Source organism: Rana temporaria, unplaced genomic scaffold, assembly GCF_905171775.1.
Source record: "Rana temporaria unplaced genomic scaffold, aRanTem1.1, whole genome shotgun sequence".
NCBI lineage: Eukaryota > Metazoa > Chordata > Amphibia > Anura > Ranidae > Rana > Rana temporaria.
This window is the reverse complement of record NW_024404583.1, coordinates 10,073-74,564: the sequence shown is the minus strand read 5'-3', so window position 1 is coordinate 74,564 and position 64,492 is coordinate 10,073. Positions and strand designations below refer to the sequence as shown.

The 64,492-nt window shown below is 46.3% G+C and overlaps 1 protein-coding gene across 1 annotated transcript; it reads right to left on the bottom strand.

Moving 5' to 3' along the window:
• Nucleotides 1–9,597: 9,597 nt before the first annotated feature.
• LOC120922642 lies at nucleotides 9,598–31,829 on the bottom strand. Its single transcript, XM_040334732.1, has 2 exons — nucleotides 31,645–31,829; nucleotides 9,598–11,166 (listed from the first exon to the last, which is right to left on the bottom strand). The coding sequence occupies exons 1-2, from the start codon at nucleotides 31,649–31,651 to the stop codon at nucleotides 9,893–9,895; spliced, it is 1,281 nt and encodes a 426-aa protein (XP_040190666.1). The 5' UTR covers nucleotides 31,652–31,829; the 3' UTR covers nucleotides 9,598–9,892.
• Nucleotides 31,830–64,492: the final 32,663 nt, after the last annotated feature.

The window sequence follows — 64,492 nt, the reverse complement described above, 5'->3', positions numbered from 1 at the left end:
CCGTAAAATGTTTATTATTATTATTGGAGATTTTCGCACTGCGGCGCTCTGACGCATTTCGCTTTATTATTTATTTTTAGGGCGCTGGCGGTAAAATGAACACAACGCCGCAGCGTTTTTCCAGCGTCATTGAAGCGCGGGCAATTGCAGTCCTGCCGTTGTAGACGCTTTTTTTTTGCGTGTTTCCATTTTTGGGAGATCACGTGACTTGTCTTCGTCTCAGAGCGGGTTTTTGGCGCTATTCAGGCGTTTTTTCAGCGCTTTCAATTCATTTCAATGGAGAGCGGCGTTTTTGGAGCGTTTTTCCCAGTGCCCAAAAGATGCTGCTTGCAGGACTTTTCTCAACGCCCCGCCAGCGCAACGCCTCCGTGTGAAAGGGTCCATTGAGATGCATGGAGAGCATTTTAATAGCGCTATTTTTAACGCTAAAGCGCTGTAAAAACGCTCCAGGGGTTTTAATAAAAAAACAATAAACACCCAGACAAAAAAAATATTAATAATAATAATAATAGTTATTTTTTTTGTGTTTGGCGTGTTTAGATATTTATTATTTAAACAATTAAGGGGTTAATTATTTTTAATTTATTGATTTTTTTCATTTATGATTTTTATTTATTTGTGTATTTATTTATTAATTTATCATTATTCGTACAATAATAAATGATAAAAAATAAGTAAAAATAAAATAAAATAATAAAACTTTTCTCTATTGGCTAATAAAACAAACGCCTAAAAAATGGCAAAGCCCAAAAACGTTGCACCAAAATCACACGTAAAAACGCCGGAGAATCGCGCAGACGCGACACTCAGTTATGAATATGGCCGCACACCATACAATCTGATTGTACAATCTGTGTGATACGAGGTCTTCTATCCAATCAGATTGTATGGAGTGGGGGAGGGTTATCCCCATTGGAGACACTTCCCTTCACTTCCTGTCCCATAGACAAAACAGGAAGTGAGGTTGTCACCAGAACGAGTGTCCCCATTGGAAGATTCCCCTCTATTCCTCTTCTGGTGACACGAAAATTTGGGATTTTCTTTCCTATTATTGAAAGTAAAACAGGCGAGAGGGGGAGGGGGAGGGGAATCTCCCTAACGGGACACAGACAGCAATTTACCCTTCCAGGGAGGCTTTGACTTGTCATGCGACTTCCAGAGCGACTTGCGTGAAATCGCCACAACACAGACTGTGACTCGTATTGCCCGACTTACTGAACCCTCGGAAGTCGCAAAGAAAAGACAAACGACTTCCTTGCGACTTTTGCAGTCCATGGCAAACACATTGCAAGGAAGACGCAGAAAAGTTGCGCGGGAACAATTTATTTTGTTGCTGCAACTTGAAATGACGCGTTTTTGATTTGTCATGCGACTTTCTCTGTCACACATTGCAGGAAGTCGCAGCAGCGTGAACCGGGGCTGAGGGCTTCGCAAGGCTCCGTTCCCACGAGTGCGACTCTGGATGCGTCTATTCACAGAAACGCGTGCGATGCGAAAAGTGCGATGGAATCTTTGGACAAATCGCAGCCCATTGATTTCTATGCGACTCTGAAAAGGTTCCCGCGCTACTTTGATGCAACTTTCTTGTGTCTTGAGTGCCAGAGAGTGAAAAGTCGCACTTTGTGTGAAAATCGCACGCCGCGCTCGCACTGCAACAGACGCACATTTGTAGCATGAAGTTGCGTTGCGCCAGACAATAAAGAAATGTGCGACTCCAAAAAAAGCCGCATGGCTGATACTTCTGTCGCATGTAGGACCGCCCAATGAAATGAACGCAGATTACGCAAAAATGCAGACAAACGCAACGCCTGCCGCTGCGTCAAAGTGAGCGGAGGAAACATGGCAGAACGCCGCTGATTATTTTATCGATGGTTTCCTCTATCTGCGTCATTCAATGGGAATAAAAAGTCGCAGAGTCACCCGCTCGCGGCGCGGATTGTCTGGAGGAGAAGAAGACGTTCTTGTTCCAGATTTGTGGTTTCCACATGGAAGTGACTTCAGTGCCGAGAATGAAATCCGATTCACACCGCATGCGACTCTGAAATCGCTTCATTTCTGTCACCTGCGGAGACCTTCCCACAAGGGGGCGCCATTATAAAGTGTGACGTGTTGGGTGTCTCTAATAATTTACCAAATAATTGCCTTGGAAAAACCTCTGCGCAAATACCGCCTGACAACAAAAACCGCCATTTTATTCTCCCGGGGTCTCTGCTAAATATAAAATCTTTGGGGTTCCAAAAAATACGGATTTAACATTGTCAGCAAGAAATGTCAGGAAAAGCCCGGGGGGGGGGGGGGTCAGCAAGTGGATAGAACTGTGATGTCACAGCACCGTAATGGGGGGGAGGGGCCATTTGTGAGAGAAATAAAGATAAAATAAAAGAAAGTAGAATTCCAGGAATGATGTGTCAGCAAGTGTCAGTAAGTATCAATGTCAGTAAGTATCAATGTCAGTAAGTATCAATGTCAGTAAGTGTCAATGTCAGTAAGTGTCAATGTCAGTTGTAGTGATCATGTATAGTGTCCAACACAGAACCATAAGATCCAATGTACTGAAGTCAGAGAGTAAATTAGGTTGTTCCGCAACAACTCACACCAGGTTCTCCAGAGAACGCATTTAATGGATCTTCCAATGTCAATGTCAGTAAGTGTCAGTTGGTGTAAGTGTCAGTGCCAGTAAATGTCAGTGGGCCATATTCTTAAACAAGTTACGTAGGCGTATCAGCAGATACGCCTACGTAAGTCCGTTTCCTATGTATAAGTGTATTCTCAAACTGAGATACACTTAAACATGCCTAAGATACGACGGCTTGCGCCGTTGTATCTTAGGCTGCAATATTTACGCTGACCGCTAGGTGGCGGTCAGCGTAGAATATGCAAATGACTAGTCACGCCGATTCTCGAACGTACGCTTGCCCGCCGTAGTGTTTTAACGTCGTTTCCGTAAGCGATACGCGGCGTAAAGATAAAGATGCCCCCTAGGTGGCGTACTCAATGTTAAGTATGGCCGTCGATCCCGCGTCGAAATTTCTAAATTAAACGTCGTTTACGTAAGTCGTCCGTGAATGGCGCTGGACGCCATTTACGTTACAGTCAAAACAAATGACGTCCGTGAGACGTCATTTAGCGCAATGCAAGTCGGGTAATTTACCCGACGGAGCTTGCGCATTATGATCGGCGCGGGAGCGCGCCTAATTTAAATGATCCACGCCCCCTGCCTGGATCATTTGAATTAGGATGGCTTGCGCGGGTGGACTTTACGCTACGCCGCCGCAAGTTTACAGGTAAGTGGTTTGGGAATCCGGCACTTGCCACTTAAACTTGCGGCGGCGTAGCGTAAAGGACATACGTTCCGCTGCCTGAAATGTATGAGAATATGGCCGTCAGTAAGTATCAATGTCAGTAAGTGTCAGTAAGTGTCAATGTCAGTAAGTGTCAGTTTGTGTAAGTATCAGTGTCAGTAAGTGTCAATGTCAGTAATTGTCAGTAAGTATCAGTGTCAGTAAGTGTCAGTAAGTATCAATGTCAGTAAGTGTCAGTTGGTGTAAGTATCAGTGTCAGTAAGTGTCAATGTCAGTAAGTATCAATGTCAGTAAGTGTCAGTGTGTTTAGCTAAGATTAGAAAACAAAGGGCAGAAATGTCGCTCACACAGGGGGTATCGCAGCGCCATGAGCAGAGAGTTTGGGGTATTTCTCTATTATTGGGGGAGGGGGAGGGGCTCTCCATGCGATTTTGTTCTGTTTTGTCTCCAGATTCGCAGAACGGGGATTTTTTTTCTGTTTCTTAATTTTCTGACGAATTCCATTTTTTCAGAACGATTGGAATTCTGTGCTGGTTGCTGAGGAGCGGGGGCGGGTAAGTCGGGCGCGGCGTCCCTAACAACCGATGACTCATCAGCTGTCAGCGGAATTCCCCGCCGACAGCTGAATGTAAAAAAAAGACAGAGGGCCATATTCTCGTAGATCCTGCGGCGGCATCGCGTAAGCTATTTACACTCCGCCGCCGCAACTTACAGGAGCAAGTGCCGTATTCCCCAAACACTTGCTCCGTAGTTTGCGGCGGCGGAGTGTAATTGGCCCGGCGTATCCCAGCGTAATTCCAAGGGTGCGGCTTGTTAAATTAAGCGCGCCCCCGTGCCGATCGAACTGCGCATTCGCCGGGCTTAAAATAGCCCAGTGCGCATGCTCCAGCTCACGACGGAAAACGTCAATGACGCCGACGTGTGCGTCATTGACGTAAAGTCGTATTCAAGAACGACTTAGGAAAACAACGTACCCGACGGGAAAAGACGACGCGGACCCGACGCCATACTTAACATGGCGTACGGCGGACTGGCGTAAGGTTACCCCTCATATAGCAGGGGTAACCTTATGCTTACGCAAACGACGACGACGCGGCGCAAATTTGTCCGGGAATCGGCGCATCAGGCTCATTTGCATAGTCAAATGAGAAATCAACGTAAACGCCACCTAGCGGCCGGCAGAGTATTACATCTAAGATCCGACAGTGTAAGTGACGTCCACATGTCCGATCTTCAGCGTATCTATGCGAAAATGATTCTAGGAATCAGGCGCATAGATACGCGGGGCTCAAAAACAAAGATACGGCGGCGTTTCCTGAGATACGACGTCGTAACTCTGCTGAGAATCTGGCCCAGTATCAATTACATGGATTAATGGCCTCTTCCTGGGGGAGGGGCACGATTGGCGATCGATCTACATCGGGGGATATTTTATTTGTCACTGAAGGAATTGATCAGAGGCAGAGCCCCTCCCCCATGCTGAGTGCCCCTCCCCCCGGGCTTCATGCTTGGATGAGGGTCTGGCATGGATTTGGGGGCGTTGGCGGCATTCACAGGTCGCAGTCATGTGACTCCGGACGTTCCTCGTGGGCGTGACTTTCCTGTCTCTGGAGAAACGATCGGCACAAAATCGCAGGAATGCGAATGGAAGAAAATAAATAAAATGAAATCTTTGTATTTCCTGCGATGCGTTTTATTTGTGGCTCCGCCATGAAGGGGTTAACGCCGACTGTTTATTGGGTGGAACCTGGAAGGGGCGGGGCTTGTGTGTTATCAGGAAATAGTTGACATTCCAGGCCGCTCCTTCCCCGTACCCGGAGCCAATGGCAGCCCGGCGCTGTGCGGGAATTGGAGGAAAAGGAAGGGCGACGCCCACATCAAACATTTCCTGCGCTGGGTGGTGTCCAGAGAGGAGGACAATGGGGGGGGGGGGGAAGATTCGCTGTCTGTATGGGGGAGGGGCAGGGCTGAGATTCTCAGGTCCCAGGACTGTGTGTGAGGTGTGTAGGGTGATCTCCCCGCCAATATTATTTCCCAACATCCCATAGAAAGGGATCCCAGAATCCCGACAGGTTCTAATATTCCGTAATCCTCGGACATGAAATCTGAACAAAGCACCTCCCTCTATAGTGTGTTCTTATCTCCGTCCAGAGCACTGAGTGTCATTTCTGTCTGCTGCCTCCTCCCTCTGTGTGCATGAGACTCCTCCCCCTGCCCCTCCCCCTTCCTCTATCTGCATGAGACTCCTCCCTCTGTGTGCATGGGACTCCTCCCCCTGCCCCTCCCTCCTTCCTCTATCTGCATAAGACCCCTCCCCCTGCTCCTCCCCCTCCCTCTATCTGCATGAGACTCCTCCTCCTTCCTCTATCTGCATGAGACTCCTCCCTCTGCCCCTCCCCTCCTCTATCTGCATGAGACTCCTCCCCTGCCCCTCCCTCCATCTGCATGAGACTCCTCCCTCTGCCCCTCCCTCCTTCCTCTATCTGCACGAGACTCCTCCCCCTGCCCCTCCCCTTCCTCTATCTGCATGAGACTCCTCCCCCTCCCTCTTTCCTCTATCTGCATGAGACTCCTCCCTCTGCCCCTCCCTCCTTCCTCTATCTCCATGAGACTCCTCCCCCTCCCTCCTTCCTCTATCTGCATGAGACTCCTCCCCCTGCCCCTCCCCTCCTCTATCTGCATCAGTGTCATCTTAAGAGCATTATAGGCCCCCGGGCAATACAGTGCACTGTCTACACAATTACGCACGAGAATTTACTGACAAAAATCATAAAATTTACTGGCAGAACCACATTTTTTACTGCCAGTGCAAAAAAAGTACCTAAAATGACAGTTTTCAGTGCCGAGCAATGCAAATGTCAGTATTTAAACTATAAACATATAACTAGTGCTATTAGCATGAAGGTCAGGTTACTATAACCCAGCCAGCACAGAGTTTCCTCTTACATCAGAGTCTGCAGGATTCCCCCTTACAGTGAAAGGGAACTCTTATGTAAAGGGGAACGCTGCATATCATGATCTAAGGGGGGAACTCTGATGTGGAGGGGGGCTCTGGTGACCAGAGACCACCTTATATCAGAGTCCACTGCTTTCTCTTTCCCACTTACATCAGGGTCCGAGTTCCCCCTTGCATTGTAAGGGGGAATCCTGCAGACTCTGATGTAAAGGGGAACTCTGGTGACCAGAGACCACCTTCCGTAGAGTAAATACACTAAGGTAAGGGGGGTCACTAATATAGGAGGGGGAACCTTTATATCAGTGCCCCCTTACATTTTTGAATTCACTCCCCCCTTACATCAGCAACCCCCCGCACTCGTGAAGGACCGGATCTTCTCTGTGATTTCAGCAAACTGGGCATGGGCAGTTCTAACCCGTCACTCTCCACAATTTTTTACTGGGGTTGCTGGGCAGCCGGTGGGGCCCCCCAGGCAAGCGGGGCCCCCGGGCAACTGCCCAGCGTGCCCAATGGAAAAGATGGCCCTGATCTGCATGAGACTCCTCCCCTGCCCCTCCCTCCATCTGCATGAGACTCCTCCTCCTGCCCCTCCTCCCTCTATCTGCATGAGACTCCTCCTCCTGCCCCTCCTTCCTCTTTATGCATGAGACTCCTCCTCCTGCCCCTCCCTCCTCCCTCTATCTGCATGAGACTCCTCCCCCTGCTCCTTCCTCTATCTGCATGAGACTCCTCCCCTGCCCCTCCCTCCTTCCTCTATCTGCATGAGACTCCTCCCCCTGCCCCTCCCTCCTTCCTCCATCTGCATGAGACTCCTCCTCCTGCCCCTCCTCCCTCTATCTGCATGAGACTCCTCCTCCTGCCCCTCCTTCCTTTCTCTATCTGCATGAGACTCCTCCCCCTGCTCCTTTCTCTATCTGCATGAGACTCCTCCCCCTGCCCCTCCCTCCTTCCTCTATCTGCATGAGACTCCTCCCCTGCCCCTCCCTCCTTCCTCTATCTGCATGAGACTCCTCCCCTGCCCCTCCTTCCTCTTTATGCATGAGACTCCTCCTCCTGCCCCTGCCTCCTCCCTCTATCTGCATGAGACTCCTCCCCCTGCTCCTTCCTCTATCTGCATGAGACTCCTCCCCTGCCCCTCCCTCCTTCCTCTATCTGCATGAGACTCCTCCCCCTGCCCCTCCCTCCTTCCTCTATCTGCATGAGACTCCTCCTCCTGCCCCTCCCCTATCTGCATGAGACTCCTCCTCCTGCCCCTCCCTCCTTCCTCTGTCTGCATGAGACTCCTCCCCCTGCCCCTCCCTCCTTCCTCTATCTGCATGAGACTCCTCCTCCTGCCCCTCCCCTATCTGCATGAGACTCCTCCCCTGCCCCTCCCTCCTTCCTCTATCTGCATGAGACTCCTCCCCTGCCCCTCCTCCCTCTTTATGCATGAGACTCCTCCCCCTGCCCCTCCCTCCTTCCTCTATCTGCATGAGACTCCTCCCCCTGCCCCTCCCCTATCTGCATGAGACTCCTCCTCCTGCCCCTCCCTCCTTCCTCTATCTGCATGAGACTACTCCCCCTGCCTCCTTCCTCTATCTGCATGAGACTCCTCCTCCTGCCCCTCCCTCTATCTGCATGAGACTCCTCCCCCCGCTCCTTCCTATATCTGCATGAGACTCCTCCCTCTGTGTGCATGAGACTCCTCCCCCTGCCCCTCCCTCCTTCCTCTATCTGCATGAGACTCCTCCCCCTGCTCATTCCTCTATCTACATGAGACTCCTCCCCCTGCCCCTCCCTCCTTCCTCTGTCTGCATGAGACTCCTCCCCCTGCTCCTTCCTATATCTGCATGAGACTCCTCCCTCTGTGTGCATGAGACTCCTCCCCCTGCCCCTCCCTCCTTCCTCTATCTGCATGAGACTCCTCCCCCTTCCCCTCCCTCCTTTCTGTCACTTCCTGTGATGAGGATCATCGGGGGAATCTCAGCGGCGGGGACACAGGAAACGATTTTTTCCTTTTCTTTGCAGTAAAACTCACAAAACTTTGTCTTTGGATACATTTTTAATGAGTATAAAAATCTTGTGTTGTGGATGATTGAAGAGCCAGGCGGCCGGCATTTTCTGGGGGCGGGGCTTCTCTCAGGTACATCGGGGAATACCGGGAATGTTTCTCACAATTGGTTAATAATAAACAGACATGGCGGCGATGGCTCCTCCCAGGGCGCGGCCGCGGCACGCCCTCCAGTGGGCGGGACTAACACAAATTCTGTACAGCGAAGGACTCAGTAGTGATTTCTGACAAATGTATAAAAATAAATATTTCCATAAAGTAGTTTTGTGTCCAATAAAAGAAGTTCCTTCAGAAGGGTCAGATCCGGACTTTCCTGACCCATGAGCACCACAGCGGGGATCTCAGGCACAGCGGGGGTCCCGGGCACAGCACAGCAGGGGTCTGGTCATAGCAGGGGTCTCGGGCACAGCGGAGGTCTGGGGCACAGCGGGGGTCTCAGGTACAGCGGGGGTCCCGGGCACAGCACAGCAGGGGTCTGGTCATAGCAGGGGTCTCGGGCACAGCACAGCGGGGGTCTCGGGCACAGCACAGCGGGGGTCTGGTCATAGCAGGGGTCTCGGGCACAGCGGGGGTCTCGGGCACAGCGGGGGTCTCGGGCACAGCGGGGGTCTGGGGCACAGCGGGGGTCTGGGGCACAGCGGGGGTCTGGGGCACAGCGGGGGTCTCGGGCACAGCGGGGGTCTCGGGCACAGCGGCGGTCTTGGGCACAGCGGGGGTCTGGTCATAGCGGGGGTCTCGGGCACAGCGGGGGTCTGGTCATAGCGGGGGTCTCGGGCACAGCGGGGGTCTCGGGCACAGCGGGGGTCTGGTCATAGCGGAGGTCTCTGGCACAGCGGGGGTCTCGGGCACAGCGGGGGTCTCAGGCTTGGCCTTGTCCGGTAGGCCAGTCCTGAAAAATAAGTGTTTTCCTTCAGTAGAGTTGGGTTTGGACATTTGAGACTAGTGGGCCCCACAATGGGGGTCTCGGACTGCGCGGTCTCGTGGGCCACGGCCGGCCAGTCCTGAAAAATAAGTCATTGCTTTCCTTCAGAAGAGTCAGTTTCCGGCCATTCTTCACCAACGTGCCCCCAAAAGGGTGGGGGGCTGAGACCGATCTGGTAAAAGGAAATCTTCTTTCAGAGAGGACTTTTCTGACCAATGTGCAGCACAACGGGGGTCTCAGGCACATCGGGGGTCTCAGGCACATCGGGGGTCTCAGGCACATCGGGGGTCCCAGGCACATCGGGGGTCCCGGGCACATTGGGGGTCTCGGGCACATGAGGGGTCTCTGCCACATTGGGGGTCCCGGGCACATCGGGGGTCTCGGGCACATCGGGGGTCTCTGCCACATCGGGGGTCTCGGGCACATCGGGGGTCTCGGGCACATCGGGGGTCTCGGGCATATCGGGGGTCCCGGGCACATCGGGGGTCCCGGGCACATTGGAGGTCTCAGGCACATCGGGGGTCTCGGGCACATCGGGGGTCTCTGCCACATCGGGGGTCTCGGGCACATCGGGGGTCTCGGGCACATCGGGGGTCCCGGGCACATCGGGGGTCTCTGCCACATTGGGGGTCTCGGGCCGGGTCCGGTTCTGTTGGCTTTGCCTAGGTGAGGTCCACACTCTCATAGTCCCCGTGATCCGAGTCTTCCAGCTCAATGCCGGGAACTAAGCTGTAATAGTCTGTGGACTGGTTGAGGTAAAGCTTTTCTCGGTCTGTCGAGTCCTTCATGACGTCGGTGACGCTCACCGCGTCCCCCTCTATCTCCGCCTTCAGCTCCTCCTCCTCTTCTTCTTCCACCGCCAGGGTGAGACCCGGACCTTCCTGGCAGACCTGCCCTTCGCCCTTCACTAAGGAGTCCGCCGAGGTTCCCAGTTTGATCTCCACCTCCTCGTAGAGATCCCGGCTGCTCCCCAGGAGGGCGGCGGAAGGTCTCAGTAGAATGGGGTCCTTGAACTGTCCGGGTTCCGCTTCCGTCCGGTTCTTATGTTGGGGTTCATAATGGTGATATTCTCCCCCCATGTTGCCGGCACCATTGCGATCCACGGTGACCAGACGGCACTCCCGGCCAGCGCCGGTGTAATTGCCCTTGTGTTTGCGGCAGCAGCAATACCAGCAGAGGAAGAGGAGCAGCGCCCCCAGCGGGACACAAATAAGAGCGACAGTCAGGCCGTGGGATCGGCAAAGTCTCCCCCTTTCCACCTCCACAATTTGTAACCCGCGGACCTCGTTTGGCGTGGCGCAGATCACGCCGTCCAGCAGGGAACTGGTGTGGTTGTCCCGGAGTTTGGCCCCCAGCTGGTCGTAGAGGACGCAAGTGCAGTCCAGACTGTTGTTGAGGAAGTTGAGTTTGGTGAGTGAAGGTTTGAGGAGATCGGCGGGAAGGGAAATCAGATGATTGGAGTTCAGATGAATCTCCGAGATCTGATCCGAGATCTTCAGGAAGTTCTCAGGAAGTCTCCGCAGCTCGTTGTTCTCCACGTGAAGGACCTTCAGGTTCGGCGCGTTTCTCAGGAACCCGTCAGGAAGATCCTTCAAGTGATTGTTATTCAGATACAGAAACTCCAGGTTTGTGCGGTTCGCCCCGCCCACGGCGTCCGTGATTTCCAGAATCCCAGAACCGGAAAGATCCAGAATCCGAAGACCGGGAAGTGAGGTGAAAATATTCCATTCCAGGGAGTCCACGCTGAGACTGAGCTTTACACAGCAATGATCCGACATGAGGAGCGACCAATCATATTCCTTCTCCAGGATGAAGCATTTACAGGGGTCTTCCTCTGCCCCGCCCATCACTGCCCCGCCCATCACTGCCCCGCCCATCAGCACCCCAAAAATCTGCAGCAGAAGGAACGCCGATCCGGGTCTGAGCCGGGGAAGATCTGAAAGAAGAACAAACAACATCAGTATAGTGATCACCCCCCAAAACCCCTCCCCCACACACACCCTCCAAATCACATCAAATAGTGGGTGTGGTCAAATTTCGCAAACAGTAGGAGGGTCTTAAAGGGGCATTAAATACCAGGATTGCATTACATACAGAGTGCAGAGTTTAGGGGGGCTATTCATAGGGATGAGCTTCGAGTTCGAGTCGAACATTGCCTGTTTGCTGAACAATTCGGGGAGTTCGCGGCAAATTTGAAAAGCCGAGGAACACCCTGGAAAAGTCTATGGGAGAAATCTAAAGTGCTAATTTTAAAGGTTAATATGCAAATTATTATCCTAAAAAGTGTTTGGGGACTCGGGTCCTGCCCCAGGGGAGTGTTTGGGGATCCGGGTCCTGCCCCAGGGGAGTGTTTGGGGACCCGGGTCCTGTCCCAGGGGGAGTGTTTGGGGACCCGGGTCCTGCCCCAGGGGAGTGTTTGGGGACCCGGGTCCTGCCCCAGAGGGAGTGTTTGGGGACTCGGGTCCTGCCCCCAGGGGGAGTGTTTGGGGACCCGGGTCCTGCCCCAGGGGAGTGTTTGGGGACCCGGGTCCTGTCCCAGGGGGAGTGTTTGGGGACCCGGGTCCTGCCCCAGGGGAGTGTTTGGGGACCCGGGTCCTGCCCCAGGGGAGTGTTTGGGGACCCGGGTCCTGTCCCAGGGGAGTGTTTGGGGACCCGGGTCCTGCCCCAGGGGAGTGTTTGGGGACTCGGGTCCTGCCCCAGGGGAGTGTTTGGGGACTCGGGTCCTGCCCCATGGGGAGTGTTTGGGGACCCGGGTCCTGCCCCAGGGGAGTATTTTGGGGACCCGGGTCCTGTCCCAGGGGAGTGTTTGGGGACCCGGGTCCTGTCCCAGGGGAGTGTTTGGGGACCCGGGTCCTGCCCCATGGGGAGTGTTTGGGGACCCGGGTCCTGCCCCAGGGGGAGTGTTTGGGGACCCGGGTCCTGCCCCAGGGGAGTGTTTGGGGACTGGGTCCTGCCCCAGGGGAGTGTTTGGGGACCCAGGTCCTGCCCCCAGGGGGAGTGTTTGGGGACTCGGGTCCTGCCCCCAGGGGGAGTGTTTGGGGACTCGGGTCCTGCCCCAGGGGAGTGTTTGGGGACCCGGGTCCTGCCCCAGGAGAATGTTTGAGGACCCGGGTCCTGCCCCAGGGGAGTGTTTGGGGACTCGGGTCCTGCCCCAGGGGAGTGTTTGGGGACTCGGGTCCTGCCCCAGGGGAGTGTTTGGGGACTCGGGTCCTGCCCCATGGGGAGTGTTTGGGGACCCGGGTCCTGCCCCAGGGGAGTATTTGGGGACCCGGGTCCTGTCCCAGGGGAGTGTTTGGGGACCCGGGTCCTGTCCCAGGGGAGTGTTTGGGGACCCGGGTCCTGCCCCAGGGGAGTGTTTGGGGACCCGGGTCCTGCCCCAGGGGTGTGTTTGGGGACCTGGGTCCTGTCCCAGGGGAGTGTTTGGGGACCCGGGTCCTGCCCCAGGGGTGTGTTTGGGGACCCGGGTCCTGCCCCAGGGGAGTGTTTGGGGACCCGGGTCCTGTCCCAGGGGAGTGTTTGGGGACCCGGGTCCTGCCCCAGGGGGAGTGTTTGGGGACCCGGGTCCTGCCCCAGGGGAGTGTTTGGGGACCCGGGTCCTGTCCCAGGGGAGTGTTTGGGGACCCGGGTCCTGCCCCAGGGGAGTGTTTGGGGACCCCGGTCCTGCCCCTCAATGCAAAAAAAGTTTTAAAAACTGCCGTTTTTCGGGAGCAGTGATATACAATAAAAGTGAAAAATTCCTTTAAATTTCGTATCTGGGGGGGGGGGGGTCTATAGTATGCCTGTGAAATATCTCATGTTTCCTGTGTTTAGAACTGTCCCTGCACAAAGTGTCATTTCTAAAGGAAAAACGTCATTTAAAATCACTCGCGGCTATAATGAATTGTCGGCTCCCGGCAATACAGAGAAAAGGCATTGATAAAAAAATAAATAAATGACATGGGGGTCCCCCCAAATTCAATTACCAGGCCCTTCAGGTCTGGTGTGGATTTTAAGGGGAACTCCGCCCCAAATGTAAAACAAAAATGGCGTGGAGTTCCCCCAAAAATCCACACCAGACCCTTATCCGAGCACGCAACCTGGCCAGCCGCAGAAAAGAGGGGGGGACGAGAGAGCGCCCCCCCTCCTGAACCGTACAAGGCCACATGCCCTCAACATGGGGGGTATGCGGGCGGGGAGCTTATCAGAATCTGGAAGACCCCTTTAACAAAGGGGACCCTCAGATCCCGCCCCCCCCCTGTGAATTGGTAATGGGGCACACTGTACCTCTACCATTTTACGAAGGAAGTGTAAAGAATTGTAAAAATAAAACACAGCAGAGAAAAGTCCTTTATTAAAAATAAGAATCCAGCGGGGTCACCCGTCGCAGGAGACCGAGAGTGGATTACCACCGCTGGATTCTTATTTTTAATAAAGGACTTTTCTCTGCTGTGTTTTATTTTTACAATTCTTTACACTTCCTTCGTGAATTAATAGCCGCGAGTGATTTTTAAATGACTTTTTTTCCCTTTAGAAATGACACTTTGTGCAGGGACAGTTCTAAACACGGGAAACATGCGATATTTCACAGGCATACTATAGACCCCCCCCCCCTAGGTACGAAATTTAAAGGAATATTTCACTTTTATTGTTTCACTTTTAGCATTATTAAATCACTGCTCCCGAAAAAAACGGCCGTTTTTAAAACTTTTTTTGGCATTGATACATGTTTCCTGGGGCAGGACCCGGGTCCCCAAACACTCCCTCTGGGGCAGGACCCGGGTCCCCAACACTCCCCTGGGGCAGGACCCGGGTCCCCAAACACTCCCCCTAGGGCAGGACCCGGGTCCCCAAACACTCCCCTGGGGCAGGACCCAGGTCCCCAACACTCCCCTGGAGCAGGACCCGGGTCCCCAAACACTCCCCTGGGGCAGGACCCAGGTCCCCAACACTCCCCTGGAGCAGGACCCGGGTCCCCAAACACTCCCTTGGGGCAGGACCCGGATCCCCAAACACTCCCTCTGGGGCAGGACCCGGGTCCCCAAACACTCCCCCTGGGACAGGACCCGGGTCCCCAAACACTCCCCTGGGGCAGGACCCAGGTCCCCAACACTCCCCTGGAGCAGGACCCGGGTCCCCAAACACTCCCTTGGGGCAGGACCCGGATCCCCAAACACTCCCTCTGGGGCAGGACCCGGGTCCCCAAACACTCCCCTGGGGCAGGACCCGGGTCCCCAAACACTCCCCTGGGGCAGGACCCGGGTCCCCAAACACTCCCCCTAGGGCAGGACCCGGGTCCCCAAACACTCCCCTGGGGCAGGACCCAGGTCCCCAACACTCCCCTGGAGCAGGACCCGGGTCCCCAAACACTCCCCTGGGGCAGGACCCGGGTCCCCAAACACTCCCCTGGGGCAGGACCCAGGTCCCCAACACTCCCCTGGAGCAGGACCCGGGTCCCCAAACACTCCCCTGGGGCAGGACCCGGGTCCCCAAACACTCCCCTGGGACAGGACCCGGGTCCCCAACACTCCCCTGGGGCAGGACCCGGGTCCCCAAACACTCCCCCTAGGGCAGGACCCGGGTCCCCAAACACTCCCCCTGGGACAGGACCCGGGTCCCCAAACACTCCCCTGGGGCAGGACCCAGGTCCCCAACACTCCCCTGGAGCAGGACCCGGGTCCCCAAACACTCCCTTGGGGCAGGACCCGGATCCCCAAACACTCCCCTGGGGCAGGACCCGGATCCCCAAACACTCCCTCTGGGGCAGGACCCGGGTCCCCAAACACTCCCCCTGGGGGCAGGACCCGGGTCCCCAAACACTCCCCTGGGGCAGGACTCGGGTCCCCTAACACTCCCCCTGGGGGCAGGACCCGGGTCCCCAAACACTCCCCTGGGGCAGGACCCGAGTCCCCAAACACTCCCCCTGGGGGCAGGACTGAGGTCCCCATACACTCCCCTGGGGCAGGACCTGGGTCCCCAAACACTCCCCTGGGGCAGGACCCGGGTCCCCAAACACTCCCCTGGGGCAGGACCCGGGTCCCCAAACACTCCCCTGGGGCAGGACCCGGGTCCCCAAACACTCCCCTGGGGCAGGACCCGGGTCCCCAAACACTCCCCTGGGGCAGGACCCGGGTCCCCAAACACTCCCCCTGGGACAGGACCCGGGTCCCCAAACACTCCCCTGGGGCAGGACCCGGGTCCCCAAACACTCCCCTGGGGCAGGACACGGGCCCCCAAACACTCCCCTGGGGCAGGACTCGGGTCCCCTAACACTCCCCCTGGGGGCAGGACCCGGGTCCCCAAACACTCCCCTGGGGCAGGACCCGAGTCCCCAAACACTCCCCCTGGGGGCAGGACCCGAGTCCCCAAACACTTCCCTGGGGCAGGACCCGGATCCCCAAACACTCCCCCTGGGACAGGACCCGGGTCCCCAAACACTCCCCTGGGGCAGGACCCGAGTCCCCAAACACTCCCCCTGGGGGCAGGACCCGAGTCCCCAAACACTCCCCTGGGGCAGGACCCGGATCCCCAAACACTCCCCCTGGGGGCAGGACCCGGGTCCCCAAACACTCCCCTGGGGCAGGACCCGAGTCCCCAAACACTCCCCCTGGGGGCAGGACCTGGGTCCCCAAACACTCCCCTGGGACAGGACACGGGTCCCCAAACACTCCCCTGGGGCAGGACCCGAGTCCCCAAACACTCCCCTGGGGCAGGACCCGGGTCCCCAAACACTCCCCTGGGGCAGGACCCGGGTCCCCAAACACTCCCCTGGGGCAGGACCCGAGTCCCCAAACACTCCCCTGGGGCAGGACCCGGGTCCCCAAACACTCCCCTGGGGCAGGACCCGGGTCCCCAAACACTCCCCCTAGGGCAGGACCCGGGTCCCCAAACACTCCCCCTGGGACAGGACCCGGGTCCCCAAACACTCCCCTGGGGCAGGACCCAGGTCCCCAACACTCCCCTGGAGCAGGACCCGGGTCCCCAAACACTCCCCTGGGGCAGGACCCGGGTCCCCAAACACTCCCCTGGGGCAGGACCCAGGTCCCCAACACTCCCCTGGAGCAGGACCCGGGTCCCCAAACACTCCCCTGGGGCAGGACCCGGGTCCCCAAACACTCCCCTGGGACAGGACCCGGGTCCCCAACACTCCCCTGGGGCAGGACCCGAGTCCCCAAACACTCCCCTGGGACAGGACCCGGGTCCCCAACACTCCCCTGGGGCAGGACCCGAGTCCCCAAACACTCCCCTGGGGCAGGACCCGGGTCCCCAAACACTCCCCTGGGACAGGACCCGGGTCCCCAACACTCCCCTGGGGGCAGGACCCGGGTCCCCAAACACTCCCCTGGGACAGGACCCGAGTCCCCAAACACTCCCCTGGGGCAGGACCCGAGTCCCCAAACACTCCCCTGAGGCAGGACTCGGGTCCCCAAACACTCCCCTGGGGCAGGACCCGGGTCCCCAAACACTCCCCTGGGACAGGACCCGGGTCCCCAAACACTCCCCTGGGGGCAGGACCCAAGTCCCCAAACACTCCCCTGGGACAGGACCCGGGTCCCCAAACACTCCCCTGGGGCAGGACCCGAGTCCCCAAACACTCCCCCTGGGGGCAGGACCCAAGTCCCCAAACACACCCCTGGGGCAGGACCCGAGTCCCCAAACACTCCCCTTGGGCAGGACCCGGGTCCCCAAACACTCCCCTGGGACAGGACCCGGGTCCCCAAACACTCCCCTGGGACAGGACCCGGGTCCCCAAACACTCCCCTGGGGCAGGACCCGGGTCCCCAAACACTCCCCTGGGACAAGACCCGGGTCCCCAAACACTCCCCTGGGGCAAGACCCGGGTCCCCAAACACTCCCCTGGGGCAGGACCCGAGTCCCCAAACACTCCCCTGGGGCAGGACCCGGGTCCCCAAACACTCCCCTGGGGCAGGACCCGGGTCCCCAAACACTCCCCTGGGGCAGGACCCGAGTCCCCAAACACTCCCCTGGGGCAGGACCCGGGTCCCCAAACACTCCCCTGGGGCAGGACCCGGGTCCCCAAACACTCCCCTGGGGCAGGACCCGAGTCCCCAAACACTCCCCTGGGGGCAGGACCCGAGTCCCCAAACACTCCCCTGGGACAGGACCCGGGTCCCCAAACACTCCCCTGGGGCAGGACCCGAGTCCCCAAACACTCCCCCTGGGGGCAGGACCCGAGTCCCCAAACACTCCCCCTGGGGCAGGACCCGGGGTCCCCAAACACTCCCCTGGGGCAGGACCCGGGTCCCCAAACACTCCCACTGGGGCAGGACCCGGGTCCCCAAACACTCCCCCTGGGGGCAGGACCCGGGTCCCCAAACACTCCCCTGGGACAGGACCCGGGTCCCCAAACACTCCCCCTGGGGCAGGACCCGAGTCCCCAAACACTCCCCTGGGGCAGGACCCGGGTCCCCAAACACTCCCCTGGGGCAGGACCCGGGTCCCCAAACACTCCCCTGGGACAGGACCCGGGTCCCCAAACACTCCCCTGGCGCAGGACCCGGGTCCCCAAACACTCCCCTGGGACAGGACCCGGGTCCCCAAACACTCCCCTGGGGCAGGACCCGAGTCCCCAAACACTCCCCTGGGGCAGGACCCGGGTCCCCAAACACTCCCCTGGGGCAGGACACGGGCCCCCAAACACTCCCCTGGGGCAGGACTCGGGTCCCCTAACACTCCCCTGGGACAGGACCCGGGTCCCCAAACACTCCCCTGGCGCAGGACCCGGGTCCCCAAACACTCCCCTGGGGCAGGACCCGGGTCCCCAAACACTCCCCCTGGGACAGGACCCGGGTCCCCAAACACTCCCCTGGGGCAGGACCCGGGTCCCCAAACACTCCCCTGGGGCAGGACACGGGCCCCCAAACACTCCCCTGGGGCAGGACTCGGGTCCCCTAACACTCCCCCTGGGGGCAGGACCCGGGTCCCCAAACACTCCCCTGGGGCAGGACCCGAGTCCCCAAACACTCCCCCTGGGGCAGGACCCGGGGTCCCCAAACACTCCCCTGGGGCAGGACCCGGGTCCCCAAACACTCCCACTGGGGCAGGACCCGGGTCCCCAAACACTCCCCCTGGGGGCAGGACCCGGGTCCCCAAACACGCCCCTGGGACAGGACCCGGGTCCCCAAACCCTCCCCCTGGGGCAGGACCCGAGTCCCCAAACACTCCCCTGGGGCAGGACCCGAGTCCCCAAACACTCCCCTTGGGCAGGACCCGGGTCCCCAAACACTCCCCTTGGGCAGGACCCGGGTCCCCAAACACTCCCCTGGGGCAGGACCCGGGTCCCCAAACACTCCCCTGGGACAGGACCCGGGTCCCCAAACACTCCCCTGGGACAGGACCCGGGTCCCCAAACACTCCCCTGGGGCAGGACCCGGGTCCCCAAACACTCCCCTGGGACAGGACCCGGGTCCCCAAACACTCCCCTGGGGCAGGACCCGAGTCCCCAAACACTCCCCTGGGGCAGGACCCGGGTCCCCAAACACTCCCCTGGGGCAGGACACGGGCCCCCAAACACTCCCCCGGGGCAGGACTCGGGTCCCCTAACACTCCCCTGGGACAGGACCCGGGTCCCCAAACACTCCCCTGGCGCAGGACCCGGGTCCCCAAACACTCCCCTGGGACAGGACCCGGGTCCCCAAACACTCCCCCTGGGACAGGACCCGGGTCCCCAAACACTCCCCTGGGGCAGGACACGGGCCCCCAAACACTCCCCTGGGGCAGGACTCGGGTCCCCTAACACTCCCCCTGGGGGCAGGACCCGGGTCCCCAAACACTCCCCTGGGGCAGGACTCGGGTCCCCTAACACTCCCCCTGGGGGCAGGACCCAAGTCCCCAAACACTCCCCTGGGACAGGACCCGGGTCCCCAAACACTCCCCTGGGGCAGGACCCGAGTCCCCAAACACTCCCCCTGGGGGCAGGACCCAAGTCCCCAAACACACCCCTGGGGCAGGACCCGAGTCCCCAAACACTCCCCTTGGGCAGGACCCGGGTCCCCAAACACTCCCCTGGGACAGGACCCGGGTCCCCAAACACTCCCCCTGGGACAGGACCCGGGTCCCCAAACACTCCCCTGGGGCAGGACCCGGGTCCCCAAACACTCCCCTGGGACAGGACCCGGGTCCCCAAACACTCCCCTGGGACAGGACCCGGGTCCCCAAACACTCCCCTGGGACAAGACCCGGGTCCCCAAACACTCCCCTGGGGCAAGACCCGGGTCCCCAAACACTCCCCTGGGGCAGGACCCGAGTCCCCAAACACTCCCCTGGGGCAGGACCCGGGTCCCCAAACACTCCCCTGGGGCAGGACCCGGGTCCCCAAACACTCCCCTGGGGCAGGACCCGAGTCCCCAAACACTCCCCTGGGGCAGGACCCGGGTCCCCAAACACTCCCCTGGGGCAGGACCCGGGTCCCCAAACACTCCCCTGGGGCAGGACCCGAGTCCCCAAACACTCCCCTGGGGGCAGGACCCGAGTCCCCAAACACTCCCCTGGGACAGGACCCGGGTCCCCAAACACTCCCCTGGGGCAGGACCCGAGTCCCCAAACACTCCCCCTGGGGGCAGGACCCGAGTCCCCAAACACTCCCCCTGGGGCAGGACCCGGGGTCCCCAAACACTCCCCTGGGGCAGGACCCGGGTCCCCAAACACTCCCACTGGGGCAGGACCCGGGTCCCCAAACACTCCCCCTGGGGGCAGGACCCGGGTCCCCAAACACTCCCCTGGGACAGGACCCGGGTCCCCAAACACTCCCCCTGGGGCAGGACCCGAGTCCCCAAACACTCCCCTGGGGCAGGACCCGAGTCCCCAAACACTCCCCTTGGGCAGGACCCGAGTCCCCAAACACTCCCCTGGGGCAGGACCCGAGTCCCCAAACACTCCCCTGGGGCAGGACCCGGGTCCCCAAACACTCCCCTGGGACAGGACCCGGGTCCCCAAACACTCCCCTGGCGCAGGACCCGGGTCCCCAAACACTCCCCTGGGACAGGACCCGGGTCCCCAAACACTCCCCTGGGGCAGGACCCGAGTCCCCAAACACTCCCCTGGGGCAGGACCCGGGTCCCCAAACACTCCCCTGGGGCAGGACACGGGCCCCCAAACACTCCCCTGGGGCAGGACTCGGGTCCCCTAACACTCCCCTGGGACAGGACCCGGGTCCCCAAACACTCCCCTGGCGCAGGACCCGGGTCCCCAAACACTCCCCTGGGACAGGACCCGGGTCCCCAAACACTCACCTGGGGCAGGACCCGGGTCCCCAAACACTCCCCTGGGGCAGGACACGGGCCCCCAAACACTCCCCTGGGGCAGGACTCGGGTCCCCTAACACTCCCCCTGGGGGCAGGACCCGGGTCCCCAAACACTCCCCTGGGGCAGGACCCGGGTCCCCAAACACTCCCCCTGGGGCAGGACCCGGGGTCCCCAAACACTCCCCTGGGGCAGGACCCGGGTCCCCAAACACTCCCACTGGGGCAGGACCCGGGTCCCCAAACACTCCCCCTGGGGGCAGGACCCGGGTCCCCAAACACTCCCCTGGGACAGGACCCGGGTCCCCAAACACTCCCCCTGGGGCAGGACCCGAGTCCCCAAACACTCCCCTGGGGCAGGACCCGAGTCCCCAAACACTCCCCTGGGGCAGGACCCGGGTCCCCAAACACTCCCCTTGGGCAGGACCCGGGTCCCCAAACACTCCCCTTGGGCAGGACCCGGGTCCCCAAACACTCCCCTGGGGCAGGACCCGGGTCCCCAAACACTCCCCTGGGACAGGACCCGGGTCCCCAAACACTCCCCTGGGACAGGACCCGGGTCCCCAAACACTCCCCTGGGGCAGGACCCGGGTCCCCAAACACTCCCCTGGGACAGGACCCGGGTCCCCAAACACTCCCCTGGGGCAGGACACGGGCCCCCAAACACTCCCCTGGGGCAGGACTCGGGTCCCCTAACACTCCCCTGGGACAGGACCCGGGTCCCCAAACACTCCCCTGGCGCAGGACCCGGGTCCCCAAACACTCCCCTGGGACAGGACCCGGGTCCCCAAACACTCCCCCTGGGACAGGACCCGGGTCCCCAAACACTCCCCTGGGGCAGGACCCGGGCCCCCAAACACTCCCCTGGGGCAGGACACGGGCCCCCAAACACTCCCCTGGGGCAGGACTCGGGTCCCCTAACACTCCCCTGGGACAGGACCCGGGTCCCCAAACACTCCCCTGGCGCAGGACCCGGGTCCCCAAACACTCCCCTGGGACAGGACCCGGGTCCCCAAACACTCCCCCTGGGACAGGACCCGGGTCCCCAAACACTCCCCTGGGGCAGGACACGGGCCCCCAAACACTCCCCTGGGGCAGGACTCGGGTCCCCTAACACTCCCCCTGGGGGCAGGACCCGGGTCCCCAAACACTCCCCTGGGGCAGGACTCGGGTCCCCTAACACTCCCCCTGGGGGCAGGACCCGGGTCCCCAAACACTCCCCTGGGGCAGGACCCGAGTCCCCAAACACTCCCCCTGGGGGCAGGACCCGAGTCCCCAAACACTCCCCTGGGGCAGGACCCGAGTCCCCAAACACTCCCCTGGGGCAGGACCCGGGTCCCCAAACACTCCCCTGGGGCAGGACACGGGCCCCCAAACACTCCCCTGGGGCAGGACTCGGGTCCCCTAACACTCCCCTGGGACAGGACCCGGGTCCCCAAACACTCCCCTGGCGCAGGACCCGGGTCCCCAAACACTCCCCTGGGACAGGACCCGGGTCCCCAAACACTCACCTGGGGCAGGACGCAGGTCCCCAAACACTCCCCTGGGGCAGGACACGGGCCCCCAAACACTCCCCTGGGGCAGGACTCGGGTCCCCTAACACTCCCCCTGGGGGCAGGACCCGGGTCCCCAAACACTCCCCTGGGGCAGGACCCGAGTCCCCAAACACTCCCCCTGGGGCAGGACCCGGGGTCCCCAAACACTCCCCTGGGGCAGGACCCGGGTCCCCAAACACTCCCACTGGGGCAGGACCCGGGTCCCCAAACACTCCCCCTGGGGGCAGGACCCGGGTCCCCAAACACTCCCCTGGGACAGGACCCGGGTCCCCAAACACTCCCCCTGGGGCAGGACCCGAGTCCCCAAACACTCCCCTTGGGCAGGACCCGGGTCCCCAAACACTCCCCTTGGGCAGGACCCGGGTCCCCAAACACTCCCCTGGGGCAGGACCCGGGTCCCCAAACACCCCCCTGGGACAGGACCCGGGTCCCCAAACACTCCCCTGGGACAGGACCCGGGTCCCCAAACACTCCCCTGGGGCAGGACCCGGGTCCCCAAACACTCCCCTGGGACAGGACCCGGGTCCCCAAACACTCCCCTGGGGCAGGACACGGGCCCCCAAACACTCCCCTGGGGCAGGACTCGGGTCCCCTAACACTCCCCTGGGACAGGACCCGGGTCCCCAAACACTCCCCTGGCGCAGGACCCGGGTCCCCAAACACTCCCCTGGGACAGGACCCGGGTCCCCAAACACTCCCCCTGGGACAGGACCCGGGTCCCCAAACACTCCCCTGGGGCAGGACACGGGCCCCCAAACACTCCCCTGGGGCAGGACACGGGCCCCCAAACACTCCCCTGGGGCAGGACTCGGGTCCCCTAACACTCCCCTGGGACAGGACCCGGGTCCCCAAACACTCCCCTGGCGCAGGACCCGGGTCCCCAAACACTCCGCTGGGACAGGACCCGGGTCCCCAAACACTCCCCCTGGGCCAGAACCCGGGTCCCCAAACCCCCCCCTGGGGCAGGACCCGGGCCCCCAAACACTCCCCTGGGGCAGGACTCGGGTCCCCTAACACTCCCCCTGGGGGCAGGACCCGGGTCCCCAAACACTCCCCTGGGGCAGGACTCGGGTCCCCTAACACTCCCCCTGGGGGCAGGACCCGGGTCCCCAAACACTCCCCTGGGGCAGGACCCGAGTCCCCAAACACTCCCCCTGGGGGCAGGACCCGAGTCCCCAAACACTCCCCTGGGGCAGGACCCGAGTCCCCAAACACTCCCCTGGGGCAGGACCCGGGTCCCCAAACACTCCCCTGGGGCAGGACACGGGCCCCCAAACACTCCCCTGGGGCAGGACTCGGGTCCCCTAACACTCCCCTGGGACAGGACCCGGGTCCCCAAACACTCCCCTGGCGCAGGACCCGGGTCCCCAAACACTCCCCTGGGACAGGACCCGGGTCCCCAAACACTCACCTGGGGCAGGACCCGGGTCCCCAAACACTCCCACTGGGGCAGGACCCGGGTCCCCAAACACTCCCCCTGGGGGCAGGACCCGGGTCCCCAAACACTCCCCTGGGACAGGACCCGGGTCCCCAAACACTCCCCCTGGGGCAGGACCCGAGTCCCCAAACACTCCCCTGGGGCAGGACCCGAGTCCCCAAACACTCCCCTTGGGCAGGACCCGGGTCCCCAAACACTCCCCTTGGGCAGGACCCGGGTCCCCAAACACTCCCCTGGGGCAGGACCCGGGTCCCCAAACACTCCCCTGGGACAGGACCCGGGTCCCCAAACACTCCCCTGGGACAGGACCCGGGTCCCCAAACACTCCCCTGGGGCAGGACCCGGGTCCCCAAACACTCCCCTGGGACAGGACCCGGGTCCCCAAACACTCCCCTTGGGCAGGACACGGGCCCCCAAACACTCCCCTGGGGCAGGACTCGGGTCCCCTAACACTCCCCTGGGACAGGACCCGGGTCCCCAAACACTCCCCCTGGGACAGGACCCGGGTCCCCAAACACTCCCCTGGGGCAGGACACGGGCCCCCAAACACTCCCCTGGGGCAGGACACGGGCCCCCAAACACTCCCCTGGGGCAGGACTCGGGTCCCCAAACACTCCCCTGGGACAGGACCCGGGTCCCCAAACACTCCCCTGGCGCAGGACCCGGGTCCCCAAACACTCCCCTGGGACAGGACCCGGGTCCCCAAACACTCCCCCTGGGACAGGACCCGGGTCCCCAAACACTCCCCTGGGGCAGGACACGGGCCCCCAAACACTCCCCTGGGGCAGGACTCGGGTCCCCCAACACTCCCCCTGGGGGCAGGACCCGGGTCCCCAAACACTCCCCTGGGGCAGGACTCGGGTCCCCTAACACTCCCCCTGGGGGCAGGACCCGGGTCCCCAAACACTCCCCTGGGGCAGGACCCGAGTCCCCAAACACTCCCCCTGGGGGCAGGACCCGAGTCCCCAAACACTCCCCTGGGGCAGGACCCGGGTCCCCAAACACTCCCCTGGGGCAGGACACGGGCCCCCAAACACTCCCCTGGGGCAGGACTCGGGTCCCCTAACACTCCCCTGGGACAGGACCCGGGTCCCCAAACACTCCCCTGGCGCAGGACCCGGGTCCCCAAACACTCCCCTGGGACAGGACCCGGGTCCCCAAACACCCCCCCTGGGACAGGACCCGGGTCCCCAAACACTCCCCTGGGGCAGGACACGGGCCCCCAAACACTCCCCTGGGGCAGGACTCGGGTCCCCTAACACTCCCCCTGGGGGCAGGACCCGGGTCCCCAAACACTCCCCTGGGGCAGGACCCGAGTCCCCAAACACTCCCCCTGGGGGCAGGACCCGAGTCCCCAAACACTCCCCTGGGGCAGGACCCGGGTCCCCAAACACTCCCCTGGGACAGGACCCGGGTCCCCAAACACTCCCCCTGGGACAGGACCCGGGTCCCCAAACACTCCCCTGGGGCAGGACACGGGCCCCCAAACACTCCCCTGGGGCAGGACACGGGCCCCCAAACACTCCCCTGGGGCAGGACTCGGGTCCCCTAACACTCCCCTGGGACAGGACCCGGGTCCCCAAACACTCCCCTGGCGCAGGACCCGGGTCCCCAAACACCCCCCTGGGACAGGACCCGGGTCCCCAAACACTCCCCCTGGGACAGGACCCGGGTCCCCAAACACTCCCCTGGGGCAGGACACGGGCCCCCAAACACTCCCCTGGGGCAGGACTCGGGTCCCCTAACACTCCCCCTGGGGGCAGGACCCGGGTCCCCAAACACTCCCCTGGGGCAGGACTCGGGTCCCCTAACACTCCCCCTGGGGGCAGGACCCGGGTCCCCAAACACTCCCCTGGGGCAGGACCCGAGTCCCCAAACACTCCCCCTGGGGGCAGGACCCGAGTCCCCAAACACTCCCCTGGGGCAGGACCCGGGTCCCCAAACACTCCCCTGGGGCAGGACACGGGCCCCCAAACACTCCCCTGGGGCAGGACTCGGGTCCCCTAACACTCCCCTGGGACAGGACCCGGGTCCCCAAACACTCCCCTGGCGCAGGACCCGGGTCCCCAAACACTCCCCTGGGACAGGACCCGGGTCCCCAAACACTCCCCCTGGGACAGGACCCGGGTCCCCAAACACTCCCCTGGGGCAGGACCCGGGTCCCCAAACACTCCCCTGGGGCAGGACTCGGGTCCCCTAACACTCCCCCTGGGGGCAGGACCCGGGTCCCCAAACACTCCCCTGGGGGCAGGACCCGAGTCCCCAAACACTCCCCTGGGGCAGGACCCCGGTCCCCAAACACTCCCCTGGGGCAGGACCCGGGTCCCCAAACACTCCCCTGGGGCAGGACACGGGCCCCCAAACACTCCCCTGGGGCAGGACACGGGCCCCCAAACACTCCCCTGGGGCAGGACTCGGGTCCCCTAACACTCCCCTGGGACAGGACCCGGGTCCCCAAACACTCCCCTGGGGCAGGACCCGGGTCCCCAAACACTTTTTAGGACAATAACTTGAATATTAACCTTTAAAATTAGCACTTTAGATTTCTGACGTTGGAGTCCCAGAGACTTTGGTGTGTCCGCAGGTTCTGGTGCGAACTGAACGGGACGGGGGGGGGGGGTTGTTGTTCAGCTCATCCCTAGTTATATACAGAGTGTAGAGCTGTCACTTGTAAACACAGAAACTGGACTTCTATGTTTACAAGTGATTGTGGTGACAGCCCCCCCAAGGGTCTGAGCGAGAGGTATGGAAGTTCAAGTTCCCCCTGAAAAAAAGCCCCGCCCCTTACACATTCCCACCCAATATACCCCAATAGGGGAGCAGCTTTATCAGGTTTAATATGGGCCCAGATACTGCCAATGGACCATTCTCTACGGCACCATCTCTATTCAGGCATCATCCAGGGTCACCGCCTACTTCCTGGACTGAAATACCAGCTCAGAGAAAACGGTCCTGTAAATCTGTGCAGCCCTTGGCTGTGTTCACAAATGTCTGACACAGACCAGCCCCTGCTGTAGCCCTTCTACAAAGTTACGATGTACAGTCTGATCCCTGAGGGCGGGGGAGACTGAGGAAATGACTCCTCCTCCTTCTACAAAGTTACAATGTACAGTCTGATCCCTGGGGGAGGGGAGACTGAGGAAATGACTCCTCCTCCTTCTACAAAGTTACGATGTACAGTCTGATCCCTGGGGAGGGAGAGGGGAGTCTCATGAACAGTTTTTTGAAACAGAGGATTGTGGGAAAAGGTGAATAAGCAGCCATCCAGAACGGGGGGTAATATGTCGGCTCGGCGCGCGGCCTCCAGTAATAAGGAATTGCGGGATTGGAGTCGGCAGCCATGACAGTTCTGGAGACTCTTCTGGAATTCGGCCAATCAGCAGACAATGAAGGACTTTGTCCCTCTTCAGTCTGATCCGAGGGCGGCACCATAGTGTGACCTCACGGCTCCGATGATGGAGAACAGAAGCTCCATGAGATCTTCTTATAACCTCCCCCTTCTTTATACTTCTCCACAACTTTATCCCTTACCTGTCTGGGGTGTTCCTCGGCCTTCATGATGCTGTTTGTTCACTAAGGTTCTCCAACAAACCTCTGAGGGCTTCACAGAACGGCTTATACTGAGATGACATGACACACAGGTGGGATCTATTTACTAATCAGGAGACTTCTGAAGGCGATTGGTTCCTCTAGATTTTAGTTATCAGAGTAAAGCCACGATTAACCTCTTGGGACCCGCGCTAAAGTCAATTGACGTCCGCCCCTTTGCGCGTTCCCTGCGCGTGCTCCAGAGCACGCAGCGGGGAAATTCTGTGTTGGCCGTGTCCCTTGGACACAGCCAATTACAGATCGCCGCGAACGGCCAATCAGAGTGTCCGTTTGCGATGCGATCTGTGCGGCCAATGAGAGATGTAAACATAGGAGATCATCTCTCATTGCCGTTTTACACGGAGACAGCGGTGCTGTCAGGGAGAGAGGAGACCGATCTGTGTCTGCTGTACATAGGGACACCGATCGGTCCCCTCCCCCAGTCACCCCCCTCCCCCCACACAGTTAGAACACACCCAGGGAATACATTTAACCCCTTCCCTGCCAGTCACATTTATACAGTAATTAGTGCATATTTATAGCACTGGTCGCTGTATAAATGTGAATGGCGCCAAAAGTGTCCGATGTGTCCGCCGTAATGTCCCAATAAAAATCGCAGATCGCCGCCATTTCTAGTAAAAAAAAAATAATAAAAAATAATAATTCTGTCCCCTATTTTGTAGGTGCTATAACTTTTGCGCTTATTGCGATATTTTTTTTTTACCAAAAATATGTAGAAGAATTTGTATCGGCCTAAACTGAGGAGAAAAAATGTTTTTTTTTTAATTGGGATATTTATTATAGCAAGAAGTAAAAAATATTGTATTTTTTTCAAAACTGTCGCACTTTTTCTGTTTATAGCGCAAAAAATTAAAACCGCAGAGGTGATCAAATACCACCAAAAGAAAGCTCTATTTGTGGGGAAAAAAGGACGCCAATTTTGTTTGGGAGCCGCGTCGCACGACCGCGCAATTGTCAGTTAAAGCGACGCAGTGCCGGAAGCTGAAATTTCACCCGGGCAGGAGGGGGGTATATGTGCCCAGTAATGACTTACACAAACAACGTAAACAACGCAAAATTCGACGCTGGCCCGACGGCCATATTTAACATACAATATGCCTCATATAGCAGGGGTAACTTTACGCCGGAAAAAGCCGAACGTAAACGTTGTAAAAAAATGCGCCGGGCGCACGTACGTTTCTGAATCGGCGTATCTACCTGATTTACATATTCTACGCGTAAATATACAGAAGCACCACATAGCGGGCAGCGTAAATATGCAACTAAGATACGACGGCGTGACAGACTTACACCTGGTGGATCTTGGCCAAATTCCGGCGTATCTTGTTTTCTGAATCTGGCCCGAAATCTCTTTTCCTCATAGCTCCATGCCTCCTCCATGCTTTCTCCATGCCTCCTCCATGCTTCCTCCATGCCTCCTCCATGCCCCCTCCATGCTTTCTCCATGCCTCCTCCATGCCCCCTCCATGCCTCCTCCATGCTTCCTCCATGCCTCCTCCATGCTTTCTCCATGCCTCCTCCATGCTTTCTCCATGCCTCCTCCATGCTTCCTCCATGCCTCCTCCATGCCCCCTCCATGCTTTCTCCATGCCTCCTCCATGCCCCCTCCATGCCTCCTCCATGCTTCCTCCATGCCTCCTCCATGCTTTCTCCATGCCTCCTCCATGCTTTCTCCATGCCTCCTCCATGCTTTCTCCATGCCTCCTCCATGCCCCCTCCATGCTTCCTCCATGCCTCCTCCATGCCCCCTCCATGCCTCCTCCATGCCCCCTCCATGCTTCCTCCATGCCTCCTCCATGCCCCCTCCATACTTCCTCCATGCCTCCTCCATGCCCCCTCCATGCTTCCTCCATGCTTCCTCCATGCCCCCTCCATGCCCCTCCATGCTTCCTCCATGCCTCCTCCATGCCCCCTCCATGCCTCCTCCATGCCCCCTCCATGCTTCCTCCATGCCTCCTCCATGCCCCCTCCATACTTCCTCCATGCCTCCTCCATGCTTTCTCCATGCCTCCTCCATGCTTCCTCCATGCCTCCTCCATGCCCCCTCCATGCCTCCTCCATGCCCCCTCCATGCCTCCTCCATGCTTCCTCCATGCCTCCTCCATGCTTTCTCCATGCCTCCTCCATGCTTTCTCCATGCCTCCTCCATGCTTTCTCCATGCCTCCTCCATGCCCCTCCATGCTTCCTCCATGCCTCCTCCATGCCCCCTCCATGCCTCCTCCATGCCCCCTCCATGCTTCCTCCATGCCTCCTCCATGCCCCCTCCATACTTCCTCCATGCCTCCTCCATGCCCCCTCCATGCTTCCTCCATGCCCCCTCCATGCCCCTCCATGCTTCCTCCATGCCTCCTCCATGCCCCCTCCATGCCTCCTCCATGCCCCCTCCATGCTTCCTCCATGCCTCCTCCATGCCCCCTCCATACTTCCTCCATGCCTCCTCCATGCTTTCTCCATGCCTCCTCCATGCTTCCTCCATGCCTCCTCCATGCCCCCTCCATGCTTTCTCCATGCCTCCTCCATGCCCCCTCCATGCCTCCTCCATGCTTCCTCCATGCCTCCTCCATGCTTTCTCCATGCCTCCTCCATGCTTTCTCCATGCCTCCTCCATGCTTTCTCCATGCCTCCTCCATGCCCCTCCATGCTTCCTCCATGCCTCCTCCATGCCCCCTCCATGCCTCCTCCATGCCCCCTCCATGCTTCCTCCATGCCTCCTCCATGCCCCCTCCATGCTTCCTCCATGCCTCCTCCATGCCCCCTCCATGCTTCCTCCATGCTTCCTCCATGCCCCCTCCATGCCCCTCCATGCTTCCTCCATGCCTCCTCCATGCCCCCTCCATGCCTCCTCCATGCCCCCTCCATGCTTCCTCCATGCCTCCTCCATGCCCCCTCCATACTTCCTCCATGCCTCCTCCATGCCCCCTCCATGCCTCCTCCATGCTTCCTCCATGCCTCCTCCATGCCTCCTCCATGCTTCCTCCATGCCCCCTCCATGCTTCCTCCATGCTTCCTCCATGCCCCCTCCATGCTTCCTCCATGCCCCCTCCATGCTTCCTCCATGCTTCCTCCATGCCTCCTCCATGCTTCCTCCATGCCTCCTCCATGCCCCCTCCATGCTTCCTCCATGCCCCCTCCATGCTTCCTCCATGCTTCCTCCATGCCTCCTCCATGCTTCCTCCATGCCTCCTCCATGCCTCCTCCATGCTTCCTCCATGCCCCCTCCATGCTTCCTCCATGCCTCCTCCATGCCCCCTCCATGCCTCCTCCATGCCCCCTCCATGCTTCCTCCATGCCCCCTCCATGCTTCCTCCATACCTCCTCCATGCCTCCTCCATGCCTCCTCCATGCCCCCTCCATGCCCCCTCCATGCCCCCTCCATGCTTCCTCCATGCCTCCTCCATGCCCCCTCCATGCTTCCTCCATGCCCCCTCCATGCCTCCTCCATGCCCCCTCCATGCCTTCTCCATGCCCCCTCCATGCCTCCTCCATGCCCCCTCCATGCCTCCTCCATGCCCCCTCCATGCTTCCTCCATGCCCCCTCCATGCTTCCTCCATACCTCCTCCATGCCTCCTCCATGCCTCCTCCATGCCCCCTCCATGCCCCCTCCATGCTTCCTCCATGCCTCCTCCATGCCCCCTCCATGCTTCCTCCATGCCCCCTCCATGCCTCCTCCATGCCCCCTCCATGCCCCCTCCATGCCTTCTCCATGCCCCCTCCATGCCCCCTCCATGCCCCCTCCATGCCTTCTCCATGCTTCCTCCATGCCTCTTATTAGTTTGGTTGCCCTTCTTTGCACTTTCTCCAGTTCCCTGATATCCTTTCTGAGAACTGGAGCCCAAAACTGAACTTCATATTCCAGATGAATCGCACTTCTATTTTATTCTGCGGGTTCCAGAAAGTCCCAGATCTCATAGAAGTCGCAGCACATGAGTGTGGGAGCCGATCTCAGGGGGGCTCATTAACATTCTGAAACCATTGCAACCCCTGACGCTACTCCAGTGGTGGGTGGGGGGTAAAAACACATCTCAACTATGGGATTTTACCCCCCACCCACCCCAAAGAACACAAATGTTAATGAGCCCCCCTGAGATCGGCTTCCCCACTGATGTGCTGCCGTTTACCTGCGACTTTCCCGCGACTTTCCCGCGACTTTCCCGCGACTTTCCCGCAACTTCTATTAGATCTTGTTGGTTTGGTGAACTTTCTGGAACCCGCAGAATAAAATAGAAGTGCGCTTCACTGGTTTCAGGTCAAGGGCCACATTGAAGGGCTCCAAGGGCCACATTGAAGGGCTCCAAGGGCCGCAGGGTAAGCCCCTCCCCCCCAGAGAAAAGATCGATGTTTGTCCCAAGCAGGTCGGAATCCACTTTCTGTTATCCGGGGAAATCTCCACTTCCCGCTTCCAGCCGCTCCTCACATTCCACAAAATTCCCGACCATTTCATTGCAGTGAGTGATCGATTACCCAATCACTGAAGTGACCCCTCCCACTCCCCCGCCCCCTCACCTCCCCCGCCCCGCCCCCCGCTATACTCAGAGGTTCAATTAAACTCAAAATAAGGCGCAGATAACTCACCGGACATGGCAGGTTGTTTCGGATTGTTCCGGATTGTAGCGGATTGTTTCGGATTGTTTCGGATTGTTTCGGATTGTTTCGGATTATTGCGGATTGTTTCGGATTGTTCCGGATTGTAGCGGATTGTTTCGGATTGTTTCGGATTGTTTCGGATTGTTTCGAATTGTTTCGGATTGTTTCGGATTGTTTCGAATTATTTCGGATTGTTTCGGATTGTAGCGGATTATTGCGGATTGTTTCGGATTGTTCCGGATTGTAGCGGATTGTTTCGGATTGTTCCGGATTGTAGCGGATTGTTTCGGATTGTTCCGGATTGTAGCGGATTGTTTCGGATTGTTCCGGATTGTTTCGGATTGTTCCGGATTGTAGCGGATTGTTTCGGATTGTTCCGGATTGTTTCGGATTGTTTCGGATTGTTTCGAATTGTTTCGAATTGTTTCGGATTATTTCGGATTGTTTCGGATTATTTCGGATTGTTTCGGATTATTTCGGATTGTTTCGGATTGTTCCGGATTGTTTCGAATTGTTTCGGATTATTGCGGATTGTTTCGGATTGTTCCGGATTGTAGCGGATTGTTTCGGATTATTGCGGATTGTTTCGTATTGTAGCAGATTATTGCGGATTGTTTCGGATTGTTCCGGATTGTAGCGGATTGTTTCGGATTGTTTCGGATTGTTTAGATTGTTACGGATTGTTTCGGATTGTTTCGGATTATTTCGGATTGTTTCGGATTGTAGCGGATTGTAGCGGATTGTTGCGGATTATTGCGGATTGTTTCGTATTGTAGCAGATTATTGCGGATTGTTCCGGATTGTTGCGGATTATTGCGGATTGTTTCGGATTGTTGCGGATTATTGCGGATTGTTTCGGATTGTTGCGGATTATTGCGGATTGTTTCGGATTGTTTCGGATTGTTCCGGATTGTAGCGGATTATTTCTGATTGTTGCGGATTTTAGCGGATTGTTCCGGATTGTTTCGGATTGTGAAGATCAGGAAATTTTCCGGTTGGTTATTTACATTTCCGGCACTTTGGGTCCTTCTCTGGTCTCCTCATGTCTGGAAGAGAGAAACATGAAGAGGAACATGAAAGAAATTCCACCTCCCGGATCTCATCCCATTCATACAAAGTGGGGCCCTCAGCCAACCAGAGAGACCCCATAATGGCGGCAAACACCTCGGGGGTCTCCGGTTACCTCGACACCTGAGAAGGTTCCTCACCCCCAGAACTATGTCATGTCCGGACAGCTTGGGTGTGATAATCCCGGAACCACAACTGTCACCTGGAGGACTCACCGGAGCCTCGGAGCCTCGTAACCCCGGAGCCCCGGAACCCTGGAGCCCTGGAGCCTTGGAACCTCGGAGCCTCGCCTGTCTCATTAACCCTTTACTGTTCCTAGACCTGACCTACGTACCCCTCTGAGGTCTCACCTGATTGGACGCTTCGCTCCTCACATCGATCAGACGAGGGAATTCTCTGTTGGGAAATGTGAGATGAACACAAACCAATCACTATGGAGACGTTCCACAGAGCTCCGCCCCCGGGGCATTCTGGTTACCTGGGAAAGGCTTCAGGTTACTGCTGATGGCAGGTCCCCCCTCCCCCCCCTGCAGAATACTCAATGTGGGGGCGGGACTATGGAAAAGGTCTGTTTGGGGAGGAGTCCAGGAGAATCATCTCAACATTCCCAAATCCGATACAAAGTCACTCCTAGAAAAATAAAACTCTGAGTGACACCACCGAGGGGACCCACCTCAGCTCCGGAAAGTTTTACCCCCCTTTATAACCAGGGCACTTTCTGGCATCACATACAAAATGCAGATTCTCATTTCTCTAAGCTGCACATCAATGAAACAATGTTACTTTGTATCTCCAGTCTGATCAATGTTTATAAACAATGTTACTTTGTATCTCCCGTCTGATCAATGTTTATAAACAATGTTACTTTGTATCTCCCGTCTGATCAATGTTTATAAACAATGTTACTTTGTATCTCCCGTCTGATCAATGTTTATAAACAATGTTACTTTGTATCTCCCGTCTGATCAATGTTTATAAACAATGTTACTTTGTATCTCCAGTCTGATCAATGTTTATAAACAATGTTACTTTGTATCTCCCGTCTGATCAATGTTTATAAACAATGTTACTTTGTATCTCCCGTCTGATCAATGTTTATAAACAATGTTACTTTGTATCTCTCTCTCTCCCGTCTGATCAATGTTTATAAACAATGTTACTTTGTATCTCTCTATCTCCCGTCTGATCAATGTTTATAAACAATGTTACTTTGTATCTCTCTATCTCCTGTCTGATCAATGTTTATAAACAATGTTACTTTGTATCTCTCTATCTCCTGTCTGATCAATGTTTATAAACAATGTTACTTTGTATCTCTCTATCTCCCGTCTGATCAATGTTTATAAACAATGTTACTTTGTATCTCTCTATCTCCTGTCTGATCAATGTTTATAAACAATGTTACTTTGTATCTCTCTATCTCCCGTCTGATCAATGTTTATAAACAATGTTACTTTGTATCTCTATCTCCCGTCTGATCAATGTTTATAAACAATGTTACTTTGTATCTCTCTATCTCCCGTCTGATCAATGTTTATAAACAATGTTACTTTGTATCTCTATCTCCCGTCTGATCAATGTTTATAAACAATGTTACTTTGTATCTCTCTCTCTCCTGTCTGATCAATGTTTATAAACAATGTTACTTTGTATCTCTCTATCTCCCGTCTGATCAATGTTTATAAACAATGTTACTTTGTATCTCTCTCTCTCCTGTCTGATCAATGTTTATAAACAATGTTACTTTGTATCTCTCTATCTCCCATCTGATCAATGTTTATAAACAATGTTACTTTGTATCTCTCTATCTCCCGTCTGATCAATGTTTATAAACAATGTTACTTTGTATCTCTCTATCTCCCGTCTGATCAATGTTTATAAACAATGTTACTTTGTATCTCTCTATCTCCTGTCTGATCAATGTTTATAAACAATGTTACTTTGTATCTCTCTCTATCTCCCGTCTGATCAATGTTTATAAACAATGTTACTTTGTATCTCTCTCTCTCCCGTCTGATCAATGTTTATAAACAATGTTACTTTGTATCTCTCTATCTCCCGTCTGATCAATGTTTATAAACAATGTTACTTTGTATCTCTATCTCTCCCATCTGATCAATGTTTATAAACAATGTTACTTTGTATCTCTCTATCTCCCGTCTGATCAATGTTTATAAACAATGTTACTTTGTATCTCTCTATCTCCCGTCTGATCAATGTTTATAAACAATGTTACTTTGTATCTCTCTATCTCCCGTCTGATCAATGTTTATAAACAATGTTACTTTGTATCTCTCTCTCTCCCGTCTGATCAATGTTTATAAACAATGTTACTTTGTATCTCTCTATCTCCCGTCTGATCAATGTTTATAAACAATGTTACTTTGTATCTCTCTATCTCCCGTCTGATCAATGTTTATAAACAATGTTACTTTGTATCTCCCGTCTGATCAATGTTTATAAACAATGTTACTTTGTATCTCTCTCTCTCCTGTCTGATCAATGTTTATAAACAATGTTACTTTGTATCTCTATCTCCTGTCTGATCAATGTTTATAAACAATGTTACTTTGTATTTCTATCTCCTGTCTGATCAATGTTTATAAACAATGTTACTTTGTATCTCTCTCCCATCTGATCAATGTTTATAAACAATGTTACTTTGTATCTCTATCTCTCTCCTGTCTGATCAATGTTTATAAACAATGTTACTTTGTATCTCTCTATCTCCCGTCTGATCAATGTTTATAAACAATGTTACTTTGTATCTCTATCTCTCTCCTGTCTGATCAATGTTTATAAACAATGTTACTTTGTATCTCTCTATCTCCCGTCTGATCAATGTTTATAAACAATGTTACTTTGTATCTCTCTATCTCCCGTCTGATCAATGTTTATAAACAATGTTACTTTGTATCTCTATCTCCTGTCTGATCAATGTTTATAAACAATGTTACTTTGTATCTCTCTATCTCCAGTCTGATCAATGTTTATAAACAATGTTACTTTGTATCTCTATCTCCTGTCTGATCAATGTTTATAAACAATGTTACTTTGTATCTCTCTATCTCCTGTCTGATCAATGTTTATAAACAATGTTACTTTGTATCTCTCTCTATCTCCCGTCTGATCAATGTTTATAAACAATGTTACTTTGTATCTCTCTATCTCCCGTCTGATCAATGTTTATAAACAATGTTACTTTGTATCTCTCTATCTCCCGTCTGATCAATGTTTATAAACAATGTTACTTTGTATCTCTCTATCTCCCGTCTGATCAATGTTTATAAACAATGTTACTTTGTATCTCTCTCTCTCCTGTCTGATCAATGTTTATAAACAATGTTACTTTGTATCTCTCTATCTCCCGTCTGATCAATGTTTATAAACAATGTTACTTTGTATCTCTCTATCTCCCGTCTGATCAATGTTTATAAACAATGTTACTTTGTATCTTTCTATCTCCCGTCTGATCAATGTTTATAAACAATGTTACTTTGTATCTCTCTCCTGTCTGATCAATGTTTATAAACAATGTTACTTTGTATCTCTCTATCTCCCGTCTGATCAATGTTTATAAACAATGTTACTTTGTATCTCTCTCTCTCCCGCCTGATCAATGTTTATAAACAATGTTACTTTGTATCTCTCTATCTCACGTCTGATCAATGTTTATAAACAATGTTACTTTGTATCTCTCTATCTCCCGTCTGATCAATGTTTATAAACAATGTTACTTTGTATCTCTATCTCTCCCGTCTGATCAATGTTTATAAACAATGTTACTTTGTATCTCTCTCTCTCCCGTCTGATCAATGTTTATAAACAATGTTACTTTGTATCTCTCTCTCTCCCGTCTGATCAATGTTTATAAACAATGTTACTTTGTATCTCTCTATCTCCTGTCTGATCAATGTTTATAAACAATGTTACTTTGTATCTCTATCTCCCGTCTGATCAATGTTTATAAACAATGTTACTTTGTATCTCTCTATCTCCCGTCTGATCAATGTTTATAAACAATGTTACTTTGTATCTCTCTATCTCCTGTCTGATCAATGTTTATAAACAATGTTACTTTGTATCTCTCTATCTCCCGTCTGATCAATGTTTATAAACAATGTTACTTTGTATCTCTCTATCTCCTGTCTGATCAATGTTTATAAACAATGTTACTTTGTATCTCTGTATCTCCTGTCTGATCAATGTTTATAAACAATGTTACTTTGTATCTCTCTATCTCCCGTCTGATCAATGTTTATAAACAATGTTACTTTGTATCTCTCTATCTCCTGTCTGATCAATGTTTATAAACAATGTTACTTTGTATCTCTCTATCTCCCGTCTGATCAATGTTTATAAACAATGTTACTTTGTATCTCTCTATCTCCTGTCTGATCAATGTTTATAAACAATGTTACTTTGTATCTCTGTATCTCCTGTCTGATCAATGTTTATAAACAATGTTACTTTGTATCTCTCTATCTCCCGTCTGATCAATGTTTATAAACAATGTTACTTTGTATCTCTCTATCTCCCGTCTGATCAATGTTTATAAACAATGTTACTTTGTATCTCTCTATCTCCTGTCTGATCAATGTTTATAAACAATGTTACTTTGTATCTCTCTATCTCCTGTCTGATCAATGTTTATAAACAATGTTACTTTGTATCTCTCTATCTCCAGTCTGATCAATGTTTATAAACAATGTTACTTTGTATCTCTCTATCTCCCGTCTGATCAATGTTTATAAACAATGTTACTTTGTATCTCTCTCTATCTCCCGTCTGATCAATGTTTATAAACAATGTTACTTTGTATCTCTATCTCCCGTCTGATCAATGTTTATAAACAATGTTACTTTGTATCTCTCTATCTCCCGTCTGATCAATGTTTATAAACAATGTTACTTTGTATCTCTATCTCCTGTCTGATCAATGTTTATAAACAATGTTACTTTGTATCTCTCTCTCTCCCGTCTGATCAATGTTTATAAACAATGTTACTTTGTATCTCTCTATCTCCCGTCTGATCAATGTTTATAAACAATGTTACTTTGTATCTCTCTATCTCCTGTCTGATCAATGTTTATAAACAATGTTACTTTGTATCTCTATCTCCTGTCTGATCAATGTTTATAAACAATGTTACTTTGTATCTCTCTATCTCCCGTCTGATCAATGTTTATAAACAATGTTACTTTGTATCTCTATCTCCCGTCTGATCAATGTTTATAAACAATGTTACTTTGTATCTCTCTATCTCCCGTCTGATCAATGTTTATAAACAATGTTACTTTGTATCTCTCTATCTCCCGTCTGATCAATGTTTATAAACAATGTTACTTTGTATCTCTATCTCCTGTCTGATCAATGTTTATAAACAATGTTACTTTGTATCTCTCTATCTCCCGTCTGATCAATGTTTATAAACAATGTTACTTTGTATCTCTCTATCTCCCGTCTGATCAATGTTTATAAACAATGTTACTTTGTATCTCTCTATCTCCTGTCTGATCAATGTTTATAAACAATGTTACTTTGTATCTCTATCTCCCGTCTGATCAATGTTTATAAACAATGTTACTTTGTATCTCTATCTCCTGTCTGATCAATGTTTATAAACAATGTTACTTTGTATCTCTCTATCTGCCGTCTGATCAATGTTTATAAACAATGTTACTTTGTATCTCTCTCTCCCGTCTGATCAATGTTTATAAACAATGTTACTTTGTATCTCTATCTCCCGTCTGATCAATGTTTATAAACAATGTTACTTTGTATCTCTCTATCTCCCGTCTGATCAATGTTTATAAACAATGTTACTTTGTATCTCTCTCTCTCTCGTCTGATCAATGTTTATAAACACTGTTACTTTGTATCTCTCTCTCCCGTCTGATCAATGTTTATAAACAATGTTACTTTGTATCTCTCTATCTCTCGTCTGATCAATGTTTATAAACAATGTTACTTTGTATCTCTCTCCTGTCTGATCAATGTTTATAAACAATGTTACTTTGTATCTCTCTATCTCCCGTCTGATCAATGTTTATAAACAATGTTACTTTGTATCTCTCTATCTCTCGTCTGATCAATGTTTATAAACAATGTTACTTTGTATCTCTCTATCTCCCGTCTGATCAATGTTTATAAACAATGTTACTTTGTATCTCTCTCTCTCCTGTCTGATCAATGTTTATAAACAATGTTACTTTGTATCTCTCTCTCTCCCGTCTGATCAATGTTTATAAACAATGTTACTTTGTATCTCTCTCTCTCCCGTCTGATCAATGTTTATAAACAATGTTACTTTGTATCTCTCTATCTCCCGTCTGATCAATGTTTATAAACAATGTTACTTTGTATCTCTATCTCCTGTCTGATCAATGTTTATAAACAATGTTACTTTGTATCTCTATCTCCCGTCTGATCAATGTTTATAAACAATGTTACTTTGTATCTCTCTCTCTCCCGTCTGATCAATGTTTATAAACAATGTTACTTTGTATCTCTCTATCTCCCGTCTGATCAATGTTTATAAACAATGTTACTTTGTATCTCTCTATCTCCCGTCTGATCAATGTTTATAAACAATGTTACTTTGTATCTCTATCTCCCGTCTGATCAATGTTTATAAACAATGTTACTTTGTATCTCTCTCTCTCCCGTCTGATCAATGTTTATAAACAATGTTACTTTGTATCTCTCTCTCCCGTCTGATCAATGTTTATAAACAATGTTACTTTGTATCTCTCTATCTCCTGTCTGAGCAATGTTTATAAACACTGTTACTTTGTATCTCTCTATCTCCTGTCTGATCAATGTTTATAAACAATGTTACTTTGTATCTCTCTCTCCCGTCTGATCAATGTTTATAAACAATGTTACTTTGTATCTCTCTCTCTCCCGTCTGATCAATGTTTATAAACAATGTTACTTTGTATCTCTCTATCTCCCGTCTGATCAATGTTTATAAACAATGTTACTTTGTATGTCTATCTCTCCCGTCTGATCAATGTTTATAAACAATGTTACTTTGTATCTCTCTCTCTCCCGTCTGATCAATGTTTATAAACAATGTTACTTTGTATCTCTCTATCTCCTGTCTGATCAATGTTTATAAACAATGTTACTTTGTATCTCTCTATCTCCCGTCTGATCAATGTTTATAAACAATGTTACTTTGTATCTCTCTCTCTCCCGTCTGATCAATGTTTATAAACAATGTTACTTTGTATCTCTATCTCCCGTCTGATCAATGTTTATAAACAATGTTACTTTGTATCTCTCTCTCCCGTCTGATCAATGTTTATAAACAATGTTACTTTGTATCTCTATCTCCTGTCTGATCAATGTTTATAAACAATGTTACTTTGTATCTCTATCTCCCGTCTGATCAATGTTTATAAACAATGTTACTTTGTATCTCTATCTCCCGTCTGATCAATGTTTATAAACAATGTTACTTTGTATCTCTATCTCCCGTCTGATCAATGTTTATAAACAATGTTACTTTGTATCTCTCTATCTCCTGTCTGATCAATGTTTATAAACAATGTTACTTTGTATCTCTCTATCTCCCGTCTGATCAATGTTTATAAACAATGTTACTTTGTATCTCTATCTCCCTCTGATCAATGTTTATAAACAATGTTACTTTGTATCTCTATCTCCCGTCTGATCAATGTTTATAAACAATGTTACTTTGTATCTCTCTATCTCCCGTCTGATCAATGTTTATAAACAATGTTACTTTGTATCTCTCTATCTCACGTCTGAGCAATGTTTATAAACAATGTTACTTTGTATCTCTCTCTCTCTCCTGTCTGATCAATGTTTATAAACAATGTTACTTTGTATCTCTCTATCTCTCGTCTGATCAATGTTTATAAACAATGTTACTTTGTATCTCTATCTCCCGTCTGATCAATGTTTATAAACAATGTTACTTTGTATCTCTCTATCTCCCGTCTGATCAATGTTTATAAACAATGTTACTTTGTATCTCTCTATCTCACGTCTGAGCAATGTTTATAAACAATGTTACTTTGTATCTCTCTCTCTCTCCTGTCTGATCAATGTTTATAAACAATGTTACTTTGTATCTCTCTATCTCTCGTCTGATCAATGTTTATAAACAATGTTACTTTGTATCTCTATCTCCCGTCTGATCAATGTTTATAAACAATGTTACTTTGTATCTCTATCTCCCTCTGATCAATGTTTATAAACAATGTTACTTTGTATCTCTCTCTCTCCTCTCTGATCAATGTTTATAAACAATGTTACTTTGTATCTCTATCTCCCGTCTGATCAATGTTTATAAACAATGTTACTTTGTATCTCTCTATCTCCCGTCTGATCAATGTTTATAAACAATGTTACTTTGTATCTCTATCTCCCGTCTGAGCAATGTTTATAAACAATGTTACTTTGTATCTCTCTCTCTCTCCTGTCTGATCAATGTTTATAAACAATGTTACTTTGTATCTCTCTATCTCCCGTCTGATCAATGTTTATAAACAATGTTACTTTGTATCTCTCTATCTCCTCTCTGATCAATGTTTATAAACAATGTTACTTTGTATCTCTCTCTCCCGTCTGATCAATGTTTATAAACAATGTTACTTTGTATCTCTCTATCTCCAGTCTGATCAATGTTTATAAACAATGTTACTTTGTATCTCTCCATCTCCCGTCTGATCAATGTTTATAAACAATGTTACTTTGTATCTCTCTATCTCCCGTCTGATCAATGTTTATAAACAATGTTACTTTGTATCTCTCTCCCGTCTGATCAATGTTTATAAACAATGTTACTTTGTATCTCTCTCCCGTCTGATCAATGTTTATAAACAATGTTACTTTGTATCTCTCTCTCCCGTCTGATCAATGTTTATAAACAATGTTACTTTGTATCTCTCTATCTCCCGTCTGATCAATGTTTATAAACAATGTTACTTTGTATCTCTCTCTCCCGTCTGATCAATGTTTATAAACAATGTTACTTTGTATCTCTCTATCTCCCGTCTGATCAATGTTTATAAACAATGTTACTTTGTATCTCTCTATCTCCCATCTGATCAATGTTTATAAACAATGTTACTTTGTATCTCTCTCTCTCCCGTCTGATCAATGTTTATAAACAATGTTACTTTGTATCTCTCTATCTCCCGTCTGATCAATGTTTATAAACAATGTTACTTTGTATCTCTCTCCTGTCTGATCAATGTTTATAAACAATGTTACTTTGTATCTCTCCATCTCCCGTCTGATCAATGTTTATAAACAATGTTACTTTGTATCTCTATCTCCCGTCTGATCAATGTTTATAAACAATGTTACTTTGTATCTCTCTATCTCCCGTCTGATCAATGTTTATAAACAATGTTACTTTGTATCTCTCTATCTCACGTCTGAGCAATGTTTATAAACAATGTTACTTTGTATCTCTCTCTCTCTCCTGTCTGATCAATGTTTATAAACAATGTTACTTTGTATCTCTCTATCTCTCGTCTGATCAATGTTTATAAACAATGTTACTTTGTATCTCTATCTCCCGTCTGATCAATGTTTATAAACAATGTTACTTTGTATCTCTATCTCCCTCTGATCAATGTTTATAAACAATGTTACTTTGTATCTCTCTCTCTCCTCTCTGATCAATGTTTATAAACAATGTTACTTTGTATCTCTATCTCCCGTCTGATCAATGTTTATAAACAATGTTACTTTGTATCTCTCTATCTCCCGTCTGATCAATGTTTATAAACAATGTTACTTTGTATCTCTATCTCCCGTCTGAGCAATGTTTATAAACAATGTTACTTTGTATCTCTCTCTCTCTCCTGTCTGATCAATGTTTATAAACAATGTTACTTTGTATCTCTCTATCTCCCGTCTGATCAATGTTTATAAACAATGTTACTTTGTATCTCTCTATCTCCTCTCTGATCAATGTTTATAAACAATGTTACTTTGTATCTCTCTCTCCCGTCTGATCAATGTTTATAAACAATGTTACTTTGTATCTCTCTATCTCCAGTCTGATCAATGTTTATAAATAATGTTACTTTGTATCTCTCTATCTCCCGTCTGATCAATGTTTATAAACAATGTTACTTTGTATCTCTCTATCTCCCGTCTGATCAATGTTTATAAACAATGTTACTTTGTATCTCTCTATCTCCCGTCTGATCAATGTTTATAAACAATGTTACTTTGTATCTCTCTATCTCCCGTCTGATCAATGTTTATAAACAATGTTACTTTGTATCTCTCTCCCGTCTGATCAATGTTTATAAACAATGTTACTTTGTATCTCTCTCCCGTCTGATCAATGTTTATAAACAATGTTACTTTGTATCTCTCTCTCCTGTCTGATCAATGTTTATAAACAATGTTACTTTGTATCTCTCTATCTCCCGTCTGATCAATGTTTATAAACAATGTTACTTTGTATCTCTCTCTCCCGTCTGATCAATGTTTATAAACAATGTTACTTTGTATCTCTCTATCTCCCGTCTGATCAATGTTTATAAACAATGTTACTTTGTATCTCTCTATCTCCCATCTGATCAATGTTTATAAACAATGTTACTTTGTATCTCTCTCTCTCCCGTCTGATCAATGTTTATAAACAATGTTACTTTGTATCTCTCTATCTCCCGTCTGATCAATGTTTATAAACAATGTTACTTTGTATCTCTCTCCTGTCTGATCAATGTTTATAAACAATGTTACTTTGTATCTCTCCATCTCCCGTCTGATCAATGTTTATAAACAATGTTACTTTGTATCTCTCTCCTGTCTGATCAATGTTTATAAACAATGTTACTTTGTATCTCTCCATCTCCCGTCTGATCAATGTTTATAAACAATGTTACTTTGTATCTCTCTCTCTCCCGTCTGATCAATGTTTATAAACAATGTTACTTTGTATCTCTCTATCTCCCGTCTGATCAATGTTTATAAACAATGTTACTTTGTATCTCTCTATCTCCCATCTGATCAATGTTTATAAACAATGTTACTTTGTATCTCTCTCTCTCCCGTCTGATCAATGTTTATAAACAATGTTTCTTTGTATCTCTCTATCCCCCGTCTGATCAATGTTTATAAACAATGTTACTTTGTATCTCTCCATCTCCTGTCTGATCAATGTTTATAAACAATGTTACTTTGTATCTCTCTATCTCCCGTCTGATCAATGTTTATAAACAATGTTACTTTGTATCTCTGTATCTCCCGTCTGATCAATGTTTATAAACAATGTTACTTTGTATCTCTCTCTCTCCCGTCTGATCAATGTTTATAAACAATGTTACTTTGTATCTCTCTATCTCCTGTCTGATCAATGTTTATAAACAATGTTACTTTGTATCTCTCTATCTCCCGTCTGATCAATGTTTATAAACAATGTTACTTTGTATCTATCTCCTGTCTGATCAATGTTTATAAACAATGTTACTTTGTATCTCTCTATCTCCCGTCTGATCAATGTTTATAAACAATGTTACTTTGTATCTCTCTATCTCCCGTCTGATCAATGTTTATAAACAATGTTACTTTGTATCTCTCTCTCTCCCGTCTGATCAATGTTTATAAACAATGTTACTTTGTATCTCTCTATCTCCTGTCTGATCAATGTTTATAAACAATGTTACTTTGTATCTCTCTCTCTCCCGTCTGATCAATGTTTATAAACAATGTTACTTTGTATCTCTCTATCTCCTGTCTGATCAATGTTTATAAACAATGTTACTTTGTATCTCTCTATCTCCCATCTGATCAATGTTTATAAACAATGTTACTTTGTATCTCTCTATCTCCCGTCTGATCAATGTTTATAAACAATGTTACTTTGTATCTCTCTCTCCCGTCTGATCAATGTTTATAAACAATGTTACTTTGTATCTCTCTATCTCCCGCCTGATCGATGTTTATAAACAATGTTACTTTGTATCTCTATCTCCCGTCTGATCAATGTTTATAAACAATGTTACTTTGTATCTCTCTATCTCCTGTCTGATCAATGTTTATAAACAATGTTACTTTGTATCTCTCTCTCTCCCGTCTGATCAATGTTTATAAACAATGTTACTTTGTATCTCTCTATCTCCCGTCTGATCAATGTTTATAAACAATGTTACTTTGTATCTCTATCTCCCGTCTGATCAATGTTTATAAACAATGTTACTTTGTATCTCTCTCTCTCCTGTCTGATCAATGTTTATAAACAATGTTACTTTGTATCTCTCTCTCTCCTGTCTGATCAATGTTTATAAACAATGTTACTTTGTATCTCTCTATCTCCCGTCTGATCAATGTTTATAAACAATGTTACTTTGTATCTCTATCTCTCCCGTCTGATCAATGTTTATAAACAATGTTACTTTGTATCTCTCTCTCTCCTGTCTGATCAATGTTTATAAACAATGTTACTTTGTATCTCTCTATCTCCCGTCTGATCAATGTTTATAAACAATGTTACTTTGTATCTCTATCTCCCGTCTGATCAATGTTTATAAACAATGTTACTTTGTATCTCTATCTCCCGTCTGATCAATGTTTATAAACAATGTTACTTTGTATCTCTCTCTCCTGTCTGATCAATGTTTATAAACAATGTTACTTTGTATCTCTCTCTCCCGTCTGATCAATGTTTATAAACAATGTTACTTTGTATCTCTCTATCTCCCGTCTGATCAATGTTTATAAACAATGTTACTTTGTATCTCTCTATCTCCCGTCTGATCAATGTTTATAAACAATGTTACTTTGTATCTCTCTATCTCCCGTCTGATCAATGTTTATAAACAATGTTACTTTGTATCTCTCTATCTCCCGTCTGATCAATGTTTATAAACAATGTTACTTTGTATCTCTCTCTCTCCCGTCTGATCAATGTTTATAAACAATGTTACTTTGTATCTCTCTATCTCCGTCTGATCAATGTTTATAAACAATGTTACTTTGTATCTCTCTCTCTCCCGTCTGATCAATGTTTATAAACAATGTTACTTTGTATCTCTATCTCCCGTCTGATCAATGTTTATAAACAATGTTACTTTGTATCTCTATCTCCCGTCTGATCAATGTTTATAAACAATGTTACTTTGTATCTCTCTATCTCCCGTCTGATCAATGTTTATAAACAATGTTACTTTGTATCTCTATCTCCCGTCTGATCAATGTTTATAAACAATGTTACTTTGTATCTCTATCTCCCGTCTGATCAATGTTTATAAACAATGTTACTTTGTATCTCTATCTCCCGTCTGATCAATGTTTATAAACAATGTTACTTTGTATCTCTCTATCTCCCGTCTGATCAATGTTTATAAACAATGTTACTTTGTATCTCTATCTCCCGTCTGATCAATGTTTATAAACAATGTTACTTTGTATCTCTATCTCCCGTCTGATCAATGTTTATAAACAATGTTACTTTGTATCTCTCTCTCCTGTCTGATCAATGTTTATAAACAATGTTACTTTGTATCTCTCTCTCCCGTCTGATCAATGTTTATAAACAATGTTACTTTGTATCTCTCTATCTCCCGTCTGATCAATGTTTATAAACAATGTTACTTTGTATCTCTCTATCTCCCGTCTGATCAATGTTTATAAACAATGTTACTTTGTATCTCTCTATCTCCCGTCTGATCAATGTTTATAAACAATGTTACTTTGTATCTCTCTCTCTCCCGTCTGATCAATGTTTATAAACAATGTTACTTTGTATCTCTCTATCTCCGTCTGATCAATGTTTATAAACAATGTTACTTTGTATCTCTCTCTCTCCCGTCTGATCAATGTTTATAAACAATGTTACTTTGTATCTCTATCTCCCGTCTGATCAATGTTTATAAACAATGTTACTTTGTATCTCTATCTCCCGTCTGATCAATGTTTATAAACAATGTTACTTTGTATCTCTCTATCTCCCCTCTGATCAATGTTTATAAACAATGTTACTTTGTATCTCTGTATCTCCCGTCTGATCAATGTTTATAAACAATGTTACTTTGTATCTCTCTCCCGTCTGATCAATGTTTATAAGCAATGTTACTTTGTATCTCTCTATCTCCTGTCTGATCAATGTTTATAAACAATGTTACTTTGTATCTCTCTATCTTCCGTCTGATCAATGTTTATAAACAATGTTACTTTGTATCTCTCTATCTCCCGTCTGATCAATGTTTATAAACAATGTTACTTTGTATCTCTATCTCCCGTCTGATCAATGTTTATAAACAATGTTACTTTGTATCTCTCCATCTCCCGTCTGATCAATGTTTATAAACAATGTTACTTTGTATCTCTGTATCTCCCGTCTGATCAATGTTTATAAACAATGTTACTTTGTATCTCTCTCCCGTCTGATCAATGTTTATAAGCAATGTTACTTTGTATCTCTCTATCTCCTGTCTGATCAATGTTTATAAACAATGTTACTTTGTATCTCTCTATCTTCCGTCTGATCAATGTTTATAAACAATGTTACTTTGTATCTCTCTATCTCCCGTCTGATCAATGTTTATAAACAATGTTACTTTGTATCTCTATCTCCCGTCTGATCAATGTTTATAAACAATGTTACTTTGTATCTCTCTCTCTCCCGTCTGATCAATGTTTATAAACAATGTTACTTTGTATCTCTCTCTCTCCCGTCTGATCAATGTTTATAAACAATGTTACTTTGTATCTCTCTATCTCCCGTCTGATCAATGTTTATAAACAATGTTACTTTGTATCTCTCTATCTCCTGTCTGATCAATGTTTATAAACAATGTTACTTTGTATCTTTCTATCTCCCGTCTGATCAATGTTTATAAACAATGTTACTTTGTATCTCTCTCCTGTCTGATCAATGTTTATAAACAATGTTACTTTGTATCTCTCTATCTCCCGTCTGATCAATGTTTATAAACAATGTTACTTTGTATCTCTCTCTCTCCCGCCTGATCAATGTTTATAAACAATGTTACTTTGTATCTCTCTATCTCCCGTCTGATCAATGTTTATAAACAATGTTACTTTGTATCTCTATCTCCCGTCTGATCAATGTTTATAAACAATGTTACTTTGTATCTCTCTATCTCCTGTCTGATCAATGTTTATAAACAATGTTACTTTGTATCTCTCCATCTCCCGTCTGATCAATGTTTATAAACAATGTTACTTTGTATCTCTCTCTCTCCCGTCTGATCAATGTTTATAAACAATGTTACTTTGTATCTCTCTATCTCCCGTCTGATCAATGTTTATAAACAATGTTACTTTGTATCTCTCTCTCCCGTCTGATCAATGTTTATAAACAATGTTACTTTGTATCTCTCTCTCTCCTCTCTGATCAATGTTTATAAACAATGTTACTTTGTATCTCTCTATCTTCCGTCTGATCAATGTTTATAAACAATGTTACTTTGTATCTCTCCATCTCCCGTCTGATCAATGTTTATAAACAATGTTACTTTGTATCTCTCTATCTCCCGTCTGATCAATGTTTATAAACAATGTTACTTTGTATCTCTCTATCTCCTGTCTGATCAATGTTTATAAACAATGTTACTTTGTATCTCTCTATCTCCTGTCTGATCAATGTTTATAAACAATGTTACTTTGTATCTCTATCTCCTGTCTGATCAATGTTTATAAACAATGTTACTTTGTATCTCTATCTCCCGTCTGATCAATGTTTATAAACAATGTTACTTTGTATCTCTCTATCTCCTGTCTGATCAATGTTTATAAACAATGTTACTTTGTATCTCTCTATCTCCCGTCTGATCAATGTTTATAAACAATGTTACTTTGTATCTCTCTATCTCTCCCGTCTGATCAATGATTATAAACAATGTTACTTTGTATCTCTCTATCTCCTGTCTGATCAATGTTTATAAACAATGTTACTTTGTATCTCTCTATCTCCCGTCTGATCAATGTTTATAAACAATGTTACTTTGTATCTCTCTATCTCCTGTCTGATCAATGTTTATAAACAATGTTACTTTGTATCTCTATCTCCCGTCTGATCAATGTTTATAAACAATGTTACTTTGTATCTCTCTCCCGTCTGATCAATGTTTATAAACAATGTTACTTTGTATCTCTCTCTCTCCCGTCTGATCAATGTTTATAAACAATGTTACTTTGTATCTCTCTATCTCCTGTCTGATCAATGTTTATAAACAATGTTACTTTGTATCTCTCTATCCCCCGTCTGATCAATGTTTATAAACAATGTTACTTTGTATCTCCCGTCTGATCAATGTTTATAAACAATGTTACTTTGTATCTCTCTCTCTCCCGTCTGATCAATGTTTATAAACAATGTTACTTTGTATCTCTATCTCCCGTCTGATCAATGTTTATAAACAATGTTACTTTGTATCTCTCTATCTCCTGTCTGATCAATGTTTATAAACAATGTTACTTTGTATCTCTCTCTCTCCCGTCTGATCAATGTTTATAAACAATGTTACTTTGTATCTCTCTCTCTCCCGTCTGATCAATGTTTATAAACAATGTTACTTTGTATCTCCATCTCCCGTCTGATCAATGTTTATAAACAATGTTACTTTGTATCTCTATCTCCCGTCTGATCAATGTTTATAAACAATGTTACTTTGTATCTCTCTCTCCCGTCTGATCAATGTTTATAAACAATGTTACTTTGTATCTCTCTATCTCCCGCCTGTTCAATGTTTATAAACAATGTTACTTTGTATCTCTCTATCCCCCGTCTGAGCAATGTTTATAAACAATGTTACTTTGTATCTCTCTATCTCCCGTCTGATCAATGTTTATAAACAATGTTACTTTGTATCTCTCTCCCGTCTGATCAATGTTTATAAGCAATGTTACTTTGTATCTCTCTATCTCCCGTCTGATCAATGTTTATAAACAATGTTACTTTGTATCTCTATCTCCCGTCTGATCAATGTTTATAAACAATGTTACTTTGTATCTCTCCATCTCCCGTCTGATCAATGTTTATAAACAATGTTACTTTGTATCTCTCTCTCTCCCGTCTGATCAATGTTTATAAACAATGTTACTTTGTATCTCTCTATCTCCCGTCTGATCAATGTTTATAAACAATGTTACTTTGTATCTCTCTATCTCCTGTCTGATCAATGTTTATAAACAATGTTACTTTGTATCTTTCTATCTCCCGTCTGATCAATGTTTATAAACAATGTTACTTTGTATCTCTCTCCTGTCTGATCAATGTTTATAAACAATGTTACTTTGTATCTCTCTATCTCCCGTCTGATCAATGTTTATAAACAATGTTACTTTGTATCTCTCTCTCTCCCGCCTGATCAATGTTTATAAACAATGTTACTTTGTATCTCTCTATCTCCCGTCTGATCAATGTTTATAAACAATGTTACTTTGTATCTCTATCTCCCGTCTGATCAATGTTTATAAACAATGTTACTTTGTATCTCTCTATCTCCTGTCTGATCAATGTTTATAAACAATGTTACTTTGTATCTCTCCATCTCCCGTCTGATCAATGTTTATAAACAATGTTACTTTGTATCTCTCTCTCTCCCGTCTGATCAATGTTTATAAACAATGTTACTTTGTATCTCTCTATCTCCCGTCTGATCAATGTTTATAAACAATGTTACTTTGTATCTCTCTCTCCCGTCTGATCAATGTTTATAAACAATGTTACTTTGTATCTCTCTCTCTCCTCTCTGATCAATGTTTATAAACAATGTTACTTTGTATCTCTCTATCTTCCGTCTGATCAATGTTTATAAACAATGTTACTTTGTATCTCTCCATCTCCCGTCTGATCAATGTTTATAAACAATGTTACTTTGTATCTCTCTATCTCCTGTCTGATCAATGTTTATAAACAATGTTACTTTGTATCTCTCTATCTCCTGTCTGATCAATGTTTATAAACAATGTTACTTTGTATCTCTCTATCTCCTGTCTGATCAATGTTTATAAACAATGTTACTTTGTATCTCTCTATCCTCTGTCTGATCAATGTTTATAAACAATGTTACTTTGTATCTCTCCATCTCCCGTCTGATCAATGTTTATAAACAATGTTACTTTGTATCTCTCTATCTCCTGTCTGATCAATGTTTATAAACAATGTTACTTTGTATCTCTCTATCTCCTGTCTGATCAATGTTTATAAACAATGTTACTTTGTATCTCTCTCTCTCCTGTCTGATCAATGTTTATAAACAATGTTACTTTGTATCTCTCTATCTCCCGTCTGATCAATGTTTATAAACAATGTTACTTTGTATCTCTCTATCTCTCCCGTCTGATCAATGATTATAAACAATGTTACTTTGTATCTCTATCTCCCGTCTGATCAATGTTTATAAACAATGTTACTTTGTATCTCTATCTCCCGTCTGATCAATGTTTATAAACAATGTTACTTTGTATCTCTCTATCTCCTGTCTGATCAATGTTTATAAACAATGTTACTTTGTATCTCTCTATCTCCCGTCTGATCAATGTTTATAAACAATGTTACTTTGTATCTCTCTATCTCCTGTCTGATCAATGTTTATAAACAATGTTACTTTGTATCTCTATCTCCCGTCTGATCAATGTTTATAAACAATGTTACTTTGTATCTCTCTCCCGTCTGATCAATGTTTATAAACAATGTTACTTTGTATCTCTCTCTCTCCCGTCTGATCAATGTTTATAAACAATGTTACTTTGTATCTCTCTATCTCCTGTCTGATCAATGTTTATAAACAATGTTACTTTGTATCTCTCTATCCCCCGTCTGATCAATGTTTATAAACAATGTTACTTTGTATCTCCCGTCTGATCAATGTTTATAAACAATGTTACTTTGTATCTCTCTCTCTCCCGTCTGATCAATGTTTATAAACAATGTTACTTTGTATCTCTATCTCCCGTCTGATCAATGTTTATAAACAATGTTACTTTGTATCTCTCTATCTCCCGTCTGATCAATGTTTATAAACAATGTTACTTTGTATCTCTCTATCTCCTGTCTGATCAATGTTTATAAACAATGTTACTTTGTATCTCTCTCTCTCCCGTCTGATCAATGTTTATAAACAATGTTACTTTGTATCTCTCTCTCTCCCGTCTGATCAATGTTTATAAACAATGTTACTTTGTATCTCCATCTCCCGTCTGATCAATGTTTATAAACAATGTTACTTTGTATCTCTATCTCCCGTCTGATCAATGTTTATAAACAATGTTACTTTGTATCTCTCTCTCCCGTCTGATCAATGTTTATAAACAATGTTACTTTGTATCTCTCTATCTCCCGCCTGTTCAATGTTTATAAACAATGTTACTTTGTATCTCTCTATCCCCCGTCTGAGCAATGTTTATAAACAATGTTACTTTGTATCTCTCTATCTCCCGTCTGATCAATGTTTATAAACAATGTTACTTTGTATCTCTCTATCTCCCGTCTGATCAATGTTTATAAACAATGTTACTTTGTATCTCTCTATCTCCCGTCTGATCAATGTTTATAAACAATGTTACTTTGTATCTCTCTCTCCTGTCTGATCAATGTTTATAAACAATGTTACTTTGTATCTCTCTATCTCCCGTCTGATCAATGTTTATAAACAATGTTACTTTGTATCTCTCTATCTCCCGTCTGATCAATGTTTATAAACAATGTTACTTTGTATCTCTCTATCTCCTGTCTGATCAATGTTTATAAACAATGTTACTTTGTATCTCTCTATCTCCCGTCTGATCAATGTTTATAAACAATGTTACTTTGTATCTCTCTATCTCCCGTCTGATCAATGTTTATAAACAATGTTACTTTGTATCTCTATCTCCTGTCTGATCAATGTTTATAAACAATGTTACTTTGTATCTCTATCTCCTGTCTGATCAATGTTTATAAACAATGTTACTTTGTATCTCTCTATCTCCCGTCTGATCAATGTTTATAAACAATGTTACTTTGTATCTCTATCTCCTGTCTGATCAATGTTTATAAACAATGTTACTTTGTATCTCTTTCTCCCGACTGATCAATGTTTATAAACAATGTTACTTTGTATCTCTCTCTCTCCCGTCTGATCAATGTTTATAAACAATGTTACTTTGTGTCTCTCTATCTCCCGTCTGATCAATGTTTATAAACAATGTTACTTTGTATCTATCTATCTCCCGTCTGATCAATGTTTATAAACAATGTTACTTTGTATCTCTCTATCTCCCGTCTGATCAATGTTTATAAACAATGTTACTTTGTATCTCTCTCTCTCCTGTCTGATCAATGTTTATAAACAATGTTACTTTGTATCTCTCTATCTCCCGTCTGATCAATGTTTATAAACAATGTTACTTTGTATCTCTCTATCTCCCGTCTGATCAATGTTTATAAACAATGTTACTTTGTATCTCTCTATCTCCCGTCTGATCAATGTTTATAAACAATGTTACTTTGTATCTCTCTATCTCCCGTCTGATCAATGTTTATAAACAATGTTACTTTGTATCTCTCTCTCTCCCGTCTGATCAATGTTTATAAACAATGTTACTTTGTATCTCTCTATCTCCCGTCTGATCAATGTTTATAAACAATGTTACTTTGTATCTCTATCTCCCGTCTGATCAATGTTTATAAATAATGTTACTTTGTATCTCTCTATCTCCCGTCTGATCAATGTTTATAAACAATGTTACTTTGTATCTCTCTATCTCCTGTCTGATCAATGTTTATAAACAATGTTACTTTGTATCTCTCTATCTCCCTTCTGATCAATGTTTATAAACAATGTTACTTTGTATCTCTCTATCTCCCGTCTGATCAATGTTTATAAACAATGTTACTTTGTATCTCTCTATCTCCCGTCTGATCAATGTTTATAAACAATGTTACTTTGTATCTCTCTCTCCCGTCTGATCAATGTTTATAAACAATGTTACTTTGTATCTCTATCTCCTGTCTGATCAATGTTTATAAACAATGTTACTTTGTATCTCTATCTCCCGTCTGATCAATGTTTATAAACAATGTTACTTTGTATCTCTCTCTCTCCTGTCTGATCAATGTTTATAAACAATGTTACTTTGTATCTCCCGTCTGATCAATGTTTATAAACAATGTTACTTTGTATCTCTATCTCCTGTCTGATCAATGTTTATAAACAATGTTACTTTGTATCTCTCTATCTCCCGTCTGATCAATGTTTATAAACAATGTTACTTTGTATCTCTCTCTCTCCCGTCTGATCAATGTTTATAAACAATGTTACTTTGTATCTCTCTATCCCCCGTCTGATCAATGTTTATAAACAATGTTACTTTGTATCTCTATCTCCCGTCTGATCAATGTTTATAAACAATGTTACTTTGTATCTCTCTCTATCTCCCGTCTGATCAATGTTTATAAACAATGTTACTTTGTATCTCTCTATCTCCTGTCTGATCAATGTTTATAAACAATGTTACTTTGTATAACTATCTCCCGTCTGATCAATGTTTATAAACAATGTTACTTTGTATCTCTCTATCCCCCGTCTGATCAATGTTTATAAACAATGTTACTTTGTATCTCTATCTCCCGTCTGATCAATGTTTATAAACAATGTTACTTTGTATCTCTCTCTATCTCCCGTCTGATCAATGTTTATAAACAATGTTACTTTGTATCTCTCTCTATCTCCCGTCTGATCAATGTTTATAAACAATGTTACTTTGTATCTCTCTATCTCCTGTCTGATCAATGTTTATAAACAATGTTACTTTGTATCTCTCTCCCATCTGATCAATGTTTATAAACAATGTTACTTTGTATCTCTCTATCTCCTGTCTGATCAATGTTTATAAACAATGTTACTTTGTATCTCTCTATCTCCTGTCTGATCAATGTTTATAAACAATGTTACTTTGTATCTCCATCTCCCGTCTGATCAATGTTTATAAACAATGTTACTTTGTATCTCTCTATCTCCCGTCTGATCAATGTTTATAAACAATGTTACTTTGTATCTCTCTATCTCCCGTCTGATCAATGTTTATAAACAATGTTACTTTGTATCTCTCTATCTCCCGTCTGATCAATGTTTATAAACAATGTTACTTTGTATCTCTCTATCTCCCGTCTGAGCAATGTTTATAAACAATGTTACTTTGTATCTCTCTCTCCTGTCTGATCAATGTTTATAAACAATGTTACTTTGTATCTCTCCATCTCCTGTCTGATCAATGTTTATAAACAATGTTACTTTGTATCTCTCTATCTCCCGTCTGAGCAATGTTTATAAACAATGTTACTTTGTATCTCTCTATCTCCTATCTGATCAATGTTTATAAACAATGTTACTTTGTATCTCTCCATCTCCTGTCTGATCAATGTTTATAAACAATGTTACTTTGTATCTCTATCTCCTGTCTGATCAATGTTTATAAACAATGTTACTTTGTATCTCTCTATCTCCCGTCTGATCAATGTTTATAAACAATGTTACTTTGTATCTCTCTATCTCCCGTCTGATCAATGTTTATAAACAATGTTACTTTGTATCTCTCTATCTCCTGTCTGATCAATGTTTATAAACAATGTTACTTTGTATCTCTCTATCTCCCATCTGATCAATGTTTATAAACAATGTTACTTTGTATCTCTCTATCTCCCGTCTGATCAATGTTTATAAACAATGTTACTTTGTATCTCTCTCTCTCCCGTCTGATCAATGTTTATAAACAATGTTACTTTGTATCTCTATCTCCTGTCTGATCAATGTTTATAAACAATGTTACTTTGTATCTCTATCTCCCGTCTGATCAATGTTTATAAACAATGTTACTTTGTATCTCTCTCTCCCGTCTGATCAATGTTTATAAACAATGTTACTTTGTATCTCTCTCTCTCCCGTCTGATCAATGTTTATAAACAATGTCACTTTGTATCTCTCTATCTCCCGTCTGATCAATGTTTATAAACAATGTTACTTTGTATCTCTCTATCTGCCGTCTGATCAATGTTTATAAACAATGTTACTTTGTATCTCTCTATCTCCTGTCTGATCAATGTTTATAAACAATGTTACTTTGTATCTCTCTATCTCTCCCGCCTGATCAATGTTTATAAACAATGTTACTTTGTATCTCTCTCTCTCCTGTCTGATCAATGTTTATAAACAATGTTACTTTGTATCTCTCTATCTCCCGTCTGATCAATGTTTATAAACAATGTTACTTTGTATCTCTCTATCTGCCGTCTGATCAATGTTTATAAACAATGTTACTTTGTATCTCTCTATCTCCCGTCTGATCAATGTTTATAAACAATGTTACTTTGTATCTCTCTCTCTCCCGTCTGATCAATGTTTATAAACAATGTTACTTTGTATCTCTATCTCCTGTCTGATCAATGTTTATAAACAATGTTACTTTGTATCTCTATCTCTCCCGTCTGATCAATGTTTATAAACAATGTTACTTTGTATCTCTCTATCTCCCGTCTGATCAATGTTTATAAACAATGTTACTTTGTATCTCTATCTCCTGTCTGATCAATGTTTATAAACAATGTTACTTTGTATCTCTCTCTCTCCCGTCTGAGCAATGTTTATAAACAATGTTACTTTGTATCTCTCTCTCTCCCGTCTGATCAATGTTTATAAACAATGTTACTTTGTATCTCTCTATCTCCCGTCTGATCAATGTTTATAAACAATGTTACTTTGTATCTCTCTCTCTCCTGTCTGATCAATGTTTATAAACAATGTTACTTTGTATCTCTCTATCTCCCGTCTGATCAATGTTTATAAACAATGTTACTTTGTATCTCTCTATCTCCCGTCTGATCAATGTTTATAAACAATGTTACTTTGTATCTCTCTATCTCCCGTCTGATCAATGTTTATAAACAATGTTACTTTGTATCTCTCTATCTCCCGTCTGATCAATGTTTATAAACAATGTTACTTTGTATCTCTCTATCTCCCGTCTGATCAATGTTTATAAACAATGTTACTTTGTATCTCTATCTCCCGTCTGATCAATGTTTATAAACAATGTTACTTTGTATCTCTCTATCTCCTGTCTGATCAATGTTTATAAACAATGTTACTTTGTATCTCTCTCTCTCCCGTCTGATCAATGTTTATAAACAATGTTACTTTGTATCTCTATCTCCCGTCTGATCAATGTTTATAAATAATGTTACTTTGTATCTCTCTATCTCCCGTCTGATCAATGTTTATAAACAATGTTACTTTGTATCTCTCTATCTCCCGTCTGATCAATGTTTATAAACAATGTTACTTTGTATCTCTCTATCTCCTGTCTGATCAATGTTTATAAACAATGTTACTTTGTATCTCTATCTCCTGTCTGATCAATGTTTATAAACAATGTTACTTTGTATCTCTATCTCCCGTCTGATCAATGTTTATAAACAATGTTACTTTGTATCTCTCTATCTCCTGTCTGATCAATGTTTATAAACAATGTTACTTTGTATCTCTATCTCCTGTCTGATCAATGTTTATAAACAATGTTACTTTGTATCTCTCTCTCTCCTGTCTGATCAATGTTTATAAACAATGTTACTTTGTATCTCCCGTCTGATCAATGTTTATAAACAATGTTACTTTGTATCTCTATCTCCTGTCTGATCAATGTTTATAAACAATGTTACTTTGTATCTCTATCTCCCGTCTGATCAATGTTTATAAACAATGTTACTTTGTATCTCTCTATCTCCTGTCTGATCAATGTTTATAAACAATGTTACTTTGTATCTCTCTATCTCCCGTCTGATCAATGTTTATAAACAATGTTACTTTGTATCTCTCTCTCTCCCGTCTGATCAATGTTTATAAACAATGTTACTTTGTATCTCTCTATCCCCCGTCTGATCAATGTTTATAAACAATGTTACTTTGTATCTCTATCTCCCGTCTGATCAATGTTTATAAACAATGTTACTTTGTATCTCTCTCTATCTCCCGTCTGATCAATGTTTATAAACAATGTTACTTTGTATCTCTCTATCTCCTGTCTGATCAATGTTTATAAACAATGTTACTTTGTATCTCTATCTCCCGTCTGATCAATGTTTATAAACAATGTTACTTTGTATCTCTCTATCCCCCGTCTGATCAATGTTTATAAACAATGTTACTTTGTATCTCTATCTCCCGTCTGATCAATGTTTATAAACAATGTTACTTTGTATCTCTCTATCTCTCGTCTGATCAATGTTTATAAACAATGTTACTTTGTATCTCTATCTCCCGTCTGATCAATGTTTATAAACAATGTTACTTTGTATCTCTCTCTATCTCCCGTCTGATCAATGTTTATAAACAATGTTACTTTGTATCTCTCTATCTCCTGTCTGATCAATGTTTATAAACAATGTTACTTTGTATCTCTCTCCCATCTGATCAATGTTTATAAACAATGTTACTTTGTATCTCTCTATCTCCCGTCTGATCAATGTTTATAAACAATGTTACTTTGTATCTCTCCATCTCCCGTCTGATCAATGTTTATAAACAATGTTACTTTGTATCTCTCTCTCCCGTCTGATCAATGTTTATAAACAATGTTACTTTGTATCTCTCTATCTCCCGTCTGATCAATGTTTATAAACAATGTTACTTTGTATCTCTATCTGCCGTCTGATCAATGTTTATAAACAATGTTACTTTGTATCTCTATCTCCCGTCTGATCAATGTTTATAAACAATGTTACTTTGTATCTCTCTATCTCCCGTCTGATCAATGTTTATAAACAATGTTACTTTGTATCTCTCTATCTCCTGTCTGATCAATGTTTATAAACAATGTTACTTTGTATCTCTATCTCCCGTCTGATCAATGTTTATAAACAATGTTACTTTGTATCTCTCTATCTCCCGTCTGATCAATGTTTATAAACAATGTTACTTTGTATCTCTCTATCCCCCGTCTGATCAATGTTTATAAACAATGTTACTTTGTATCTCTATCTCCCGTCTGATCAATGTTTATAAACAATGTTACTTTGTATCTCTCTATCCCCCGTCTGATCAATGTTTATAAACAATGTTACTTTGTATCTCTATCTCCCGTCTGATCAATGTTTATAAACAATGTTACTTTGTATCTCTCCTGTCTGATCAATGTTTATAAACAATGTTACTTTGTATCTCTCTATCTCCCGTCTGATCAATGTTTATAAACAATGTTACTTTGTATCTCTATCTCCCGTCTGATCAATGTTTATAAACAATGTTACTTTGTATCTCTCTATCTCCCGTCTGATCAATGTTTATAAACAATGTTACTTTATCTATCTCCCCGTCTGATCAATGTTTATAAACAATGTTACTTTGTATCTCTCTATCTCCCGTCTGATCAATGTTTATAAACAATGTTACTTTGTATCTCTCTATCTCCCGTCTGATCAATGTTTATAAACAATGTTACTTTGTATCTCTCTATCTCCCGTCTGATCAATGTTTATAAACAATGTTACTTTGTATATCTCTATCTCCCGTCTGATCAATGTTTATAAACAATGTTACTTTGTATCTCTCTATCTCCCGTCTGATCAATGTTTATAAACAATGTTACTTTGTATCTCTCTATCTCCCGTCTGATCAATGTTTATAAACAATGTTACTTTGTATCTCTCTATCTCCCGTCTGATCAATATTTATAAACAATGTTACTTTGTATCTCTCTATCTCCTGTCTGAGCAATGTTTATAAACAATGTTACTTTGTATCTCTCCATCTCCCGTCTGATCAATGTTTATAAACAATGTTACTTTGTATCTCTATCTCCTGTCTGATCAATGTTTATAAACAATGTTACTTTGTATCTCTATCTCCCGTCTGATCAATGTTTATAAACAATGTTACTTTGTATCTCTCTATCTCCCGTCTGATCAATGTTTATAAACAATGTTACTTTGTATCTCTCTATCTCCCGTCTGATCAATGTTTATAAACAATGTTACTTTGTATCTCTCTATCTCCCGTCTGATCAATGTTTATAAACAATGTTACTTTGTATCTCTCTCTCTCCCGTCTGATCAATGTTTATAAACAATGTTACTTTGTATCTCTCTATCTCCTGTCTGATCAATGTTTATAAACAATGTTACATTGTATCTCTCTATCTCCTGTCTGATCAATGTTTATAAACAATGTTACTTTGTATCTCTCTATCTCCCGTCTGATCAATGTTTATAAACAATGTTACTTTGTATCTCTATCTCCCGTCTGATCAATGTTTATAAACAATGTTACTTTGTATCTCTCTATCTCCCGTCTGATCAATGTTTATAAACAATGTTACTTTGTATCTCTATCTCCCGTCTGATCAATGTTTATAAACAATGTTACTTTGTATCTCTCTATCTCCCGTCTGATCAATGTTTATAAACAATGTTACTTTATCTATCTCCCCGTCTGATCAATGTTTATAAACAATGTTACTTTGTATCTCTCTATCTCCCGTCTGATCAATGTTTATAAACAATGTTACTTTGTATCTCTCTCTCTCCCGTCTGATCAATGTTTATAAACAATGTTACTTTGTATCTCTCTATCTCCTGTCTGATCAATGTTTATAAACAATGTTACTTTGTATCTCTCTATCTCCTGTCTGATCAATGTTTATAAACAATGTTACTTTGTATCTCTCTATCTCCCGTCTGATCAATGTTTATAAACAATGTTACTTTGTATCTCTATCTCTCGTCTGATCAATGTTTATAAACAATGTTACTTTGTATCTCTCTATCTCCCGTCTGATCAATGTTTATAAACAATGTTACTTTGTATCTCTATCTCCCGTCTGATCAATGTTTATAAACAATGTTACTTTGTATCTCTCTATCTCCCGTCTGATCAATGTTTATAAACAATGTTACTTTGTATCTCTATCTCTCGTCTGATCAATGTTTATAAACAATGTTACTTTGTATCTCTCTATCTCCTGTCTGATCAATGTTTATAAACAATGTTACTTTGTATCTCTCTATCTCCCGTCTGATCAATGTTTATAAACAATGTTACTTTGTATCTCTATCTCCCGTCTGATCAATGTTTATAAACAATGTTACTTTGTATCTCTCTATCTCCCGTCTGATCAATGTTTATAAACAATGTTACTTTGTATCTCTATATCTCCTGTCTGATCAATGTTTATAAACAATGTTACTTTGTATCTCTCTATCTCTCGTCTGATCAATGTTTATAAACAATGTTACTTTGTATAATTCTATCTCCCGTCTGATCAATGTTTATAAACAATGTTACTTTGTATCTCTCTATCTCTCGTCTGATCAATGTTTATAAACAATGTTACTTTGTATCTCTCCATCTCCTGTCTGATCAATGTTTATAAACAATGTTACTTTGTATCTCTTTCTCCCGACTGATCAATGTTTATAAACAATGTTACTTTGTATCTCTCTCTCTCCCGTCTGATCAATGTTTATAAACAATGTTACTTTGTGTCTCTCTATCTCCCGTCTGATCAATGTTTATAAACAATGTTACTTTGTATCTATCTATCTCCCGTCTGATCAATGTTTATAAACAATGTTACTTTGTATCTCTCTATCTCCCGTCTGATCAATGTTTATAAACAATGTTACTTTGTATCTCTCTCTCTCCTGTCTGATCAATGTTTATAAACAATGTTACTTTGTATCTCTCTATCTCCCGTCTGATCAATGTTTATAAACAATGTTACTTTGTATCTCTCTATCTCCCGTCTGATCAATGTTTATAAACAATGTTACTTTGTATCTCTCTATCTCCCGTCTGATCAATGTTTATAAACAATGTTACTTTGTATCTCTCTATCTCCCGTCTGATCAATGTTTATAAACAATGTTACTTTGTATCTCTCTCTCTCCCGTCTGATCAATGTTTATAAACAATGTTACTTTGTATCTCTCTATCTCCCGTCTGATCAATGTTTATAAACAATGTTACTTTGTATCTCTATCTCCCGTCTGATCAATGTTTATAAATAATGTTACTTTGTATCTCTCTATCTCCCGTCTGATCAATGTTTATAAACAATGTTACTTTGTATCTCTCTATCTCCTGTCTGATCAATGTTTATAAACAATGTTACTTTGTATCTCTCTATCTCCCTTCTGATCAATGTTTATAAACAATGTTACTTTGTATCTCTCTATCTCCCGTCTGATCAATGTTTATAAACAATGTTACTTTGTATCTCTCTATCTCCCGTCTGATCAATGTTTATAAACAATGTTACTTTGTATCTCTCTCTCCCGTCTGATCAATGTTTATAAACAATGTTACTTTGTATCTCTATCTCCTGTCTGATCAATGTTTATAAACAATGTTACTTTGTATCTCTATCTCCCGTCTGATCAATGTTTATAAACAATGTTACTTTGTATCTCTCTCTCTCCTGTCTGATCAATGTTTATAAACAATGTTACTTTGTATCTCCCGTCTGATCAATGTTTATAAACAATGTTACTTTGTATCTCTATCTCCTGTCTGATCAATGTTTATAAACAATGTTACTTTGTATCTCTCTATCTCCCGTCTGATCAATGTTTATAAACAATGTTACTTTGTATCTCTCTCTCTCCCGTCTGATCAATGTTTATAAACAATGTTACTTTGTATCTCTCTATCCCCCGTCTGATCAATGTTTATAAACAATGTTACTTTGTATCTCTATCTCCCGTCTGATCAATGTTTATAAACAATGTTACTTTGTATCTCTCTCTATCTCCCGTCTGATCAATGTTTATAAACAATGTTACTTTGTATCTCTCTATCTCCTGTCTGATCAATGTTTATAAACAATGTTACTTTGTATAACTATCTCCCGTCTGATCAATGTTTATAAACAATGTTACTTTGTATCTCTCTATCCCCCGTCTGATCAATGTTTATAAACAATGTTACTTTGTATCTCTATCTCCCGTCTGATCAATGTTTATAAACAATGTTACTTTGTATCTCTCTCTATCTCCCGTCTGATCAATGTTTATAAACAATGTTACTTTGTATCTCCATCTCCCGTCTGATCAATGTTTATAAACAATGTTACTTTGTATCTCTCTATCTCCCGTCTGATCAATGTTTATAAACAATGTTACTTTGTATCTCTCTATCTCCCGTCTGATCAATGTTTATAAACAATGTTACTTTGTATCTCTCTATCTCCCGTCTGATCAATGTTTATAAACAATGTTACTTTGTATCTCTCTATCTCCCGTCTGAGCAATGTTTATAAACAATGTTACTTTGTATCTCTCTCTCCTGTCTGATCAATGTTTATAAACAATGTTACTTTGTATCTCTCCATCTCCTGTCTGATCAATGTTTATAAACAATGTTACTTTGTATCTCTCTATCTCCCGTCTGAGCAATGTTTATAAACAATGTTACTTTGTATCTCTCTATCTCCCGTCTGAGCAATGTTTATAAACAATGTTACTTTGTATCTCTCTATCTCCTATCTGATCAATGTTTATAAACAATGTTACTTTGTATCTCTATCTCCCGTCTGATCAATGTTTATAAACAATGTTACTTTGTATCTCTATCTCCTGTCTGATCAATGTTTATAAACAATGTTACTTTGTATCTCTCTATCTCCCGTCTGATCAATGTTTATAAACAATGTTACTTTGTATCTCTCTATCTCCCGTCTGATCAATGTTTATAAACAATGTTACTTTGTATCTCTCTATCTCCTGTCTGATCAATGTTTATAAACAATGTTACTTTGTATCTCTCTATCTCCCATCTGATCAATGTTTATAAACAATGTTACTTTGTATCTCTCTATCTCCCGTCTGATCAATGTTTATAAACAATGTTACTTTGTATCTCTCTCTCTCCCGTCTGATCAATGTTTATAAACAATGTTACTTTGTATCTCTATCTCCTGTCTGATCAATGTTTATAAACAATGTTACTTTGTATCTCTATCTCCCGTCTGATCAATGTTTATAAACAATGTTACTTTGTATCTCTCTCTCCCGTCTGATCAATGTTTATAAACAATGTTACTTTGTATCTCTCTCTCTCCCGTCTGATCAATGTTTATAAACAATGTTACTTTGTATCTCTCTATCTGCCGTCTGATCAATGTTTATAAACAATGTTACTTTGTATCTCTCTATCTCCTGTCTGATCAATGTTTATAAACAATGTTACTTTGTATCTCTCTATCTCTCCCGCCTGATCAATGTTTATAAACAATGTTACTTTGTATCTCTCTCTCTCCTGTCTGATCAATGTTTATAAACAATGTTACTTTGTATCTCTCTATCTCCCGTCTGATCAATGTTTATAAACAATGTTACTTTGTATCTCTCTATCTGCCGTCTGATCAATGTTTATAAACAATGTTACTTTGTATCTCTCTATCTCCTGTCTGATCAATGTTTATAAACAATGTTACTTTGTATCTCTCTCTCCTGTCTGATCAATGTTTATAAACAATGTTACTTTGTATCTCTCTCTCTCCCGTCTGATCAATGTTTATAAACAATGTTACTTTGTATCTCTATCTCCTGTCTGATCAATGTTTATAAACAATGTTACTTTGTATCTCTATCTCTCCCGTCTGATCAATGTTTATAAACAATGTTACTTTGTATCTCTCTATCTCCCGTCTGATCAATGTTTATAAACAATGTTACTTTGTATCTCTATCTCCTGTCTGATCAATGTTTATAAACAATGTTACTTTGTATCTCTCTCTCTCCCGTCTGAGCAATGTTTATAAACAATGTTAC